The 50,876-nt window shown below is 41.5% G+C and overlaps 2 protein-coding genes across 2 annotated transcripts; both read left to right on the forward strand.

Annotated features, from left to right (window-relative positions):
• The first annotated feature begins 6,819 nt into the window (after window positions 1-6,819).
• LOC142924643 (uncharacterized) lies at window positions 6,820-24,247 on the forward strand. The gene is made up of 2 exons (XM_076067274.1): window positions 6,820-6,916; window positions 23,488-24,247. The coding sequence occupies exons 1-2, from the start codon at window positions 6,899-6,901 to the stop codon at window positions 23,578-23,580; spliced, it is 111 nt and encodes a 36-aa protein (XP_075923389.1). The 5' UTR covers window positions 6,820-6,898; the 3' UTR covers window positions 23,581-24,247.
• LOC116942645 (protein tyrosine phosphatase type IVA 1) lies at window positions 24,117-42,865 on the forward strand. Its single transcript, XM_032954811.2, has 5 exons — window positions 24,117-24,250; window positions 25,832-25,924; window positions 26,714-26,844; window positions 34,735-34,809; window positions 38,140-42,865. The coding sequence occupies exons 1-5, from the start codon at window positions 24,146-24,148 to the stop codon at window positions 38,255-38,257; spliced, it is 522 nt and encodes a 173-aa protein (XP_032810702.2). The 5' UTR covers window positions 24,117-24,145; the 3' UTR covers window positions 38,258-42,865.
• Window positions 42,866-50,876: the final 8,011 nt, after the last annotated feature.

The following is a 50,876-nucleotide window of genomic DNA, read 5'->3' on the forward strand; positions in this document are numbered from 1 at the left end:
GGAATATAATTAAACAAGATAGAAAACACAAAACAAAAAATCTGATATCACAATAAGCAATGGGGCCATTATAGTAGCACATTGTAAGTTGATGAATGGTAAATAACAAATTGTAAGCTCTTAGAGTGCAGGATGGAACCACAGGGCATGACAAAGACATAATTGTAAAACTCGTAGAGACATTCCAGGCAAATATACTCCAGAAAACAAATAATGTTTCAGTTCAGGATGTCGCATGTGTTACACCTGAATAATTAACTGCAGTCCTTGGCAATGTTTAAAAGACAGATAGCAAAACTATGTAAATGATTAACAAAACAGTGGGATCAGCTGTCCGATCCAAATTAGCATACCTAAATATTACAGTTTCAAACAGAAATTAAATAACTCATATAACGATTCCCTGTTATTCTTCTCGAGAGACAACACTGATATAGGAATATGTTTTACCCTTTTAACTGGCACAAAAACTGACACCTTTATTCAAGGCATCATGTTTGCAATAACCACAACACAAGCAGTCAAAATGCAAACAAAAAAGACAACTCTGATAATAATATCATATTATTAATATCACATTATTATTAACTCTGATAATAATATGCATTATTATCAGAGTTGTCTTTTTTGTTTGCATTTTGACTGCTTGTGTTGTGGTTATTGCAAACATGTTGCCTTGAATAAAGGTGTCAGTTTTTGTGCCAGTTAAAAGGGTAAAACCTATTCTTAAAGACAACACTGATTTGAGGAATCACAAATCAATTAGCCTGTCATCTCACTCCCGTATACATTGTTCAAGGTCACAGAGAACCAAATAAATGATCATTTAGGGCACAAAGAAAAAAAGACATGAGCAAGGTGGGATGAGAAAGGGTTTTTATCTAAGCTGCAACTGATGCAGTCGTCCAAGCTCTGACAAACTAAGGCCTTAATAAAAAAAATGTACTTTGTATATTATCAAAACCATCTATAAACACGGGACAAGTAACTTATGATCGCATCGATGAACACAACACAAATCAGAGGAGTTAAATGAGGACAAATGTTCTAACCAAGTATATTTAGTAATAGACAATAGTTTGCAAAAATATGATTGGTGAATAAAAAGTATGAATGTAAATTCAGAAATTAATTAACTGTGTTACATTTATTGACAGTCATTTTGACAACCAACGCAAATTAACTGCAGGAAATTACCAAATAATTTACCAAAAAAGCTTGGAAAGTTGGGCTAAAGTTCAATATGACTCTCACAAGTCACTCGCAACAAATTTTTATATCAAAATAATGTCTTTCTTGGAGGGTACTGATGGAAAACAGCAGAATATGGTATAACTGGGGCAGTTACTAAAGGTGAACCAGAATCAAAACGATGAAATAGAGGGTCACAGAGCAAGTCTGGGTCTTATCGGAAAAAGTATTTGATCACAAAAAGCAGCATAGCAATGAACCTAAAGAGGAAGATTTTCAATCGGTGCATATCACCCGCTGTGAGATATGCATTGGGAATTATATCGCATACAGTACTGATAGTAGTTTAAACTTGTAAAGCACATTTATTTGTTCGCTCTCGAAGAGAGAGAGAGAACAACTTAGAAGCGCGAGGAGGGACCACAAATGGAAAAGTCAGCCAGGTAGTATCTGTGTTTAGAGGAAACTGAAGCATCCAGAGAAAACCCAGGAGTGTGAGTGTGTAATGCTATCCCATACATGCAGATGAAACAGATGAGCTCCACATTTGTTGTATCGCCCTTTGGCAAGCCAGGGTATGGTAGGTAGCGCGATGCCGACAGGAAGGGAGTTTGACAATATTTGTGGGATCTGCCAACGCTCACTTCCACAGTGCTAGATTACGGGTGTGCACCACCACTCAGTAATTCGAGACACGGAAATCTTATTCTTTCGTATGGCTGATGTAGATGCAGAGCAATTACTACAATTTCACGTTCAAGTAGTCAAGACATATAACCACATTAGAAGTAGTGGAGTTTCGATTTAAAGCTTTCGTGACTGCAAGGATTAATCTTCTTTGGTTCTTTCCGTAAAGTCACGTCGAATGAGAATAAAATAATAAATTGATAAAATAAAATAACACAATAATAATCTCACGACGTTTCGGCCACAACACAAGCGGCCTTCATCAGGTGAAGGGACGAGACTGTCTGGTAGGACAGCACTGGAGTGACAGTCTCGTCCCTTCACCTGATGAAGGCCGCTTGTGTTGTGGCCGAAACGTCGTGAGAATATTATTGTTATTTTATTTTATCAATTTATTCTTTTATTCTCATTCTACGTGACTTTACCGAAAGAACCAAAGAAGTAGTGGTGTATTGCTGTGATGTCTCCTTCATATTTGTGGATCGGGCATTGCAGGTAGTGACTGTTAAGGAGAGTGTGCTTGCACTGGACGAAATTATGGTCAATGGACGAGACTGATGACTTAGTGGCAGCCATTGGAGAGATTGAGAGATGATATTAGCCCATGTGCAGGATTGTGGCATCAAGTACCGTGGGCAGTGGCAACAACATGGGGACATTTCACCAATAGTGGATAGAACATGGCTGATGGGGAATAACATAACGTCTAATATATTAAATGCAAATAGTCGAGTTTGCAAAGAGAGCCACCCTTTATTATTATCTTTGCCCCACAAACACCACAAATGCTTTCGGTGCGTTGCGGTTCTTAAGTTCCATTTTAATATTGTGTTCTGCATATACTGTAGTGCATTGTACCAGTGCTTAAGCTTACAGTGGGTCAAGATGGCATAATTAATATACGACAGGAGTTTGGTTAGTTCTTTCATTCTAAAATGTACTCCAAATGATGGAAAATTGTATTATTATATTGTCTTCACATGCATTTCGTTAGCTATTGCAAATAGGTTAAATGTTAATTTATTTGTAGTTAAATTTTCATTTAAAATGTGTTTTCATAACGCTGCTTGTACTGTAATGTGATACACCCAATCAGTGAAACTTTGAACACTTAACACAAAAAAACATGTTGACACTTTGTAATATCAATTTATTTCATTGTATACATCTCAACATCAATATATAAAAGGTAAAGTTGTGAATGTGTGTCTGTTCAAAATGTTTAGCGTACTTCCCGACATGCAACAAACTTGAAATTTGCCATGTGGGTACTTTCCAGACTGTACACCATGCAAAATTTTTAAAAATAGACTTCTATATATTTTTTGGGGGGGCGTAATAATGCATAAAATTTGCAAAGCAAGTGAGCTGTGACGTCACATCTATCATGTGACCCGTATGTGGAAGCGTAACGGAGTGTGCCTGCTGATGTCACCCCCCCTCCCAAGCCCTCCGTTAGTAAAGTGAAATAGAAATGTGTTGCAGGTCTAAGGCGTTATTCGCGCATCATTGCTTTATTATTTGAGTCGTTTACTGCCGTACGCACCCTGAAAGCTGTGTGTGTCTGCAGCAAGCGCGTGTATGTGCACCTATGGACGCGCGTGTGTGTGTGTGTGGGGGGAGCGGTCGTGTAGTGGTTAGCGCTACGCTGCGCTACGAACCCGGCCACCCGAGTTCGATTCCCGCTCACGGCCAACACCGGTGACGATTATTTTAACCGGTCCTGGGCCTCCCCTAGGTCTACTCAGCCTCAAACGAGTAACTGGTGTGGTGTGTGAACATCGCCACTGGGGGGACAAAGGCGGCCGGGCGTGCTGAATCCAAGTCCCGGGCGAAGCCGGGTAGTAAAGCTAGTATAACAATAAAAAAGCATTGCTTTTTTTTTCTATGGATAAGGTGGTGGCACTCAAGCCACAGTATATATGGTGAGTCATATGGTTGTCCTACAAACAACTATTTACCTGTAGCCCACAATGGAAAGATCAATAGAGTCAAAAACATGTGAACGGAGAGAATAACATGGGAAATACTGTAAGAGGAAAAGGATGGAAAAGGAACTGAAAAACGGCAACAAAGCTTCAGCAAAGATGATAATGGGAATAAAAAGACTACAGAAGGGCCTTAATGCTGCACGAAGCAGCGTTTGTTTTCACAGGGGGCAGGAAGAGGAGAGGGATTCAAGAGAGTGGGTGGCCACACAGAAGTCATGCAATTTACCGGACGCTTGAACTAATTTGGGCATACGGATGTACTGATTCTTGCCATAGGTATGTGGAATGTTTACCACCGGCTCAGGGCCGCCAACAATAATGAATATTGCCCCACCATTATGTTATCAGGGGGACATGTATTGGCTTGTAATTGACAATATTGTCCCAGCAAGAATATAATGCGTGGTGACGAGATCTTTCACCCTCGCCTGGTATGGAGGTCGTAAGTTCGATCCCGACTCTGATGCCTGTAATTTTGGATTTTGCATGTTCTCCCCGTGGTTGTGAGGATTTTCCCCTGGGTCCACTGTTTTTTCCCTCCACATTTCGAAACATGCGTTTAGTGTATTTGGCTCCTAGAAATTTCCACTTCGTTGAGCTATCATTCGTGGCCAGGTCGCTTCTGAAAAATAGCTAATAGCTCCAGTGGCCTTTACCTAAATAAATAGTACTAAATACCTCCAAAACCAAGGTGCTATGCTTCTCACCGGGACTAAAGCAGGAAGTTATTTTTCCCAAATTACATTCCTTAAATAATTATCAAATACAGCAAGTCAAGATCAATAAGTATCTTGGGGTCATCCTGGATTCAAAACTGAATTTTGAAGATCACATTGATTATATTGGTAAAAAGACAAAAATAAAAATTGGTTTTCTGTATCGACACAAGCACTGCTTCCCCCCTATGTTCCGTTTGGAATTCATAAAAGCTACCATACTGCCTCTACTTGATTACTGTGATATCGTGTATAAATTAGCCCAAGTACTGTACTGAAGAAGCTCCATTCCATCTATCACTCGGCCTTAAGATTTGCATTGAACTGCCCATATAGGACTCACCACTGTGATCTCTACATTGGGTCAAACTTAACATCTCTTAATGATCGACGGCTTGTACACCAGACCTTATTTATTGACGATGTACTTACAAAAAATTCTGCAGACTACCTGCTGGATCTCCTCTCTGTTTCAAAGAACAAATTTGACCTCAGGTCTTCGCTCATCTACCAGCTTCACATTCCCTATTGCCGTACAAAAACCGGAGGAAGGGCCTTTGCTATTGATGCCCCCAGGGTCTGGAATGCTATTGCCCATAAACTACAACTTGAATCACTACCTATGAGATCTTCACTCAAAACTGCTCTAGAGGAATTGTACACCCCTAGCTGCCACTGCTATTCAGTGGCCTAAAATAAAATAAAATGTTTCGCTCCGGATGACCGCTGCAAAGTATTATCTGTATTTTGATTTAGTGTGCTGATCTTAAAGGTGCATTGAAAAATGTGATACTCCGACTGATGCTCCTGTTGTTTGTGGAGTGACTCATGCAGCCAGCTGTGGCTCTAGGGTTTGGTGTTACATGTTATTTATGTAGTTTATTGTTAAAAATTCGGTCACAGTTCCTATGATCACTGTTACATTGCATTTATGGCTTTATTTTGGTGATTTCTAAAAGTTTTTTTGGTTTGGCCATGTTTTTGTTTATTGTAGTACGGCGTTAGACTGATGGCCTTAATCTAAGTTTTCTTGTTGTTGTTGTTGACTGGCATCCCACTGGGATTTTTGCACACAGCGTTGGTGTACAGTGCTATTTCAGGAATATTTTGATGTTTTTTCCTGTATTTTCTGTTTGCACATGCACAAAGTCACTTTAAGATGTTTTCTTGTTCATGTTTTTGTGTTTTTGTTTGTGGCGGTTGCACCCTATTCAAGAGCCGAATAGCTCACAGGGCTCTACCAAATAAATGAAACCATGAAACCTGCTAAATACAACTGATTAGTTTTGGTTTAGTTTCATAATAAATCTGAATATATATTATACTGGAAGAATCCGATGAGCTATAAATATTTTTTTCACATTTGTCCAGTCGGGGCAGGTCAGAACGTTGCAATACAAAAACACAAATGGAGTGAAAAGTATAGGACAGATAAACACATCATTAAAAAATGTACATACAAATAAAACGAAGCAATTTTTTTCTATCTCACCAGGCAAAACCCACTGAGCTATCAGCTGGCCACACATGAAAGCTAAACGAAGTGGCTTATCACGTGGGAATTTATAGCAGCAAAATAATCTAAATAAGCATACATGTTTTTTTTCTAAATGTGGAGGGAAAACCCGGAGTTTTTCCGGGTTAGATCGCGTAAATATAAGTGTGTTATTTTTACGCGATCTAACCCATAAAACCTTTATTATGCATAATATCGGTCGCGAAAGCCTTACTACTACGACGTGTTAAAATCGCGTTTAACTTCTTCTCTCATTGAGCATCTCCCCACGTGTCCGGGCGCGCTCACACACTGAGCGCTGCTTGGCGTGACCCCGCGCGCCCCTCACGCCAGAGCCCCCGCGCGGTGACGTCAGCGTCACGCGCACGTGGGCGTCGCCCTCACCCCACCCCCGTGTCCGTGCGCGCGCTCACCGACGTCACGGACCCCCCCCCCTCCCCATACGGCCCCTCCCCCCACCTCCAGCACCGGAAATACCGGCTGCGCGATGACGTCACGGGCGCTCGCGCCACGGCGGACGCACGAGAGCGAGTGGGGGGTGGCGGGCGCGCCTCCTTTCGGGCGTCATCGCGCTGCGCGGTGACGTCACGTCGCGTGCGTGGCGATGTTTACGACCGTACGCGCTGACGTGCGGAGGGGAGGGGGAGCCGTGCGTGGCGACGTCAGAGGGGCACGCCGCTCCCGTCGCGCTGGCTTAAACCGCTTTTGTGTCTCAGTCCCGCTCGAATGTGGCCGCGTTTGCCCGGCACTCGACACTTCTTCTCCGCCGAATCTCCTCGCCTGCTCGCCGCTCTTCAATGAACGGACATATCGCAGTGAGTGGCCTCTCTTGATCGCCTCCACCGTCCGCGCGGCTCTCGGTTTGCTTCGCGGCTGATGCGGCGGCAGGAAAGGGGGGTTGGGGCGGATGGGTTGCTTGAGGAGGAGGCTTCAGTTTGGATGCCGGTGGACGTGCGGCGGCGGGGGGGCCGTAGTAGTGGTGGCGGCGGCGGCGGCGGCTGTGGTGGTGGTGGTGGTGGCGGCTCTTGCTGCGGACCTTGGGATAAGGACACGGGGCAAAGCGTGCGCGTCTCGCGGTCTCTCCGTGCGTGCGAGGATGGAGTCACCCCCCCCCCACCACACCGTCACCCACTCCCCTATCTGACGAAACCCTCACGCTTTTGTCGGTGTTAATTCGGTACCTGATTTTTTTTATTCTTCTCATCAATGCAATGCCCCCCCCCCCAGCCACAGGAGCGCGCGACACCTGTGGATCTAAATTGGGCGTCGATGGCCCTTTGCGGAGTTGGGGGAGGAATTTTGTGGAGAGCCGTGAGAATGTTGGGATGATTCGGAGACACCACCACCATCATTACTAGGGGGGAGGGGTGGTCTCGTATCACACAATGGAAGCCAAGGCCATCCTTTAAGTTGTTCAGGACAATAGCCAGCGCCTTGCCCAGAGATTAAGACGGATAACTGCGCAGTCTAATTAACGTAGACGGTTTAATATGCATACGTATAGATACACACACACACGTTAGTGATGTGAGTCTGTGGTGTGAAAATAGCGTGGCGAAGCGGCTGGCGCAGACCGTGCGGACCCGGCCGGTAAGCTAAGTTCAATCCCCAGCCACGGTTTAACATACGTGACGAGTGATCATCTCGCTTCGGCCAAGAAAAGAGTGACAAAGTGTGGTGAATGATGATCAAACAAACCGCCGTTTGGGCATTTATCCAGCTGTAGATTATAAGAAATTGCGTGTGTAAGTGTGGTGTCAAAACGTCTCTTGGTCAATATACAGTACTCTTAATATTGTGTTATAATGTGTAAAAGGTGCAGTGTTTGAATATGTTATACAATGTAAAAGGAAAATGTTACGATTTGATTATTTAAATCAACACAATTGTTCAACCTGCAGTTTCCAACAATTTGCTTACAAACTGGTATGATCTGCATTTGTTATTACGTGTTTGTCTCACGTGTAATTCCGAACATACAGCCCCCCCCCCCCCCCATTATTCTTTGTACACTTTTGATTTGTGTTCTTTTTTTGTAAGTGACCTTGTTTGTCACCCATATCAGGTTAAAAACTGAAACAAAGCTGAACACTTCCCCCGTGTAGACCCCTATATGGCTGTGACGATGTCATTGATATATGAATGCTTCAACATTTATACAATCTCGATATACTTCACATAGACTACTTTAAACACTTGTGGAGTAGATCACAGTATTTGCATTTCCCAAACTGAGCAGCGTGAAGTATGGTCAGACAAATCCAGTGAATGCAGGCGTGGGGGAATCCTGACTCCCAACCGGATTAAAAAAAGAGCCGCACATTATGTTTGTGTTATAAACGTTAATCTATCCTGCTATTGTACATAGTTTTACTGAACAAACAACTTGATAAGAGCATATAGTCGTACTTTTTCTTTGAAACATCTCATTAATGACATTCAAGCTGTTAAGAGCGTGATTGGGTTTGGGCAGTGCTTAAATTGAAGGGCTGATGAGCCAAGAATAATGGTGGAGTGTCTACTGGACGTCTGCGAAAAAAGAGCTTTAGCTCATCGGATTCCTCCAGTATAAATATTCTGAAATAAATCAGAATAGAACGCGTCTGAGGACATTCACCCAGGAGATGGGGCGATGAAGTTCGTTCGTGTGTAGTTGCTAGGTGGATCGCACAATCGCTGGATCGTTGCATCGCTGGATCGTGCGAGATGGTGGATTGGCCATGGCTGCTGATAAGAATGTCAGAAACGGTATAACGTGTGATATATACTGCATGGTTCATTTATAGATACAAGTTAAATATATGTCGGACACAGCGCCATTTAGTGTGTGCGTAGTAGTATTTCAGTAGTGAAAACTGGCAAACATTAACAGATAAGGCCATTTATTTATTCAAGGTCCTGCCAGGTCTTTGAAAGGTGACATTTAAAAAGGCAAAATGACCGTAATTTGGAATGAACACACCACTTACTATTGTACATTATGTAAAACGTGTCGAGATGAGTTGTGATACGCAGGGTTAATCACGTTGCTGCAATTTCGCAAGAGGCTCTGGCATTGGGCACACAGGGGAGAGAGGGGGGCTTGTCGGCCGGCTTGGACTGGTTGCGGTGGCTGCTTGTGGCACTGGGTGTTGCTGTGGGAGCGAGCGCTGCACGTGGACATAATAAATTGCTCTGGTGTCCCTGTGCCCCAGTTAGTATAATAAACCCACAGCTAGTGACCCACGACATGTTTAAGCCCATTAATTGTACCGGCGGGTTGTGTTTTTTAGATGTACAGTTAGCATAAATGGTTTATGAGATGTATTATGTTGTGTGTTTATTTTGCTGTTGCCACTATATTACTTTTTGAATGTGGATTATTTTAATGTTGTAACTACTTTGGATGCCACTCAATTTTCAAATCTGTCGTGGCAAAAGACATTTGATTTATTAATTACCATTGGTCACCCATGCAATTGTTGCACTGAGATGAGCACGGACCACATTTGTGTTTAGAGCCTTATTTGTTAATTAAAATAAACGCAATTTGGTCAATAACGATTGAGATAAGTCAATTCATCGTTGCGTCATTTATTTTTCATGTGAGAGGGACCAGAAGTTCTCTGGGAAACCCACCCATTTCAGTGTGCTCAAGTCTACTGACCCCATATCGATCAGAAACCTGGTTTCTGTGCTTGCCTCTGAAGGCACTTCTCTCCAATAATAGGTAGCAAACTTATCATGCATCATGTCCACTTGGCCACCACACTCCGTATGTCACTGTATTCAATAATGCAGTTGAAATAACACTCATGGGGTAGGAATCCTGATTTTGTTCCACGTCTTTATTTGTGGCATCTATTACACTTTACAGAAATGTCATGAAAACCATGTTTAGTTCTTATTGTAATTGAGAAGCTTGGGTGGCTTAGATCAGCGGTCCCCAAGCTTTTTGGCACCAGGGGCCGATTTCGTGGAAGACAATTTTTTCACAGATCGGGGGGGGGGGGTCATCATTGGGTCTTTCCCCCTTTTCATAGAAACTCCGGCGACGTTTGTTTTTTACTTATTTTGGCTAGGGTTGGCTTGTGGGCTTGCCAAAACTGACTGAGACAAGTGCGCAGTGCGGGAAAGAGGCGCAGACGGAAGTGGTAAATAAAATAATGGGCGGGCCACGCGCGGACTCACTGCTCTCACCTCCTCCTGCTGTGCGGCCCGGTTCCTAACAGGCCACGGACCGGTAACAGGCCACGGACCGGTACCATTCCACGGCCCGGGGGTTGGGGACCCCTGGCTTAGATGACATTGGATCCCTCTTGATCTCAATGATGTAATGCAAATTGTTGATTTGTTTGTATTTGTAAACCAGATAAAGCCCTTTAATCTATGATGTAAGTCAGGTTAACTGGTTAGGAGACAAAAGATTGGCATTGTTGTAATAGTGAAAAGCTAACTGAACCCTATGGCGGGACCCCGGGGGTCCCGAATAAACGGAAGTCAAAATCGTTATTAATTTATTTTTTGCGACTCCCGTCCCACGCCGCGACCCATCTGACGCGGATCATTCTGTTGTCATGTCGGCCAATCGCAGCGAGGATGAATGAGTGCAGAAGAGCTGAACAAGCGAATGCACTCCATGCTCGGGTATGGGCAGGATCATAAGTCTTATCCAAAGCTTCTCAAACTGCCTACACGACTTAAGTCCTTTATGCATAATACAATGAAACTGCTCTCTTATCCTCATTATTATTTGTGACCTACCAATGTCTGCAGCCAGGATGAATCGATGACAATCCTATTACCTGCAGATATAAGTTGCGTTGCACCATTAATTCCTTCTGTTTGATAACACTATGTAACACAATTTTTGTTCCTGGGTAGTAAGTGTTATTTCCTAATTGCTTATGCCTCAAAAGTACAGAAAATGGCTATTATTCCCCACAAACTTTACTTTGGTGATCAGGACTTTATGTGAATGAAATACACAAATGCACACGTTTTCTCATTGAAAAACTTTGCTTTTGGTCACAAAAGCAAAGTTTGTGGGGAATAATAGCCATTTTCTGTACTTTTGAGGCATAAGCAATTAGGAAATAACACTACCCAGGAGCAAAAAAATGTTTTTTGTTACACAGTGTAATACTTCTCTTGTCTGTATTCATCTGTGCAGATAGGTTTTTTTTTTGCAGTTCAGCCATAGTCCCCACATACCGCTCGTATCAATGCGGATAAGAGGAGCGGCGACCCACTACTCTGTAGAGTAACATTGGTATAAGCGCTTGTTACAATATGAACAGCGCATTGAAAACGCGTACTATTTTATGTACTGTTTACAAAGTGTGTTCACAAATCCACACTGAGAAACACGACGATTGACAGAGGGGTGTAAATTATTTTTTCGATAGTGCATTTAAATAGAGGTACTGCAGGCAAGTAGTTTTCAGTTTCAAAGGTATAGTTTAACAAGACAACACTTGCCACCATCCTTCAAACCCACAAGGTGAAAAAGAGCAAAGTTTTTGTGTCCATTATACTATAATGTTTATGCGAGAGCTGGGGGCTATGGGACCCCGGGGTCCCGCCATAAGGTTCTATTGTGGAGTGAAGGAAATGGTTTTATAAGGCTCGATACAGTTTTTGCTTTTAATGTTGGCCGGGCTTTATGGGTAAATGAACTAAGACCTACGCAATTTAAGTAAGAGGTTGTCATGGTCATTGCAGTTGATGCACTGAGCCATTTATTTCCTTCTGTTAGATTGATAGCATTTGTTGCATATCTAACACCTGACCACCAAACACAATTATACAATTTGTAAATCGTAGGTTTAAATTTGCGGACAAATTCTACTGAGTCGTTCGAGAAAGACCTTAAGAAATTACTCGACTGCTCGATGTGGCAAGTTATATTTGGGGTGCCGCCATCGCCTGGTGATAGTGTGTTTGCAAGCTTGTTGCCGAGGTTCATGGTTCATTTCGGTGGCCACCCTGATTATTACTGCAGGTGCATTAACTATAAAGACGCACACCGTTTGCTTCACAGCGGACAAAAAGTACATATTTGTGTGCCAGTGTAATTGCCAAAGCTTGCAAAATACTATTTTGGTATATACACAGCAATCGCTGCACCCAACTGCGGAAAGCTTGTCGGACCCCTCCTGTAAGAAGCATGATACCCAATAAGACTCCCTTGGACTTCACTTGAAGCTTTCGTGACTGCAGGAATTTACTCTCTGGTTTTTTCGGTAAAGCCACGTATAAATAAGAAATAATAAAATAACATAATAGCGTACGACGTTTCGGTTGCAACACAAGCAGCCATCATCAGGTAAAGAAGAGCTAAATTTGGGAGAGAGGGGAAACACATAACCTCAGATGTATATACAGACACCCAAGTAGGGGAAACTGACACAGATACAACAGGGGATACAGAGAGAGAAGCGTACAAGACAAACGGGGTTTAGCAAAATTTTTGGAACCATGTAAAGCAACATTTTTGGAACCATGTAAAGCAACACATAGTTCCAAAAATTTTGCTAAACCCTGTTTGTCTGGTATGCTTCTCTCTCTGTGTCCCCTGTTGTATCTGTGTCAGTTCCCCATACTTGGGTGTCTGTATATACATCTGAGGTTATGTGTTTCCCCTCTCTCCCAAATTTAGCTCTTCTTTACCTGATGATGGCTGCTTGTGTTGCAACCGAAACGTCGTACGCTATTATGTTATTTTATTATTTCTTATTTATACGTGACTTTACCGAAAAAAACAAAGAGTAAGACTTCCTTGATTAAATAAAGTTAATACGAAATATTTGACCGTCACTGGGTTGCCCCATTCGATAACCGGCACTCACCAAGTGGTGAAGTATAATTAACCAGCCCCCATGATGACTGATACAGCGTGGGGAGGCTTTGATGAATCGGTGCATTGACAAGTGACTAAAAAATAATGTATTATTAGCTTGTATATGGTTTAACCATCAGGATGCTAACCGTGATGGTTATTTTTTTGTGGAAAGGCAATTGTCACGTTCAAGTTAAGTCTTAATGCGTGCGCAAATAACTCGCTATTTTTATACATTTATTGTATCACTTATAGTAGAACATCATTTTCATCAGAACATGTGTTTTAGTTGCAGATAGATTAAGCTCATTATAAGGGCTCAGTGAGAGGACGCTTTTTATTTTGTTGATCGCCCCCTACTAGCAGACTAATGCCCTAGTTCACTTGCAAACGAGACGATCCTTGTCCATAGTTTTCAGTTTTCACCTGGTTAAACAAAATAAACTGAACCCAACTGGATAGCTGAGAATTGAGGACATCACAGTCCAGCATATTTTGTCAAGTCCAACGTGTAGCTTTGTTAAACGAATCTCTCTCAGACTGCAAAAGCATAATATATGCAAACATGACTCGTTCATTTTTTGCGAGTTTGGGGAAACAGGTTTGCTTTGTGGTTGATGTTTGTCATTTACATTGCCTTCAGCTGTATTTTAGCTGTAGGCATATTGGTCTTTAAGAGTGAACGAACAAGTAGATCCATTATTGCAATAAAAAAACCCAGAGGAAGTTGTGTTATGATGTACTTAACCTGTGTTTTGTGGTTACACGTTACGACACAAGTCGAAGATCATGGCAATTGAAAAGGAGGCTTTCTGCATTCCGTAACGTTTGCACAATGCCTTATTCGCATTTTTTGAATTGCGAGAATATTTGTTCTCTGAGTGGTTGGTCACATTTTATTAAAATCATGGGACACAGGAGAAAGAAAGGGAACGGCTTGGCTTACAGTAATATTTCCATTAGTCACATATGCTTTCACGTACATGGCAATAGTAACCACGAATTCAAACACCAGAGTGCTTCTCACGAAGCAGGCAAAAGTGACATGGTAATTTAATCGAGGTAACACTGTAACCGGTTACTCAACAGTAAACGGCTCATTAAAGTATGTGGAGTGGCACTGGCTGCCAGACTGGTAAATGAACCCTTTCCAGAGTGACCTTCTCCATTCTGTAAACAACCTTTAAACAGCACCTAGTTATCCAGTATCCAAGTGTATCTGGAAAACACAGGAGCTTCAGGTCTCCATGGGGTGGTAGCTTTTTGTGGCTAAAGATAGATTGTCTTTTGGCCGAGCTGGGGAGCTAATGCGCTAATAACCAGCGTTTGGATCGGGTAACATCTGTAAAACATTACCTTTCCATATTGTTGCATTTTCATATGAAAAAAAGACTGCTGTTTACATTTCACTTTGTTACCTCATTGTTAGCCGTATTCATGTGGGACATCTGTTGATGGTATTTCTTGTTAAAATGGTGAATAGGACAACACAAGTTGCGTTGGCTGTTCTCTCTTGTGGCTGGCACTGCTGTTAAGCTTTGGAGCGCAGCTGGGTAGAGAGGCCAGGCTTTAGTGTTGGAATATCTTGTCCGTTTGGTATGAAGAGAATGAAGTCCGTGTAATACTCAGATGCTGAAAATGCCCCCTTCCCCCCTTTGTTTAACAGCCAGTTTCGAGTTGCACGTGAATTTAGTGTGTAGTATGCAGTAATACGTTTTTTACTGCCTGTGCTGAATGACATCTGGATTGATAGAGTATCTGTGCTGCTGATTTCAGTGTTTAAAATGTGATCAATGTAATATACTGCACCATGCTTTGGCATTTCAACACTGATTGACACACCAAAACACTCGCTGAGACGTAATCAGCCACCGTAAAAGTACATGGAAATGCCAAAGTGTGCGACTGATTTGGAGAGGGGCAAGATTGGAATGAGGTGGCACGATTTGTCGAACAATGGTAAGAGCTGTGGGGAAATTTCGTTTTTAAATTTGAATGCAAAATTCTATCCAGTATGTACTGAACTAGAACTTTAGGTCCTGTGTTGACGCCTCAGGGCTGAGTGTCTTGGAAGACTGATGACTTGACAGGGCACTTTTCCAGCACTGTTGAGGTTCTCAGTTTTAAGTAATGGGGCCTGGTGTCTCTCTGGAGGCTGGTGCGCATGTTAGGATACGCCTGCGTTTTGACTCTTGGGTAATTTGTGCTGTTTCAGCAATCATGTACAGGCACAATTGTAATAAAAAACAGTATATTGTGTACTTGTCAAATTTACAGTAAAGCATGTGGGAGGCACTGGGCAGAATGGTGAGAATTCAAACACTGGTCAGGGATGAACTTGGACTTTCTTTTTTGAGGTGATGAAATTCGTAGATCTCTACATGAATAAAACATTGGGTAGGTATTCTGTGGTGAGAGGTCCTTGCCACGGCAATGTGGATTTCCAACTTCGCCTGGTGGACATTGCCCAATTGCTTATTTGAGCAGGTGGGCACTTTGACTCGACACTGTAGAAGTCAATAATATTATTCAGTCCCTCTTCGTCAGATATTTAATCAAGTGTAATGGTTGCATAATGAGTTAGTAATTATATTATTTAGACTAGTTCATAAGGCGAGATTGCTTGTTCAGTCTAGAGCAGTAACCCAGTTCGGGGTGTAATGTGTGCTTGTTGATTGGACCTCAGTAAAGTGCTTATAAATTGGCAAAACAAATAGTAATGTTTATAAGCTCCTGCGGCAGACGACCACCACTGACAGTTGTAAACACTTCCTTAAACTTTTAGAGGAAACGCAAGCCGGTCATTAATGTAACTGCTCAATCTTTAACTTGCGAGCCAGACGTGAAACATGTTGCCCGTTCTGTGTAAAATTTTTGCATTGCAAGCATTGTGTTTCGGTGTCACATAGTTGTTTAACAGTGCAGTATGCTTAAAACATTGTCCTGCATGTGAAGACCAGCAAATCAAAGGGCACTTTATTACTCATTGACAATAAAACACTTAATTTGTTTGTTTTAAGTCGTGCTCACTACCACGAATGCTGTTACAACGTGCTTTACAAAAGCTACATACACGCTAAAGTAGTCATGCCATGACTAGTGATTTGTATGATTGTACAAGCAGCACTCACATTTAATGAAACAACTCTTAGCCATCTATCTTGGTTTTCATTGACTTCAAACTGTAGTTTTCACATCTCCTATTGTTCCTTTTCTCGATAATGATGACATTTACCAGATATGGAAATGTTTTCCGGTCAAGCATTTTTTAGCTAAAGCAAGTATTTAGTATATGTTGAACGTCTTTTGTATCGTGCCGAGCCAACCGTGTTAATCGGAGAGTTGGGCTAAAATCCCAAGTGTAGATTTTATTTGAATAAATACTGAAATAGATTTTAATGTGCATGCAATTTCAGTTGAGCCCAACAATTAAGAAAATAGTCACCTCCTGTTTGCAACATTTAGTGTTCTATTGCTAAGCATGTTAATTTGTTACTTGGTAAATCTTGACTTAAAGCTTCCGTGACTGCAGGAATTTATATTTTTTGGGTCTTTCGGTAAAGTCACGAAGGTGCAAATTAATACAAAAAATAAGAAATATAAAATAAACAAAAAACTACGATGTTTCTATCACAGCACGAGCGATCTATCTACGTGACTTTACCGAAAGACCCAAATAATTTGTTACTTGGTGTTTAATTAAATGTCAGAATTAAATCCACTTGGTGAACCATGAACGTACACAAGCTTAAAAGTGCATAAACTGTGCTTACCATCTTACACTTAAGTCGCAAAACTTCCTGTCAACGTCCCTGAGACCTATATACTTGTGCCGGTACCAGCACAGCTTCATGTGCAAAATGGCCTCTGGTGTGACTCATACAGGGAAATCCACCATATTATCTTGAATTATTTTTTTCGCAAGATAACATTCTTAACCAGCGTTGTGAATAACACTGATGATGTCTTGCACGTGTTTTCCGAAAATCATCCACTTGCACCGGAAAGAAAGATAAAGTTAACTTTTATACATTCATTTACTTTATGACTTCTTAGTGGACACAGTAACGTGTTATACAATTGTTACTTCACAGAACTCTGAATGGAAAGACTGGAGCCATTAGCATGTTGTTAAAGTGACAGTTTTATGGAGTGTCCCCTTGTAATAATCCGTGCGAGGGTTAAAAAAACAGTACGTTTGCAAGTTAAAAACAGCAACCACCTTTGGATGATGCTATTCTGAGCGACCGGCACTGGTGCAATAGCCTGGCGCGTGCCACGCTAACATTCCACATTTGAAGTCTAGCAGCTCTTTTTCGAGCATTGGTGTGAACTCCAAAGAACTCCCCTTTTAAGACTTAGCCGTGAGACCACATAAAAAAAAAACGTGATATTGCATTTCAGCAGTGTCTATGGCGAGGGCGTCGGGAGTGAATTCACACAATACGGGCGTGTGAGATAGCTCGCTATCTCCTTGAAGTCTGCAGAGGGGGCGTTCATGCCGCTGAACCCATTGCAAAAAATAAGGTCAACCGCTTAACTGATTGGAAGCCTGCATGATGACGTGAACGGGGTCCGTAGCTTAGCGTGTGACTGCGGTCACAAAGATTCCTTCCTCTGCCCAGCTGCCTAAGTGTCACGAGAGTAGGGCTCTGGAGTGCATTTTGCATTGTGAAATGAAAATGCATCTGCCACTGCAGCGGCTGTAATTTTTGCTGTTTCGGAGGTCTTTAGAAGTCACCGCAGTGGGATGAGTTGCAGTAAATCCCCACTGAGCCTAAATTAAACTGAGAACATCGAGAGAGCCAACAAGTGTAAGTGTGATCCTTGTATCATGCAAGTGGGAAATGCTTATTGTATATTACCCTATGTTAGACTGCAACGTTTTTTTATTTGCATGTGATCTGCACAGATGGTGTGGTTTAGGCAGCTTTCAATAGAGAGATTTGTATTCTGTAGGCAAATCAGCGTGATTGGGCATACTGCCAAATTTCCCGTATGTAAAACAGTCATGTGACTGTTTTTGGATTGGTAAAATGAACTACCCAGGAACTCTCCAAAATTATAATGTTCCTTCTCAATAGCTTAGGAGCATGTCCTCTGTGATATTTCCCAAATTATTTTGAGAATAATGTAATAACATAAATGCTTGGTATACATTCATGATGTACTGCTTACATTGAGTGTGTATTGATTGACATGTATTCATAAAATATCATGAGGGTTGGTAATTTTGGATTCATGCACATTTTGTAAACGTCTAATCGTTGGAATGCATAACACAGTACAAACAAGACAGAGCAGCGAAAATAATGCAATTCAAATGATAGACGTCCATATGAGATGGACGACAGACGAAGTAAATAAGACAGACCATACAAACAACGTAGTAGTATCTACTGGCCCTACAGTAGTATCTACTGGCCCTACAGTAGTATCTACTGGCCCTACAGTAGTATCTACCGACTCTATAGTAGTAACTACTAACTGTATAGTAGTATCTGCTGACTCTATAGCAGTAGCTACTGATTGTAGTAGTATCTACTGACTTTAACAGTATTTACTGACCGTAGTGGTATATTCTGACTGTTTTAGTATCTATTAACCCTATAGTAGTATCTACCAGCTCGATAGCAGTATCTACTATCACAACAGCAGTGCATACCGACTGTGGTGGTACCTGCTATCACTACAGCAGTGCATACCAACTGTGGTGGTACCTGCTATCACTGCAGCATTGCATACTGACTGTGGTGGAACCTGCTGTCACTGCAGCAGTGCATACTGACTGTGGTGGAACCTGCTGTCACTGCAGCAGTGCATACTGACTGTGGAACCTGCTGTCACTGCAGCAGTGCATACTGACTGTGGAACCTGCTGTCACTGCAGCAGTGCATACTGACTGGTGGAACCTGCTGTCACTGCAGCATTGCATACTGACTGTGGTGGTACCTGCTATCACTACAGCAGAGCATGCCCACTGTGGTGGTTCCTGCTGTCACTGCAGCAGTGCATACTGACTGGTGGAACCTGCTGTCACTGCAGCATTGCATACTGACTGTGGTGGTACCTGCTATCACTACAGCAGAGCATGCCCACTGTGGTGGTTCCTGCTGTCACTGCAGCAGTGCATACTGACTGGTGGTACCTGCTATCACTACAGCAGAGCATACCCACTGTGGTGGTACCTGCTATCACTACAGCAGTGCATACTGACTGGTGGTACCTGCCATCACTACAGCAGAGCATACCCACTGTGGTGGTTCCTGCTGTCACTGCAGCTGTGAACACCGACTGTGATGAAACCTGCTATCACTACACACACAGCGACTCGCACACACATCGACTTACACGCACGCATGGACTTACGTGCACACATTGACTCGCGCACACACATCGACTGACACGCACACACATTGACTCGCGCATGGACTCACACATGGACTTACACACACAGACACATGGACTTACACACACAGACACATGGACTTACACACATCGACGCAGACACTCACATCGACTCGCACGCACACATGGACTTAGACACACACATTATTATTATTATTAAATTGACCAACTTGATTTTTAAATATTAGTTGTCCACATACACCACGCACACACATCGACTGACACACATATCGACTCACGCACATACACATCGACCTGCACACACACACATCAACTTATACACCCATATACAAAAACAAAGAACAAAGATCCCCCATATAGCCTTAACAGACTGTAGGGGCAAGTTCTGTTAGCGAGCACCTATGAAGGCCGGAACGGTACACGAGGGGGTGGGTCTCGCTAGTGGCAATGTTTACACACCGCACCAGGTACTCATTTGAGGCTGAGTCGACCTAGGGGAGGCCCGGGACTGGTTCAGATAATCGTCACTGGTGTTGGCCGTGAGCGGGAATCGAACCCGGGTCGCCAGGTTCATAGCGCAGCGCGCTAACCACTGTCCATATACGGACATACACACACACACACAAACACGCCGTCGCACACACAAACACATCGACTTGCGCACACACACATTGACTGACACACACCTATCGACTCACGCGCACACACATGGACTTGCACACACACGCATCGACTTATACACACACGGACGTACACATACACACATTGTCGCAGACGCGCACAGCGACTCGCATCCACACAAGGACTTGACACACATGATTATTTTAATATTTACCAACTTGATTTGGAAATATTAGTTGTTTACACACAAACATTATTATTTTAATATTTCCAAACTGATTTTTTTAAATATTAGTGTTCTATGTACGCGAGTTTCGCGACAAAAGCAAGAAAATATAACTTAAGATTGCCGTGGTGAGGCCTAGTCCCGTGCTGAGCGCCCGGCCTCGCCTAGATTGCCCAGCCGGCTGAGGTGGCACCTCACCATCCTCTCGCCCGTGCAACAATAATACTATCTAAGCGCTATAATATATTGGGGTGGGGGGGAGAAGAGGACATGACACTTTGACGAATTTACCTCGGCATTGTGTGTGGTTTTTTTGCATTTTGAACGCGAATGAGAAATCCCCCTCCACCGATGACGCGTGTGCGTTGCTGGGGGCAACCCCCGGGCAACTTTAGCCCTTGCGTAGCGCCGCGATGAAATCATTAAATAATAAATAAATAAATATTGCGCAATTGCTAATTTGACTACTATAAATTTTACGGATGGGAAAACGTAATAGCGCTGGCCCACCATGGGGCTTACGGCGTGGTACCTGGCTACTTTTTAAAAACGTAAACCCGACGGTTTGCGAGCCAGACACAGAAAAAAGAATGCCTTTTTAAAGGTTAGAAGATAGAGTGCATGAGACAATAAATATAACGGGTAGAATGAGACCTGTACAAATGCAACAGGCATTCCAGTAATAATATAACCCATTTGTAACTTGTACGCTTCTCTCTGCGAACAAACTCGTGTTCGATGCCAAGGCAGGCTCGGGGGTTCTCCATAATATGCTTGTCTCTTCAGCTGCTTCTCGAAAGTGGGAAGGTGCTTGGACTCTGCATCTGTGCAGTGCGGGTAACGTTCTAGATGACAGGTGCGGCCACAGAGTAACGCCACCCGGCCGAGACAGTCCTGCATCTGGGGATGTGAGCACGCTGGGGGGGGAAAGAGCTCCGTCGTGATGTGAGGCTGAAAGCTGTGGATGAGTGCACTAATGCAGAGTAAGGAACAAGACTGCAAACGGCAGACGGTGCAGATGAGAATTGGACAAATGGTACAATTGAGAAGCGCAACCAAGACAAGAGGTTGTTTTTTTTTATTATTAAGTCGTGACTTCAAATGTTTACTTAAATTGTACAAATGTTATGAGTAGAACTGTTTCCGCACAGTTTTAATGTGTACACTAACCTATTTTAATGCATGACACTATAATCCCATAATGCTTGAAACCATGCAGCGGTGAGACTTAAACGGATGCAAGCAGTACCTTGATGCGGTTGAAATGCTATTGGAACTACTTAAGCTACCTTGACCGCAAAACTACTTTACATATCATGCTGGGAAATTCTACCTTTATTTGAGCATCATTTGACACCACTTTTATATGATCGGGTAACTATTTATATTGCCATGTATTTAATGTGCCTGTTGCCATTTATCAATTGGATTTCTTCGATCCGAGGTCTAAGTGGAAGTGCCATAAATAGATTTGGGCGTCTTTGGAGATGAATATCAGTGGAAAAAAATACTGCCTCTCAGTGTCGCCATTGGGAAAAATACAGGGTGTTTGAAAAAGATGGACCCAGTATCAAAGCAGTATTTCACGATGGCAACATGTTACAATTACATGAAAAATGACCAACGGTTTAACGAGTTATCAAGTTTTACTAGCCGTTTTATAAATGCTCTGTGCCCTCCATCTGCTGTACGGACAACATCGAGACGATAGTTGAATTCGTCCCAAACGCTTCTCAAAGTGTCTTCCACTGAAGTCACCGCTGCTGTGATTTTGTTTTTAAGGTTACCCAGATTAGTCGCTAATGGTGGCACAAAAACACGGTTTTTGACGTATCCCCACAAGAAAAAGTCGCAGGGTGTGATGCCTGAAGATCTTGGGGGCCAATAGTGTAGCGCCAAGTTTTGGGGTCCCGTGCAACCTATCCAACGTTGAGGCAGTGTGTCTTGCGAATGACTGAGGCTAGGGGCTGTTTGTGCGCTGGGAGAGGCATCAGGTGGTCATCATTTGAAACTCAATGCCCCGCCCTTTCAAGTGGAAAGAGTTTCATTCATGGACGGTTCGTGGTTGCAGAGATATAGCGATTTCAAATCGGGTCTATCTTTTTTAAACACCCTGTATGTAACAAGTTATGTATTTGTTCACTTGCTATAGTTTCAGTGGCTGGTTCATTCACAATCAATATCACCTTTTAGTGGGTTTTTGTGTTTGGTTTTATAATTCGTAGTGGTTATTACAAGTGTGTGCAGTTTGAATGCTTTATCTACTCGTTTAGGGAAAAAAAATATTTGTAGCTTTGTAACATACAAATATAGTTGGGCAGACTTTCTGTCAACAGCTATTGCTCAATTTAAGCTTACTCTGTTTTCTATGTTTTCTGTTAAAGTAAAAAAAAAATCATTAGGCATTATTCGACCATTGAGCAAGGGTCAGTTTCTGCAATTAGAAAAAAGTGGTAAAAATGTAACCAATTTGTAAGGCTGAAGGACTCTTGACTACCAAATGTTTGTGAATTCACATTTGAAATTGTGAGTCGAATTCTTTGCCAGAGAGTGGGAGCGTATGTCGGTGGTTAGCGCACTGCGCTTTGAACCTGCTGACCCGTATTTGATCCAGGCCATATATAACATCGATGCTTAGCGATACACTCCCCCCCACCAAACGTCTTCACCAACCCACAATTACCATGGTGGTGTGCAATTGTCTTTCAAATACCACGACTGACGTGGGGAATAATTAATCTAGCAGTGGATTTTTTTATTGCGATATTAAACACATGTACTCACCTAAAGTACCACCTTGCTCTAATTTCTGTTTTATAAAAAGCAGTGTTCACAACATTGGTGGGCGAGGTGTTTACAACTGCGCTTGTACACAACTCCTAACATATTTATTTGAATTGTATTTGTATAAACCGGGCTGTTTGCAGTATATGCTTAGCAATCTTGATTTGATTCAGTATCTTAAAACATAGGGTCTCGTTTTCCTTTCAGACATAAATGCATTTAAAGAGATCACTTGTCTATGCAATGAGAGTGCGCTTTCTCCTTTGTCTAAACAGCCTTTTAAGATTATGCTTACATTTTGAGATCTTCCAACAGCACTCATGCCAATCCCATTTTTTTATTCTAGCATATTTAATGTACTGTATTTAAGCCATAATATTCTCCGTAGCCCAACTAGCTGCAAATTTGAGATACTCCTTGCTCCAATTGACGGTAAAACAATTCCTGCAATAATTGTTATAAATTTTACCTATTTTGCTTTATTCTGGCGCGATAGGTGGTTTCCCCCCTCTCGATGTTACCGATTGCTGACGACACTCCTCTTTTTTCCTGCCCCCTCCCCACAGTTCTGTGGCGTTCTTGGTGTCACATTTATGGAGTTTGTGAAGGCACGTGGCGACTACTGCCAGGCGCAGCACGGACTCCTTGCTGACAAGTGAACTTGTGTGGTGGAGAAACTGTACTATTCTATCACCAAACCCCCATAGCCCCCAGGAGTGTACACGCGAATCTCCGCTCTTCCGAATTGTTTTGCGCACTTCTCCGTGTACCAGCGTGTGCAAGAGAAGACCCTCTGCATAACCCCCTCTATAAATCCAGATGGGGTAAACTGTGTTGTGGACTCTACAGTCATTCCCTCCAGTAGAGAGCATTGATTGTGTTTTTTTTTAATATTCATTTATTATTATTGTTATCATTGTCATCGCATAACACAAATAATAATAATTATTATTTATAAATATTTATTTTAAGGTATTTTTTTCTCCTCCGTTTTTACGTCCAAGCGGAAGTTGACGAGTGGGAAATCGTGTGGACAGTTGAGTGAATTTTCAACATTTGCACAACTTTTGGAGAAAATTAAACTTAAAAGGTTGAATAATATAAAATATATTAATAATAATTAAAAGTAATAATTACAGAGCACAAGTGCAAATAGCAACCTGATAATCGTCATTGCTGCTAATTGTAACTTCAAGTTGCCTCAAAGTGAATCCGCTGGAAGAAATGGCGCGAATGAATCGTCCAGCGGCCGTGGAAGTTACCTACAAGCACATGCGCTTCCTCATCACCCATAATCCGACCAATGTCACCCTCAACAAGTTCATCGAAGTAAGTACCTTAGGCTGCCGTGCATTACATGGGCTTGCTTGAGACTTTAATCCCCGCACTCCCAGCGTAATCGTGGCACAAATAGAGAATCTTGGGAGAAATGCCACGCTCGCCGGACAATGTTGCACGTTTGCCCCATCTGAGCAACAGTGATGCGTGCGTGTGTGGGTTCTGTAAAATAAGTAGCATTCTGTGTAAAGTTAATGGTTATTTTAATAGGGACACTGGCCTTTAATGGAGAAATAAACTTTGCAGTTGCTATCGTGTTGCTATAAAATTTTACCAAATTCCTAAAGAGTTTTTTAGTTGATTTGGATGGCTCACTGGGTTTTTAACCCTTGATCGCATAACAAGATTAGTAAGATTAGTACTTCTGATCACAATATTAGCCTATTATTGATTGATTCATTAACATTTCTTTTAAATCTTGACATTTAATGCGGTTGAATCAGAAATTATTTTGTTGGTTTGTATGACGAGGCTGTTGGTGGGATCTCTTTTTATTTTTGTATAGCTGCCATCGTTGAGTAATTCTTGAATTTTGTTGTTATACTCTACTTTATCCATGATGACAGTGGCATTGTCCTTGTCGGCTGAGAGGATGACAATGTCATCCCTCTTTTTGAATTTATATAATTCAAAACGCTCATCTTTGCTGAGGTTGCTAGCAGGCATCTTAGCGTTTTTGAGGGTTGCAGCAATTTCAGATCTTGCTACGTCTGCAGCGATGTGACCCAGGCCCTTGAGAGCCACGTATACTTGGGCAATGATATCATTAACTGGTATGTGTTTAGGTGTGACTGCAAAGTTTAACCGTATAGCTAAACGGATTTCAGACCATCGGAAAGAGAACTGTTACTGCGATTAATTACGACTTTGTTAACGTCTCGCTTTTTGGTGTGTGGGTCCGGTCTTTTGTTGGAGAGGAGGTAAAATTTGGAAATCAGGTTGTCCTTACATTTGGTCGACATAGTTGCAGCTGAAGAGGCAGTCATTTTGTCTACATGTTCCCAATCCGATGTGGACATTGTTGCCGTCAATGATAAGTGTGATTTGTAGAGTGTCTTGTCTAACTGATCTAGTTCGGTGCGTATAAGTCTGATTTTCTCTGAGATAAGAGCTAAGCTAGTTCTGGAAAGAATTCGTTTCGCATTAGAATAAGTTACAGAAGCAGAGGTCAGTGTAAATGCGATTGATATTACCCCAGAGTCGCGGCATCTCTTCAGAAAGGTGAGAGACTCGATCAGCTGAGCCTTCTTATCCCGGAGTTTGTTGAAGGATCGCAAAGCTATGTGGAAACCCTCCCCGTAGAGGCGGTTAAATTTAGATTTGAAGCTTTCGTGACTGCAGGAATCCATACTCTTTGGTTCTTTCGGTAAAGTCACGTAGTTAGAAATAAAATAAAACAAATCAAACGAATTGTAATTTATTTTAATCCTATGTGGCTTTACCGAAGGAATCAAAGAGTATTGATTCCTTTGAAAGTCTCAGAGGGTTGACTTTGGGCTGAAGTCCTTAATATGATGTGCTTTAAAATGACCAGCCACATTTAACTAATGTTTTTCTTATTTTATGTCACAGGAACTTAAGAAATATAATGTGACCACTGTGGTGAGAGTTTGTGAAGTGACCTATGACAAGAGCCCTGTGGAACAGCAAGGCATCAGTGTCTTTGTGAGTGTTTATATACACGGATAGCTTAATCATAATTCACATAACTTGTATTTTCAGTATATTCTCACTTGCTGATCTTTTACCTGTAAAATAATATAACTTTTTTTTTGAGGTTCAGCAAAAATTTTCTTTCCATTTACTTGCTCCAAGTTTCCAATGTAATGTTATCAGAGCACACTTTTTTTTTGATGCCTCGTTTGGGAGTGGCATACTTTTATAAGCTTTGAAGAAGGGCCATTGCTTCAAACGACACCTTTATATTTTAAAAAGCTTTTTGTTAACAGCACAGTAATGTAGCGCATTACTTGATATTATAAATGAGCACCCAGGAACCATATTGGGAATTAATTTTGATGCACATACAGGTTACATTTCCCCATTACAGAAGAGAGAAAAACCTTTAAACGGTAGTGAGGTACCAGTGTATGTAGGCATATTTAACTTATTTCGCACCATACATTCCCAACCGTGCTAATCAGAGGTGCGGGGGAAGGACGACAAACTAAACACAAAAAGCGGTTCTAAAGCAGTGAATTTTCAATCTAGATAAAAAAATATATACATCAATGGAGGCATCCTATCATGTGACTTATGCTGTTATGGTCGCTTTTCACATGTGTTTAGGCAGAGGGGACTACGCTCTGAAGCTTAAATATGTTTGTTAAAATATAAACTTGTTTTAATTTAATTGTATTTTGCACATAATGCAGTCTTGGGAGTTTAATGGCACCAAATGGTATAAAAATATACGACATTGTATTCACTATAATAATTTTGTTTCCTTTTTAGGACTGGTCTTTTGATGATGGGGCACCACCATCTAACAAGATTGTTGATGATTGGCTGAACCTGTGCAAGACCAAGTTCCGTGACGAGCCTGACTGTTGCATTGGTGTTCACTGCGTTGCTGGCCTTGGGAGGTAAGGGCCTTTCGCATTGGTCATGGCTAGTTTGTAAATAAATAGTCAATATAGTAACCAGGCTACATAGTGGCTTGTGCTGATATCAACATTGGCTTCCTGTTGTGCAGTTTGGCAACAGTGTCACAGCGCACCGAAGGCATGAAGGTTACATTTGCCGATTGCCTGGTACTAAATTGTTTCCTGAATGTTTTCTCTGGATCTAAGTGTCACAGGTACTATTTGCTCTTTGGAATGGTAAGTGTACACATTGTTGTTTGAATGCACAGCATGGGCTGTTGTGTGTGCAATTTTTTTTGCTTACAGTATGGGCATTCAGATGATCGTAAATATGTTCTTTATAGGGACCCAGTTTTAATTATTAGCCATTCACATCATTGCCAGTTGTGTTTTTTTTTTAAATGGGCAAGGTGTAGAAAATAATGATGAAGTGAGTACTGACTGTGTGTACACCAGCTGTGTCCCCATCAATGTTTTGTGGGCCATGCAGGCACAATAGCTAATGGCTGACCATGTTTTGCTTCCTAATTGCATCGAGATGGTGAGGGTGGTATTTCTGCATTCGAATCACGGCGTATCAATAGCATCCGTCGTGCTTTGAACACTTATAATCAAGGCACACGATTGCATGTGTACCACCCCTCAATGACGGCTGCTCACTTTCAGTGAGACATGATCGTCAACAAACCCATCACAGGCAAAAAATGTGATTGCTATTGGAGCGAGCACTCTTCAACCCAACAAAAAACCGTGTTGGCCCAAACCCTTGATGAAGATGACAGACATACACAAACACATTAACCTGCTTATAATTACATGTGACAACTTTAAAGCCAACTTCTAAGACATGCAGTGATTCCTGTGGATGGTAGGTTGTGTGCTTTGTCTGATAAAGCAGCCTGCCTGAAAACACAAGCATCTTGCTTTGAGAGGTGTTGTATATGAGAGCTGAGCAGAGAGCTGGGAAATTAGAAACCACATAACAGCTGCAATTCTAGAGTGGCTAAACTTGACCGTGTTCGCTGCAAGTGGAGAAAGACTCGTGGTTTTAACCCCACCCTCTTCAGTTATACGTGGATATGTTTGGAGACTTAACATTTAAATTCTTCCATAATCCTAGCTTTGAATGGCAGTTCTTCATTTTCAGAATCCTCGTGTGGAGTGGTTGCCAAACGGTTATTAGTGTGCTATAATTGCTGTGGTCCCTGATTAGTTCCCGGTCATGGCTAGCATCAGCGTCGAGTAATATCTAAACCAATCCTGGTGAAGTATAGTCAAACAACCTCTCCAAAGAACAGTAAATTATTAAGATCCATTGTGAAGTACCACGTTTTTTCAAATAATTTTTGTTTCAGAAATTACTATACTTTAAAAATAGGTGTAAATATATGTTTTACATTCAATAATTGCCAGTCAATGAATGCGTACACGTGTTTGTAGTGTTTTGCAAAGAGGAGGGAAAATCTTAACTAGTTAATCAGGATTTTAATCTGTCTTGTGCAACTCCTTTATCTAAAAATGAATAATGCTTCCCTCGAAGAACATGTATTCTTCCTCACATTCTTATTGACCTTAGAATAATAAATACTTCCCGCACTGATCGGAGATGAGTAATGGAAATAACGATCGACTACCTTGGAAATGGAAAATCATTTGTTAAGTTGCAATTTAACGGGTCATGTGTCAGAGCGTTGGGCTTGAATGACGCACTCTTTGAGTATTCACTGTCAATTGTCTTTAAACTATGTCCCCTGCTAGTCTCATAAGGCATACATATAATCAAACTGCATTGTTCACTGTAATGGGTGATGAAGTGTATTATGTACTCACTTGTTTTGCAAGTTCCTTGGAGACCACAACGCTTAGCATGCATAGGTCATTGTGGTTTCCCGTTATGGTCACGTTGACCAGAACAAGCTTTTTCCCCGAAAGTACCACAGAGGCTCCTCCTGAACTTGTATGCAGCACTTGTAATAGCCACGTAACAAATTTATATCGTTTAATGGTTACCTTGTGTATACAATTGCCTACTGCTGGACTTTGATAAATGTGTTACAAGTTGCATTTATATATTGTCTAAAATGTGACTGCATCTCGAGAAATTGGGCCTATTTGTTTCAGTGACAGTCTTGTAATTGGCAGAAGAAAAAAAGTAAGTCCTTCAGGCCTGGACTTGAATCGAGGTAGAGAGCCATAGGCATGGGAAACTGTGGAGGGAAGGGAGTTCCAGATTATATGGGCAGCAGAGGGGAAATAATTAACTCCGATTGAACTAAGATTGACTAGTTTTACATAAATCTTATTTTCTGGAGCGTGTAGAGCGCATGGAGTGAAATAAACGAGAGAGATAGGCAGAGGGCAAGTCCATGGAGGATTTGATAATTGAGTGTGATCTTGAAATTGATTTGAGGTTGGATTGAGAGCCATTGGAGGATTGGGGTTATGTTTTTCTTATTAACGGGTAAAGGTAAGCAGTCTGGCTGCTGTATTTGCATCATCTGAAGTTTGGAGGCGAGGGATTGTGGCGGGCTGTAGGAGAGATTTGCAAGAGTCTAGTTGGGATTGTTTGAGTATCATCGGAAGCTGGGGTAAGGAAAATGACATATGAGGTCTTGCAAAGTTTAAATGTGGGAAAAGAATGAGTGCTCTGGATCAATAACTCTAATGTTTTGTACTCTCTTTGCCAGTGTCTATACAAACAGGTACTAGACCATGGATAAGTTGGTAAAATATTTTTGTTAAAATATACAGTGAGGGAAAAAAGTATTTGATCCCCTGCTGATTTTGTATGTTTGCCCACTGACAAAGAAAGGATCAGTTTATAATTTTAGTGGTAGGTTTATTTGAACAGTGAGAGACAGAATAACAACAACAAAATCCATAAAACGCATGTCAAAAATGTTATAAATTGATTTGCATTTTAAGTAGGGAAATAAGTATTTGACCCCTCTGCAAAACATGACTTAGTACTTGGTGGCAAAACCCTAGTTGGCAATCACAGAGGTAAGACGTTTCTTGTAGTTGGCCACCAGGTTTGCACACATCTCAGGAGGGATTTTGTCCCACTCCTCTTTGCAGATCTTCTCCAAGTCATTAAGGTTTTGAGGCTGACGTTTGGCAACTCGAACCTTCAGCTCCCTCCACAGATTTTCTATGGGATTATGGTCTGGAGACTGGCTAGGCCACTCCAGGACCTTAATGTGCTTCTTCCTTGAGCCATTCCTTTGTTGCCTTGGCCGTGTGTTTTGGGTCATTGTCATGCTGGAATACCCATCCACGACCCATTTTCAATGCCCTGGCTGAGGGAAGGAGGTTCTCACCCATGATTTGACGGTACATGGCCCCGTCCAACGTCCCTTTGATGCGGTGAAGTTGTCCTGTCCCCTTAGCAGAAAAACACCCCCAAAGCATAATGTTTCCACCTCCATGTTCGACGGTGGGGATGGTGTTCTTGGGGTCATAGGCAGCATTCCTCCTCCAAACACGTTGAGTTGATGCCAAAAAGCTCCATTTTGGTCTCATCTGACCACAACACTTTCACCCAGTTGTCCTCTGAATCATTCCGATGTTCATTGGCAAGCTTCAGACGGGCATGTATATGTGCTTTCTTGAGCAGGGGGACCTTGCGGGCGCTGCAGGATTTCAGTCCTTCACGGCGTAGTGTGTTACCATTTGTTTTCTTGGTGACTATGGTCCCAGCTGCCTTGAGATCATTGACAAGATCCTCCTGTGTAGTTCTGGGCTGATTCCTCACCGTTCTCATAATCATGAGAACGGTGAGATCTTGCATGGAGCCCCAGGCCGAGGGAGATTGACAGTTCTTTTGTTTCTTCCATTTGTGAATAATCGCACCAACTGTTTGTCACCTTCTCACCAAGCTGCTTGTCAATGGTCTTGTAGCCCATTCCAGCCTTGTGTAGGTCTACAATCTTGTCCGTACCATCCTTTGAGAGCTCTTTGGTCTTGGCCATGGTAGAGAGTTTGGAATCTGATTGATTGATTGCTTCTGTGGACATGTGTCTTTTATACAGGTAACAAGCTGAGATTAGGAGCATTCCATTTAAGTGTGCTCCTAATCTCAGCTCGTTACCTGAATAAAAGACACCTGGGAGCCAGAAATCGTTCTGATTGAGAGGGTCAAATACTTATTTCCCTCATTAAAATGCCAATCAATTTATAATATTTTTGACATGCGTTTTTCTGGATTTTCTTGTTATTCTGTCTCTCTCTGTTCAAATAAACCTACCATTAAAATTATAGACTGATCATTTCTTTGTCAGTGGGTAAACGTACAAAATCAGCAGGGGATCAAATGCTTTTTTTCCCTCACTATTATACTTTATTAGAGTTATGAGTTTTCCTCTGGAAATTTTTTACAATTTTGAGTTTCTGCAGCTGGCATTGTAAATTAATACTGTTGCATGCTTTATATGAGTTTGAAACGTTTAGGGACACCATAAATACTGCCACATGGCAAAGTACATCCTGCTTTTTCTTGATTATTATCATAATGCAACATCTTTCACACCTTATTCACATAGATAACATTCACTCTCATGAGCTTGTATGAGATCACATAATTTCTCAGCAAACACGACAATTCCAACAGGCCCTGGAACATATTGGCTGGACTGTTCCTTCTACCAGCACTGATCTTAAGATTTTAATCTCCTCAGCCCATGGAAGAACGTCTTACATGAGAAACGTTTTCGACCGAGTGCTATACAAGATGCTGTTAATACATGTATGTGGTATCAATTAATCGTTTTACTGGGATTTAATTGTAGCCCTGCTTCATAGTCGGTACTTGCTTAAACTTGTATGGGATTTAGATTAAGAAATAGGAAAATGTTTGACTTCCCCAATGTACCTAAAATATGGTGTCCGTTTAATAAAAGATAGAAAATGAGGCATTATTTTTGAGATCCTTCATAATATATATAAAAAAATTATTACACACATTGCCATCCACCAAATGATGTCATTTACGCTTCTGATAGACAAACATGCCAGCGTGCCAATTAAATTACAAGCAGATCACCCCACACCCTATGTGACTGCACAAAGGACCCTGATAAAAGCCTAGCAACGCAGTGTAATGGCACTCGTTGGAATGCACAGGGATCCCATTTAATTTGACCCTGAACATTGGCAAAGGGAGTTTCTGACTGCCAACTTGTAATGCGATTAGTCATGAACTGAGTCTACGTTTAGCTTGGTAGTTAGTATAATGACAAGAATAGTACATGTAGTTTTAAAATATCCACTGCTCTTCACATGTCTAAAGGGCAACATACTGCACATACGTGTTTTGATTATGTAGCGTATATGATTCTAACTGAATTTGGCAACATTTTTACATTTGAACATTCCTTTCCAAGCATCTTAATTAATTGTTGAATGCTGTTCGTTTTTTTAGAATAGTGTCATGCTAGTCTGCATATGTTCTACAACACAATGGTTTTATTTTTGGCATTTAAAAGAAATGCATTCGCTTAAAATGCATTTTCACCTGTCATTTCAACTTCATAATGTCAAGTCAGCATGTTGCCCTGCATAAATTAATTTGGAGTGGCACTCACTTTTGTAGGTGGTCTTGAGCCAGTAATGGCAATTCAGCATTATCATAGCAGGGGCCAGTCACCCCATAGGACAACCATTGTTGACTTTCCATGAAATGGTAATAATATGATTAACCCCTGAGGGATGATCCTAGGTGTCTGCTGCTTACCACGACTTGATGTGTTACACCCTTCTGATTGTAAGTTGAGCGGTACAAGCGTGGCATCATCTGGTCCAATTTTTGGGAATGTTGCAATTCAATTGGGGCTTAAATGTACTCTTTTGCTATTTCTCCATTTGATATAAATATACTGCCACCCTGCTGATGACTCGGATATCAAACCAATCCAGGTTTTGCTTTGTCTAAAGAAATCCTGCTCTAAAACTTTGGTTCAGAAGGCTCATTGGTCATTGAATTTAAGTACTTAATCGATTACATATCTTTACAATGAAACTAATATCTTCCCTGCTATGCTATTACCCACTTAGAGACATTTCATGTTTATTTATGCATAAACACTTGCTTTGATGCCTCATCATTTTAAAGTGAGGCCTTCATATTTATACCAGGTGAACCCAATAGGTTTGAACTATTATCACTAATATGCCACAATGAACCCTCATGAATCATCCATGTTGATTTGTATTCTGTGGTGCATTCCTTTTTAAAAGCGTCAGATTTAAAATTTGTCCAAACATGCACCAGGCATTGCTTGTATTTAAAACACTTTATTATTGCGAGATTGCATCTGCCAACAAGCCTAGTCTTGATGTTTTAGCCTTGGTCCCTTTGACTGTGGGAAATGGTTTGAGGCAATTCTTCTGACATCAAATATGCGCTCAGACTGTCTTGATGTACACCTGGATCGTCTCCTGTCTTGATAAGAAAAGGCTACTCACAAAGGTTGTTCTTAGCTGCTGCTTTGTGTGTTCTGTACTGGCTTTTGACTGGCTCGTGATCGATTCAAATGTACCATGTGATTGTGTGAAACTTAGTTTAACCCGAATATGGGCACAAGAGCACACTGTCTTGGCTTTAAAGGTCCTGGTTTTATGTTTCGGGGTGCAAAAAGAGGTTAAGATAAAAATTTGTGTTCTTCCTAATTTGTATTAATCCACATGTAATGCATTTTTATTTTTTACACATTGGATTCTCACCAAGTGGTGTTTCAATAGCAGCATTTTTTTAAATGTAACTTTATTTTGTTTAACATAGAAAAACACTTCTTAGACAGTTGTACACAACCATGAACCAAATGAAAGTGGATGAAGGTTGTGAAGTATTTTTTTTTATGAAGTTCAATCTAAGCATTACATATTTGTTTTATCAAGAAATACATTTCTGTGAATGTAAGTTCCTGTGAATGTGCATACCCTTGCTTTTCACTGGCTTGAGGCCAATTGCTGTATACCAGCATAAAAACTGCATTCCCCATCTCCCTAGCTGGGAAAGTTTTGCTCCAACTCGCCCTAACTTGATCACTGCTCAGTCCTTAAAATGCACAATACTCATCAGCACTCCATTTCATTAACCAGTTTAAATTGGTATGGGAATAGGTTTTACCCTTTTAACTGGCACAAAAACTGACACCTTTATTCAAGGCATCATGTTTGCAGTGACCACAACACAAGCAGTCAAAATGCAAACAAAAAAGACAACTCTGATAATAATATGCACTGTCCTTGAATTTGATTGGTCCACACCCGAGACAGCTTTTCTTAGAGCCTAGTCTCCATTGGTGTTGGACCAGAAGACGCCAAAAGGCGTACAACTCAAAAACAGCGCACTATCAGAGTATTGAGGGCTCGGGGTGAGCATTAACATTATGAGACCTCCTTTGCCAGAAACAAGATATAGGAATAGGTTTTACCCTTTTAACTGGCACAAAAACTGACACCTTTATTCAAGGCATCATGTTTGCAATGACCACAACACAAGCAGTCAAAATGCAAACAAAAAAGACAACTCAGTTGTGCCAGTTAAAAGGGTAAAACCTATTCCTATATCTTGTGTCTGGCAAAGGAGGTCTCATAATGTTAACAGTTTAAATTGATTTAGCAGTTTTTACATCCAGAAGCTCCGGCTAGATGTGAAACTGGCCTGCGGTGTGCATGTTATTTAGTGTCTTGGTTAAACCATCGCTTTCTTACCATGAAGATGTCCTGAGGGAATGAACCTCGTCGTTTGATAGATAGAAAGAAAAACAAATTGTGATAGGTAGTGTTCAGTGGCATTGGCTGTAAAGATCTTGCCCTTTGTGATAACCCTGTGCACAGATCCTTTTTCTGACTTGTGTATTGACACTTTCAATGTCGTTGGTTGCTCAGGGCTCCTGTGCTCGTGGCCCTTGCCCTCATCGAGAGTGGGATGAAGTACGAGGATGCGGTGCAGTTCATCAGACAGTAAGTATCCTTCACCACGAAACCCCGCTTACCCCATATCGATGTTCCTATTAATTATTCTCTCATTATCCTGGGCGGGTGGCGCTGTGGCAAACAAAGGACTCGATTCACAATTGGAATGCCCACGAGTTCAAATTCCGGGTCAGGGTTGATTCAGTCCAATCCCGCCTTGGGTCGGTAAATGAGGTGGTCAACAGTGGTCATCCAGTCGTAAGACTGGGCCCCATCATGGGCATGAGGAGTTTCCCTGCCTGCCTCGGCTGCCATTGGATATGAACACCACCCAACGCTCTTATGAATGAGCATGGAGAGACTTTTACTTTTTGTTTTAGGATTATAGCATCGATTGAATAAAGCGTTACACATTACTTGTGCATAAACAGTCTCCTATTCTATGCAATGCTGAAAGATACAGCTCAAAATAACCAAATAGTCCTTCTAGGTAAATCATTAGACTGTGGTGTTCCAGGCTGTTGGAAGCATAAAACGTTTTTTAATCACAGTACGGTGCTCTGTTACGTATGTGGGTTGAGCTGTCGGTATGATGACGATTCTGAATCGACTGATCTCTTGATTCCACATTACGCCTTCTGTCACTCCCACCTTATGTGATGCTCGGTTATCGCGCTGCAGTCGCATCATGGTGTAGATGTTGAAATTAAGCGTCGGAGTGACACTGCCGTAACGTCACCCGTGGCATTATTGTGAGCCCGGCCGAAAGTTAAAACCTGGACATAGAGCCTGGGTGTGTTTCTAAAAGATAAATTATATGTATTTGTAGGTTTGTGCCTTTAATGCTGTTGTTCATGGCTATGATCCAAAAGATTAAGTGGCATTTGTCAGCAAGTACAGCCTGCTGGTTTGAATCCTTTTATTTTGTATGTACAGTTGTAATTAATCACCGTGACTGATCGTGATTCTCACATTAAATAATTACTTGTGATGGGGCTGGTACACGTCATTAATTAATCATCTTTTTACTTTTCTGTTAAACCCTAGAAGCCGATGAACTATCGTTCTTTAGACTTGTAAGGATAAGCTTAAAACGAGAGAGTTGCACGTGGGTACATTTTGTACGAGTTGAAGTAAAATGAGAGGATTTGTGTAGGAATTGAAGGGGTTTTTTTTGTAGGTGCACTAGAACAGGAAGTACCTGAATAGATAGGCCATCGAAATCGCACAAAGGACCCGGTCTCCTTGTAATTTAATAAGGGCTGTTTTGATGTTCATTGAACTCATTCATGTTGGTGTAATTTTCTCAGGGGTACATAATGTGCTTTTGGTTACTCCACACCCATGTGAATCAAGATTAATTGCTGTTAAAGGCTTGAACCACCTGTGGCGTTGCGTTGTCTAGTTTGTATGAAGGTCCACAGGAAGTATAACATATCCTTTTTCCCCACAGTAGTAAGCCTTTTACGAGATGTGTTAAATAATAGATGATTGTTTTAACCTGCTCGAGTAGCTCGTTATACATGCTAGTGGCAATTGTTGTTTATGGACTTTTGTCAGTTTCAGAGTAGCGTGAATGCATCGTGTATCTCGTGTGGCGCAATGGTGAAACATTTTGCAGTTGAAAGGGTGTAAGTTAAAATCCTAGTTGGGGTCGAGGGCTATGATTCATCTAGGGTCGATAAAATATGTACCATTATATGGGAAGGAACCAGTACCTGAGAGCATTACCCCCGCTATAGGAATGTGGAATATCCATCACTGGGGCTCAAGGCCACCAATGGAGATGAGCACTACCACCCTACATGTACTGGTTTTGACAAGGAGACACTATAACAAGGCGGCTGTGCAGGAAGGCTTGGGACATCTCTCTTGGGGTCTTGGATGAGTTGCTTTAGTTTGGCTGATTCGGGGTGAATGCCTTTGCGAGGGGTTGGAAGGGGTTACCAGACATGGCATGTGCAACTTGATGTCAATGATTTAATTGCTTACTTACACATTAACTGCTTAGGGGCTCTTAACTGGATGTTTTGCCTTCACTTTAATTTCAAACTAATTTTGGGGGTAGGGCTGTGGTTGCAGACGAGAAACATAAATGTACGTGTATGTAGCCAGTGTCTGTTTATAGCCAGACCTGAAGTTAGTAGTTTCCCCTTCGGGGTGAGACAAATGCTCAGTGTGCGTTTTAATACAATTCCACCTTGGAGTTTCTAAATTCTTTGCCATTTATGTGACAACCTTTTAGCTGTTGGTGGTTGAAGTAGCAGTCGTACCTGTTTTTAATTGCACAATTTGGAAATGTCATAAAAAACTGCTGTGTACTGCATAATTAAGCGTAGGTAAAGGGTATTTCCCATAGGTACAGCACCTTATTGTGCTATTAATATTATGGTTACACAGCCTGAATGTGTCAACGATTTTTGCAACAATACATTAGCTGTACCGAAGTAAAGTATACCAACTGATTCCAGTGAACTTAAATTATACATCAATGGGGCTGTTGTGGTTATCGTAAGATATTCTAATCGCTGTTGAGTTTCTCTATTGGTGAGCAGTTCGCAGTTGGTGGATCAAGGTCAGCGAGTCGGTGTATGCGACTTAGGCTTTTTTTTATTTTCAGCCAAGCCTGACTAACACCGTTTAATTGAAAATCAAGTTGCGTAAACAATGAACTGCTCTGCTTTAACAGCAGCTAATGTTGGCAATAAAGCACGCTCGGCCTGTAACCCAACTGCTTGAGTGGCAGCGCAGGGACAGCATTGCGTGACTGCCTTCAAATATTCAACATGTCAGCATTAGCTACGCAACAACTGTTGACTCTTCACACTTGATAAAGATGGGTTTCTATCAGCAACATGACGGGCAATGAGTTTATCCCCAAGTGGCATGTGGACTTTCTTAGTACTTTCTGATAGTGAATCTAACTGTTTGTATAATTCCACTGTAGGTCGGGGTGGAAAGATAACATGAATTCGTCAATTAATATATTTTTAAGCTAACAATACGTGCATTGCACATGCAACACTGTTTTTGAATTAATGCATACAAGAATAATTTTACATAATCCATTGCGGCAACTGGAGTTGCTACCATTTGACACAATTTTAAAGTGAATTGTTTCTTGCAATTAATTGAGTCCCTGAAATCAGACTTAATCTATTTTATAGTGATTAATTCCACCGTTAATATCTGTTAACTAAGGAAAGGCTCACTGAGTCTCACTACTTTTTTAAGGAGGGTTCCTGTTTTGGGACATTTGACAATGAAATGAAATCGGTGCCTGAAGATGAGCATCCATGTGAGAGATTACCTGTCCAACGGACCACAGGTCGGTTGACAACTAACAATGCAATGTCGTTGTGCACCTCTGTCTCTTAGGAAACGCCGCGGAGCCATTAACAGCAAGCAGCTGCTCTATCTGGAGAAGTACCGGCCCAAGATGAAACTGCGATTCAAGGAAACAAATGGCCACAAGAACAACTGCTGCGTCCAGTAAAAACGAAGCCTCTTAGCCGAGGGACCTGTTTTGGATGAGGAGAAACAAATTCCGTGCATCTTTGCTCAGGGACAGGTTAACTTGGACTGCTCAATGCCGAAGTTTCCAACACACACTCTGGTTGTTATGGAGGCTGAGAATGGGAAGGCGTATTTTCCATCTCGTTCTCCCAGTGGCTTCGCTCGGGGGTTGTTAGTGGTGGCTTAAGCTCACCGTCAAATGGCCTTTTCTTTTTTCTTCCACCCCCAATCGATGTCGGTGGTCCGTTTTACTTGTGGGTTTGCAAGTTGATAATTAAATTCTAACTGAATACCAAACAGTCCTCCGAATGCGATTTAAGCCAATTGCTTGGTATATCCCACGTAATGATTTGCTTAAATGTCTACATAATTAACTTGACATTCAGATTTTGATACCTCATTCCACAGCAAATGAAGCCCTTGCTGTTAACCTGTCCCTTGAGTGCAATTGACCTGATTTGTTTTACACGTAGACTGTCCAGCTGAAGAAATCCTGTTATAAATATTGATTTCGTCGCCATAATTGTATTTGTTTAGATATCACCAATGAATGCGTTTTTCGGTCTCCATAGCGGTGTGCTTGGCCCGTCCGGGATTGTGGCCAATAGCAATTTACGCTCTAAATTATAGGCATGCTGCAGACACTGATGGCTAGTTATGGAGATTCTATAGCCCCGCTCCAAAATGTTCCAGGGTATTTTCAGCTGGGAAATCCAAGGGGAGTTTTCATTTCCACAGTTTATTGCAAACGAAATCAAAGCTGTAGACTTGAAAGCACATTGTTTCAGTAAATTTTTTATTGCCTTAAACCTCCTTTGCTCTTCGCCTGTGAATAAACATAAGCAGATGTGGGGAACGAAATATAACTCCCATGGCTGAGACATGGGGGTCTGTGATTCAAAAATGCACATTTAAAGCTATGCTAACCATTTACTTGCATTAATTTATTTAACGTTACCTTAATTAATCAGAGTGGTTATATATATTGGCTTTTAAATGTGCATCAAAGCAAAAACTATTAGTTAATTTGAGGCTATATGTAGCTTATGCCATCTAGCTTTGATAATACAGTGGTTTCTGCCATTGTAGCTTAAAGCTTTTCTTTATGGCATGCAAGTGTGTGCTGAGAGTCCATTATGGTCTGATTTACGGTTTAAAATGTCAAGCGTGGGTCTTTGTCGATTGCTTGCGTTGCATAAGACCATGTGACTGGTAGAGATAGGAAATGCACACGTCACACGCTCAGAGGGAATGGTGCATTTCTGTGTCTGCTGAAAGAAAGGTTTTATTTTGGTCGTAGTTCATAGTGCCATTGTTTCGTCTTAGTATGGTTGTGTCAATGATTTTTGCAGTAATGATTTTGGACATGAAACAAACGGCCTTAGATACTAAGCAAAACCTTGGCCACTGCAATCTCTACAATTATAACTATAAACGACAAATATGGCCTCTGTTACTTCAGCCAAGTGTAGAAACTGGTTTATAGCAGTGCGTATGAAGCGGGAATGTTCGATTTAATTTTATGCATGGAACATATGAGTACTGAACAGTTATGAAACTAAGTGCAGAAGATCATATTTAAATACGAACAATATCGGAGAGAATAACATTTTATATGACCATTAATACACAAGGGGATTCATTTTTTTACCGATTTTTAAATTTACAAAATGATGCGAAACATTTTTCTGCTGCGTTGCCAGTGGTGCACAAAGCATCAATAACTAACAATAAAAAGACAACACTTTCGTTCATAGCACTGCCTTTAAGGGGAAAATATATAGCGGGCAATGTTTCAGGCAGTGGGTCTTCTCATATGCTCTGAAGGGCCATTGCCTGAAATGTGACCTATGTTATACATATATCCTCCCGAAACAGTGCTATTGATGAATTTGTTGTAGTGTTATGATGCTAAAGTATATTTTTGGGCAAAAACTACATCTCTGGCAGTTCAAACACTGAAGATGTTTAAACTTTTTTCCCACCACCAAATAACTTATTTTTGGATTATAAGTAATGTTTTTATTTAAGATACCAGCATGATAAATCTAGGCCGCTTAAGTTCAGTTTTAGCCTTTTTGTATGTTGATGCGGGAAACGGATGCAAATGTATTGCTTCCTCTTGTCTGCCGCCTCAACCCATGTAAGAGTACGGACCGGTTATCAGCAAGCGTACAGCTTTAATGTAACTATGCGGCGAAAAAGCCAGCCGTTTGGGGCTGTACCCGGTTCTGATATATTCAGAATTTGGTTTTTGAACTTTTTATTTCCTGTTGTCAACAGCGTTGAAGTGTCAGTCAAACAATAATTGATTTGTGTATACGGATTACTCATTGTCATCAGTCGTGTGCAGGTAATCCCTTATTTGGTATAATTACACATTTGATTGCTTGAATACTTAATGCAACGTATTCATCTAATTAGATCTATTTGACTAAGGAAGCAAAATCACAAAGCCCTAGGCTTTGTTGTATGGTATGTTTACATTTGATGTCAGTCATTGCTTAAAACCAAGCTGCTGACACAATCATTTCCTCGATATTGAATTTTAAGCCCTTTTTCAAATGCTTTACAATGAAAGCAATCAAGAGTAAGTAATCCACTGGTGCATGTTGAGCGAATTATTTGCACCGCTGAAAATTGAGTGATAGGGGATTACCCGCTTGGGTTCGGGTTAACACGAAGCCGACGCCTTTATTAATCTAAGTACAGTAACATTTACTTGTGAGTGACCCTTCAACACTGGCTGTCAACAGATTGTACTTTTGTTTGTGGCCACTTAGCATGCGTTTAAGAAATGTCTATCGCTGAACACACGAGGTACTTGCCCCCATTTTTAATAAACAACAGTTGCTGTGATCACGATGCCGTGAGCACTCTTGTGCAAGTTGAAACCTGGATATGGTACTGCAGACCAATTTCAGCAACCCCCACAGACAATCGTCTTGAGGTGGCAAAGCCTTATTAATTAATGTTACTGCGCTGTGAGGTAGCGTTTTGAGTACCGTAGCAGTAATACAGTGGGTAGGTGTGGTTCCGTTTTTTCGTCATTGTGTATTCCTAAGCAAAAAGGGTTGTTTAATGTCTGAAATGGTTGTGCACCTGAATTTAATAAGGGGATCATGGTTTAAAGTAACTTAGTGTATGCCTGCTTTATAACAAATTGTTTTGTAACTAGACTATTACTTTGACGTTTTGATGCAACAGTGTTTCTGTATTTTATTACGTATTTTTGGTAATAAGTAAATAATACAAGTGTACCTTCTTTGTCATTGCAGGTAAAAAAAAATATTTTGTACAAGAACTTAATAACTTTTAGGCAGTGCTTTTCTAATCAGCCAAACTTTTTTTGCCGACAGACCTGCAGCCTTACACTGTTTAGAAACCAAAATGTTTTTGAGTGAAAATGAACTGGGAAGGGTTTTGAGCGGCACATACGTCCAGTTCCGTCTACATTCGAACGACATTGTTTAGTGCAACTCTGGTCTGTGTCCTTAAAGTTGTCGGCTTTTCCCATTTAAGAACAATGTGAGTGGCAACTGCGCTATCTGAATAAGTGTCAGAATTCATCTGTAACAGGTAAACAAGCCTGTGAAATACAATAAATGTTTTAAATATCAATTCACAAAGATGTGCATGTGCTTAAAAACTTTCAAGAAATTATATTAATATACATCTCAACTAGTTTTTGTTGTGGTAACGTATTGTGTTATGGTTATTAGTCCAAGTTGCTGATCTGCTGTCATCTGCATTGTCCTTTCACATTTAATGTTGGCACTTTGCGTGTATGCAAGTGCAAAGTACATTTTTGTTGAGCGAAAGGTCACAAGAGTGCAGTTTTAGCACAGGCATGCCAGGGTCATGTTCGCATGTGCTACCTTGAACTATGCTGCCACATTCTTTTAGTGTCCAGTCTATTCCAGAGTATGGATGCATGCGGGTTTGGTTGTTCAGAGCCCCTGACTTGCATTGCATCCAATAGCTACTATGCTTGCTTTGTTTTAAATCACATTCTGGGGTTAATGCCACTGAAAGAATGTGGTCATACGATGTTCCACTTGTTCTGCTACTGTCAGGAAACATGGAGAATATAAATTTATTTTGTGGTTATGCATATTTAGTATGGTGTGTGAATATACGCCATATGTAAACATGCCGGTTCACGTAGAATTATATTTTTTTGCAACTGGGTATCATTTGTTGTTAATATCCCAGTTCATTTTCCGTTTCCCCGGGATCCAAATGCATTAATAATAGCTGTTCCGTTTCATTTCTGACCAGTTTGTAAATTACAAGAACACGTTCAACTGCCACAAGTGGTGGGTATTTTGGTCTTTTTTTTAAGGAAGTGCTTTTGCTTGCCACAACAATTACAAATAATTGTGTATCCATTTAGTTAAAAAAACAAAACTTAATTAGTGCATATAAAATAAATTGTGACATGTACTGTAATTTTAGGAAAGATTTACACATTGAAGCCAATCTTTAAATAACTCAATTAAAATTGATATAATGTCCTGTAACAGAATCGTGGAAGAATTTGTAAAGCAAATATTGCATCTGGAAAATAAACAATGAAAACATTGAACTTTTTTTGCTTTGCTGTTTTGAAGTGTTCCTGTTATGGTGAAAAGCTAATTTTGAGTATTAAATTGCTGTTGGGGTCATTGGAGAAATATATTTTCCTTAAGCAGCACTTGAACTATATTGTATGTATGTTTAACTTCTTTCGCACCGTACGTAGCCAACCGTGCTAATCGGAGGTCCAGGGGAAGGACAACAAACTAAAAAAAGTAGTTCTAAAGAAATGCGCATTCCTGCAGCAAAATATTTTTTTAATGAAATTAGCTTATTGGGATTGCTTTATTCCCGTGGTCAAGTAATACAACAGGTTCCACATCACAAGCGAAATGCTGTTATGATTCTTGTCGCATTGGATGTCTTGCATCCACTGTATTCTTAAAAGGTCAAAGTACATGCCACATCAGAGTTGCATTTGGCATTGTGCAATATCTTAATGCAGTACTTTAACTCTACAAACGTATTTGGGAATTACAAAAATAGCCACGAGCAATTTAAATGACTAGCCGTTACTATACTTAGGTTGCTGTCATCTGTACATTTCAACACATGACACGGGGGTTAAATAATATTACCGATATAGTTAACACGAGGCTGCAGTGGGACAGGTGCGCGACCATTTAAAGGTAGTTTACATCGAATATGCAGACCACATGTTTATGAGTAATTTGGTGATGAGTTCAGCCAACTGCTTTAATTCGATGGTTGCCATTAGTGGTGTTTTCAGCGTGGTGCTCTTGTTGTTTAGCCAGCCATGTAACTTCAGGCGGGCATTGAGTGCCTGCCAGCCAGGACAAACGATCTTGGCTTATCGTACAAAGTGGACAAGCAGACGTCCATTGTCCCAGATGGTTGATTCAGAGTTGTGTTTCCATATGCATTACGTCAAGACAGGCGGTAACTTGTGTGATATTGCTGGATTCCATTGGGGTTCTGGAAATAACTTTTTGGCTTTAGACACATGGTAGGATATTGGGTGGGTACCCAAGAGGGTGTCTGCCGTGTTCCATGTGCACAATTCAGCTGCACAACAGACATACATTGGTTTAGCGGTTATACGTGGGGGGCTATATATTTGATGTTCCATATTTAATATTCATTGTGGAGTCCGCAGCCCAAAACAATGTAACTCTGTGGCTCAAAATACGGTCCAGTAAAATATTTATCGCGGTGGAATTGCGACACGGTGGGGGTTAGCTGTGAACCCGGCAGCTTGAGTTTGATTCCCGGTCACGATTTATTTCAGTGGCGGTTGACATCAGAATCAGTGACGTCATCACACCAAGCTGCCCAGCGTGGTGAATGGTCAACCAACCTCCACAACCAACACAGTATGGCGAGGCTTCCTCGAGCAATGGATTAACAGGAATGAAAACAATGCGTTATTTATAATGTACAGTATATGGGTTGTCCATTGAAATGCTATTTACTGAGTGAAACCAATTATGTTAAAGACGTTCAAACAATTCAGACATGACTACTGTATTTGTATACATTTATCGTGGCGTATAGTGATATGCCATTTTTCCTCAACATGCTTTTTTAACTGCAGCTACATCAACCTTTGAAATGTGAGCATGTGAGCTGGATTGACGTTACAACTGAAAAGGACACCACAATAATTATTGATTTTTTTTGGATGAAAGCCACGTAATTACCGAACCAAATATGTGTCGTTAATAATTTCAACTTGGAACGCACCACAATATATGCTCATTCTTGAAGAGAGAACGACTCAGAGCTGCGAGGATTTGTCTGGAGGTCCTCCGGTTTTTCCATTTTACGTGTAGAAACGTGCATTTTGAGTTTTTGGCTGTTTACATTTCCACGTCATAAGCCACTTCGTTGAGCTCTCATTTGTGGCCAGGCCGCTTCTGAAAATAGCTAGATAGCTAAGTGGACCTTACCTGGTGAATAAAAATGTGTTGTCAACCAATTAATACGTGTTTATACACATGAGAGGACGATAGTGCACCCAGAGAAAACCCACACAGATGGAATAGAAGAGGTGCCGCATTTGCAAAATACCACGTTATCCAGGCAAGCCAGAGCATTGGTATCTCAACGTCCACGGAAAGGGAGTTTTACAACTCTCGTCTCCACCATGGTGGACTCCAGGCGTACTGAGCTTCAATTGCCCAGCCGCGACTCTTACCAACACCCAACAGTTTCAGTTTTTCAGTTTATTTATTTTTGGTATAGCCCTGTGAGCCATTCGGCTCTTGAATCGGGTGCAACCACAACAAACAAAAAAAAACAAAAACACGAACAAGAAAACATCTTAAACAGTTGTCGCCAGCATCGTGAACAGAGCCCACCAAGTGAAATCGTCACGTGTACAAGCGTTTTATGCGCCAACCATGATTGTGTTTCACCTCACCGCTATGTTGGGTAAAAACAATTATGACATCTACATTTAGCGATTGGATATGCGACAATTCAACTCGAGCTCCGTCAAGCGTCGTCAGGACAAGATCCAGAAAGTCGGCAAAATAAATCCAGTCGGAATCATCTTGGCTGTGAAAATCCTACGTGTTGAGCACACCAACATCTGTGACAGATTTGTTTGAGTAAGTTTATTGAGTGGGGGTTTACAATTCGATGTCGCATCAGCTTCCGGTTAAAGTAAAATGGCAATGTCTCCCTGCTCAAAATCAGAATATTTATACTGGCAGAATCCGATGAGCGACAAAGTTATTTTTCACATGTGTGCAGATTCTCACGTGTGCATCGAGCCGTGTTCGTTGACTTTGCTGGGACAATTACGAGCAGCAGCATTTGACATTTAAAAAGCGCTGTGCACGAGCAATCCCCTCGTGAAGCACTGCTTTTTTTTTCCCCAGGTAGACTGGTTTCTTCCAACAATCGACAAATGAACCTTATGGCGGGACCCCGGGGTCCCATCCGGGGCCATCCATTTAGTGCGTACGCATGGAGGGGGGTAGGGGGGTTTAACCCAAATGTGTACGCTTGCGTATGGGTGGTCTACTTACAATGTGCGTACGGCATAGGAAACGGGGGGGGGGGGGGCGGAGGTGAAGCCTCGATAATAATTATTTGTCTACATTGGCCTTCAAATGAGTTAGATAGTCCGGCGACGGACTATCTGTTTGCATAGACACGTGAATATTATTCATCCTTGATCGTTTCTGTAAGATTCAGGACGCAGGTGGGTGGGTGTGTGTAAAAAGTACGCGTGCGTCCAAGGAGGGGTCAAGTTTTGACATTTTTTTTGCGTACGTACTCAATGGATGGCCCCTAAGCCCCCGGGCTCTCGCATAAACTGCGTTGCGACGTCATCTAATGTCTGTTGAAGGCGAACGATACGGCAATCTGTTCTTCTCGACGAGCTCTACACGATGCGCTAAGTTTTGTTTGTGACTACGGCAATTTTGGCAACGGCGGGTGGGTCGCGGCGTTGATGTGCGCGGTGGGACGGAGTCGACAAAAAATCAACTAATTCATAACGTCATAATAGGGGTTTTCCCCTTTTTTCTGGCAACAAAACTGAAACCTTATTACAAGGATTCATGTCTGCATTAACCACAATACCTGCAGTCAAAATGCAAACAAAAACATACGATGATAATATATGATGCATTGTCCTTGAAATTGATTGGTCCACACCAAGGGACGGCTTTCTTTTTTAATGCCCTGGCTGAGGGAAGGAGGTTCTCACCCAAGATTTGACGCTACATGGCCCCGTCCATCGTCCCTTTGATGCGGTGAAGTTGTCCTGTCCCTTTAGCAGAAAAACACCCCAAAAGCATAATGTTTCCACCTCCATGTTTGACGGTGGGGATGGTGTTCAAGGGGTCATAGGCAGCATTCCTCCTCCTCCTCCAAACACGGCGAGTTGAGTTGATGCCAAAGAGCTCCATTTTGGTCTCATCTGACCATAACACTTTCACCCAGTTGTCCTCTGAATCATTCAGATGTTCATTGGCAAACTTCAGACGGGCATGTATATGCACTTTCTTGAGCAGGGGGACCTTGCGGGCACTGCAGGATTTCAGTCCTTCACGGCGTAGTGTGTTACCAATTGTTTTCTTGGTGACTATGGTCCCAGCTGCCTTGAGATCATTGACAAGATCCTCCCGTGTAGTTCTGGGCTGATTCCTCACGGTTCTCATGATCATTGCAACTCCATGAGGTGGGATCTTGCATGGAGCCCCAGGCCGAGGGAGATTGACAGTTCTTTTGTGTTTCTTCCATTTGCGAATAATCGCACCAACTGTTGTCACTTTCTCACCAAGCTGCTTAGCAATGGTCTTGTAGCCCATTCCAGCCTTGTGTAGGTCTACAATCTTGTCCCTGGCATCCTTGGAGAGCTCTTTGGTCTTGGCCATGGTGGAGAGTTTGGAATCTGATTGATTGATTGCTTCTGTGGACAGGTGTCTTTTATACAGGTAACGAGCTGAGATTAGGAGCACACTCTTAAAGGGAGCGAGAAATCTTTGTGATTGAGAGGGGGTCAAATACTTATTTTCCTCATTAAAATGCAAATCAATTTATAACATTTTTGACGTGCGTTTTTCCGGATTTTTTTGTTGTTATTCTGTCTCTCGCTATTCAAATAAACCTAACATTAAAATTATAGACTGATCATTCCTTTGTCAGTGAGCAAACGACGTACACAATCAGCAGGGGATCAAATACTTTTTTCCCTCACTGTTTGACGTCACAAAGCTCTGCCCCCCCCCCAAAAAAAAATAAAACATGCTTCAAATCGCTTTAAGCTATCGTCATTGTAGTGCGTATTTAATGTGGCGCTGCACTCTGATGTTGTAGGAGAAGGCATTTAGTATAAAAGTATATTTAATTAAGTAGAACGTGTTGTCTATGTTGATTTAAAGTTGCGCATTTTTATGTGACGTCACATTTCTCAACCCCCCCCCCCCTCGTCACACATCGTCACAAATTCTAGATTTGAAGCTTTCGTGACTGCAAGGATTCATACTCTTTGGTTCTATTCGGTAAAGTCACGTAGGTAAAACAAATTAAAATATATTGAAATAAATGAAAGAAACAATTCAAACACGACGTTTCGAAGGCAAAGCAAGCTTCCGTCTTCAGGTGGGACCAGTCACTTGGTGCAGCGATTTTGCTGTGACTGGTTCCACCTGAAGACGGAAGCTTGCTTTGCCTCCGAAACGTCGTGTTTTAATTGCTTCTTTCATTTTATTTCAATTTATTTGTATTTGTTTTACCTACGTGACTTTACCGAATAGAACCAAAGAGTATCGTTACAAATGTCTGAATCCCCCCTCCCCTAGGTGCGTGACGTCATTTATGGACGGCCCCTTAAAACGTGACCTCGGCACGCACACCAGGACAGGCCACAGGTGGTGTTTTCAAGAAATAGTTAATGAGAATCCAATGCAAGTTTCCCAGTGAAACATTTTACACAATCTCTGGATTGTTAATTTATACCGCGATAAATTGTATCTGCAACTCTGCTTAACCCAACAGAGGTGTCACATACCACAACTCTATTCCCACATCCAGATGTCATTTTAATTTTAGAAAAAAAAATGGTGTGTAACCCGACATAATACAGTATGTCCAATACTATAAATTCTTGTAAAATAAATATATGCGGTAGAAACGAGTAAAACGATATGGATGAGAACATATGGGATTTTATATTTATCCAATCAATGGCAGATACGGATACCTGATGCACAAATGTGGTCATCCAGAACAGACCACCCAACGTACAACGACGCAATGCCCGACCCACAGATACCAAGGAGACATCACAGCGATACACTAGACCGCCTGAGTGTGTGAAATTGCAGTTGTTGCTCTGCATCTCCATCAGCCCTACGACGTAAGAAGTGGCGAAAAAGTAAAGGCGCAGCCCTGGAGTTGCTGTCTCGGGCCACTGCTGGTGTCCGTGTCTCCTCTTCCCCTTTGACCAAGCAGGCGTGGGGTGGGGGGGGGTTTAATAAATGTATGCATGGTTTTAACTGCCACGCCGGGAAATCGAATGTCATAATTATGACACTGCAACTATGGGGTGTATACCTTAAGGTTTTCATGATCGCATCGTGAACATCTAAACTGTTGCACGCACGCCATCTAGTGGCCGAAAAAAACGCATGCAGGCTTAAAGTATTTCATCGGGATAAGCAAGACGCACCCAAGACTTGTTTTCAATGCTGAGTGCATTTTATTCGTTACATGGATGATGATCCCGTTTAGCCAGTTGCCCGGGTATTTTACACGGGAGATCTGTGGTGCTGCATGAGCAGCAACAAAAACAGCAAAGACACAAACATGAGCATTGCTGAGAACGATGTCAGAGTCTTTTACATTATGAGACCTCCTTTGCCAGTAACAAGATATAGTAATAGGTTTTCCCCTTTTAACTGGCACAAAAACTGACGCCTTTATTCAAGGCATCATGTTTGCAATAACCACAACACAAGCAGTCAAAATGCAAACAAAAGAGACAACTCTGATAATAATATGCACTGTCCTTGAATTTGATTGGTCCACACCCGAGACGGCTTTTCTTAGAGCCTAGTAGCCACTGGTGTTGGACCAGAAGACACCAAAAGGCGTACAACTCAAAAACAGCGCACTATCAGAGTATTGAGGGCTCGGGGTGAGCATTAACATTGAGACCTCCTTTGCCAGAAACAAGATATAGGAATAGGTTTTACCCTTTTAATTTGCACAAAAACTGACACCTTTATTCAAGGCATCATGTTTGCAATGACCACAACACAAGCAGTCAAAATGCAAACAAAAAAGACAACTCTGATAATAATATGCACTGTCCTTGAATTTGATTGGTCCACACCCGAGACGGCTTTTCTTAGAGCCTAGTCGCCACTGGTGTTGGACCAGAAGACACCAAAAGGCGTACAACTCAAAAACAGCGCACTATCAGAGTATTGAGGGCTCGGGGTGAGCATTTATATTATTATGAGACCTCCTTTGCCAGTAACAAGTTATTGCAAACATGATGCCTTAAATAAAGGTGTCAGTTTTTGTGGCAGTTAAAAGGGGAAAACCTATTACTATATCTTGTTACTGGCAAAGGAGGTCTCATAATGTAAATGCTCACCCCGAGCCCTCAATACTCTGATAGTGCGCTGTTTTTGAGTTGTAAGCCTTTTGGCGTCTTTTCGTCCAACACCAGTGGAGACTAGGCTCTAAGAAAAGCCGTCTCGGGTGTGGACCAATCAAATTCAAGGACAGCGCATATTATTTATCAGAGTTGTCTCTTTTGTTTGCATTTTGACTGCTTGTGTTGTGGTTATTGCAAACATGATGCCTTGAATAAAGGCGTCAGTTTTTGTGCCAGTTAAAGTGATACAAATCTGGTCACACACACACGGGAATATAAGTCGCACCCCCAACTTCTGGGGAAAAAATAGACAAACCGAGTAAACATGCAACGTTGGGTCAAAGTTGGCCAAACATCATCCCAAAGTTCAATGTTTTCTGGGAAGTGCGTCTTCTCATCTGGAGAATACGCCAATAGATATGTATGGATGTAAAGCTTTCGTGACTGCAGGGATTCATATTCTTGGTTCTTTCGGTAAAGTCACGTAGAAGGGAAACAATAAAATAATAAAAATATAACCCGAAAGAACCAAGAATATAGATATGTATGGCTTCATACAATCGATGTTTTTTTTATTATGACTGTACCGGCCTCTAATGGCTGGAGGGAGTAAAATGCATTCATTACACATCCAATATGAATCCAATACACTTATATATCGCTTTGCACTGAATGTGCATTCGTGGAGAAGTGAGTGATAATTTTACAGTCCTAAAAGGGATTATTTTACCATTGTATATATGTATGGATGCATTATCAACAGAGTTATTTCTTGCGTATGAGCAATATACGCGGGCTTTATATTTGGTCTAGGTTACAGCGTTAACAATACAGATGGCAAACGTTATCTTATAAGTAAATATATATTCTTAATTATAACATCAGCATTATATACCGCACTCACTCGTCCATCCACCTGACGCTTACCTGCCTAGAC

Source organism: Petromyzon marinus, chromosome 15, assembly GCF_048934315.1.
Source record: "Petromyzon marinus isolate PM22_M1 ecotype Great Lakes invasive population chromosome 15, UKy_Petmar_22M1.pri1.0, whole genome shotgun sequence".
NCBI lineage: Eukaryota > Metazoa > Chordata > Hyperoartia > Petromyzontiformes > Petromyzontidae > Petromyzon > Petromyzon marinus.

What these genes read in the sequence shown, in the direction of transcription:
- LOC116942645 (XM_032954811.2), top strand. Translation starts at nt 24,146, where the DNA reads ATGGCGCGAATGAATCGTCCAGCGGCCGTGGAAGTTACCTACAAGCAC. An exon ending in CCCTCAACAAGTTCATCGAA is followed by an intron (nt 24,251 to 25,831) that starts GTAAGTACCTTA and finishes TTTATGTCACAG; the next exon opens with GAACTTAAGAAATATAATGT. An exon ending in AGCAAGGCATCAGTGTCTTT is followed by an intron (nt 25,925 to 26,713) that starts GTGAGTGTTTAT and finishes TTTCCTTTTTAG; the next exon opens with GACTGGTCTTTTGATGATGG.